At 32.4% G+C, this 57,276-nt stretch overlaps 1 long non-coding RNA gene and 1 pseudogene across 1 annotated transcript; both read right to left on the reverse strand.

Annotated features, from left to right (window-relative positions):
* Positions 1-10,856: 10,856 nt before the first annotated feature.
* LOC114076157 lies at positions 10,857-12,921 on the reverse strand (annotated as a pseudogene).
* Positions 12,922-14,507: 1,586 nt separating this feature from the next.
* LOC107029180 lies at positions 14,508-16,426 on the reverse strand. Its single transcript, XR_001457947.2, has 2 exons — positions 16,207-16,426; positions 14,508-15,666 (listed from the first exon to the last, which is right to left on the reverse strand). It is a non-coding gene; the product is annotated as an uncharacterized LOC107029180 (long non-coding RNA).
* Positions 16,427-57,276: the final 40,850 nt, after the last annotated feature.

Here is a 57,276-nt window from a genome sequence, read left to right on the forward strand (position 1 = left end):
ATATATATATATATATATATATATATATTTATATATATATATATATACCATTTAAAATTAACCCCACTTAACAAACAATTAAAACAAAATTACTAAAAACCTTCCCAAATTAGGCAGCCCCGTCAAGGACCACACCCACTTGTAAAACCGCGGTGGTGCCTCAGACTTTCAGGACTACCATTCTCATGAATAACAGTAGAAAATCTCACAATGACTGGAGTCTGAACACCGGGAGCTCGAAGGAAATCAACACAAGTAAGGTGAGCAATGTCATGAGTAACATCTAAAAGAACTTTTGGCACTAGCACCTTAGGCCTGAAACACCTTCCGTGATACGTTCCCTGACAAAATCCGCAGTTTTCTCCACCAAATGGTATTAGATATAAATTAGATAAAGTAAATGAGTAAAAAAAAGGGAAAAAAAGGAATACTTAAGCTAATTCCAAGATGTTTGATTGAATCAAAGTAATTTGTACTTTATTCAAGCATTGGATCTCCTACCTCATATCAATAAGAGGGGTCATGGAAAGAACATGTTCAAATTCACGATCAATTACTTTTTCAAATTCTGCTACAGCTGCACAAGCCCTTCCTGTGTGCCACAAATGACCTACAAAGAAGAAGAATCCTAGAAAAAAATGAGATGTAGCTAACCAACTTATAGGAGAGACATAATTGACTGCATTGATCCGATAACTACACCACCCACAAAATTTAAAGAATCTAAAGGAGAATGAGTCATAAATTCCACAAAACGTCGTTCCTGCCAAGGTTGTATGTCTTGTTTCAACCTAGTCAAGTCTAACCCATTTGGACCCCTTAGAGGCTCTAACCATGGAGCACACAAATCCCAAAAACGCATAGTTTCTCCTTCAAAAATGACTTCTCCGGTTGGGGAACACATCATATATTTACCATAACCAGTAGTTCCTTGAGCGGATTCCAAAGAGAACCCTAGCCCTACCTATGTGTCGCAACTAAAAGCCAGGATTCCCTTTTAATTTAATTTATTTCCAAAATTAGTCTTCCCCTTTCATGAAAAGTTGTGACTTGTATGAAAAGTTATGACTTATATGAAGAGTTGTAACTTTATGAAGAGTTGCGACTTTTATGAAAAGTTTCGATTTTATGAAAGGTTGTGACCTTTCCGATAAGACACAAGAAATATTTGTTCACACTACCTTTTGTTGTCTATAAATAGAAGAATTTCCTCTCATTTCAAAACAAAGAAAATTTTAAAACCTCCTCCTCCTCCTCCTCCTCCCCCTCCCCCTTCTTCTTCTTCTTCTTCTTCTTCTTCTTCTTCATCATCATCATCATCATCATCATCATCATCATCACCATCATCATCATCATCATCATCATCTGGAAAATTAAATAATTGTATACTTTGCTCCTGTTGAATGACTCACGGACATTATTTTTTGTATCAAGAAACTCATGAATAGAATCGTTCTATCCTACGAGGATCTATTCCTTTAAATCTCGGGTACTTGGGGGAAATAGTTTCCATAAGGAATCAATGTGCATTCAGTGAACTTGATTTTTTCAATTTTGTTTCATTATATTGTTACATATATTTATATTTTTATTACTAATTATTATTTTTGAGTACATATTTTAAATTTTGTTGTTTATGTTTCTGAAACATTATTGTTATAAGTATTTATTTGTACATATTAAATAACAAACGTTAATTGAGTATTCAAGCAAGTTTTCTCTACTGGTGAAGGTACAATTAAAACGATCCTCATCAACAACGTCATTTCTTCACATACAAGGATGAGACTTTGTATTCTTTAGAAAATCCTCTAAAATTAATAACTTTGCATGCCTATTTTTTTTAATTTTATGTTTTTGTTATCTATTTACTAAATTTTATCACTAGATATTATGAGTACTTTAAGGATTGAAAGTTGATTGAAGTGTTAGTCAATTTTTAGAGGTATGTTATTGTAAAACATGAGAACTTTTCTGGTTAGAATAATTTGTTATCATTATTGGCTATCTCATAGTTTACTCCCTTTAATGTATGTCTTTTCTCGTTGTTTTGTTGTCTCCTTAAAATTGTATTGCTTATTTTTTGTTTGGTATATATGCGGTCTCACTTGGACAAATCTTTCGTTCTTTTAATGTTTTTTTTTTTCTTCTCATTCAGTTCTACTAAATATATATATGGTTTGAGTTATGACAATTTTTAACAAGCTGAATTTGAAGAATATGAAAGGAAACCTGCTCTAAATAAAAGTAATATCTTATGCTACACTATATATGTATATTAACATAGATTTATTGTCATTTATATCTCAAGTCATTGCCGAGCATTTGAGTTATCCATGTTACACCCATTTTAAATTTTTTGTTGTTCAAGAATATTTCTTTAACATGAGTCTAGAATCCAACATTTTGATGTACTTTTACTTTCATAATGAAACAACTATACATACATATTTGTGAAAAAAATCATATAGTTGCATTTATGAAGCATCTAGAAGGCCTTCAGAGGAACAGTTTAATGAAGAATTAATTTCTAAAAGGGTCAACAATATTATTTTTGTTGTTCTTTCAAATTTATTTTTCTCCTTGTATAAATTTTGTTAGAGTAACAAAGTAACAATAAAGAAGAGTGGTAAACGTTTAACCTCAAACAAGGAGATTGTCGCTAAAAAAATTATTTATGTTGTGGTGTACATTTTCAACGGCCATAACTTATTTATCACTAATATAGATTATCGAAAAATTTTATATAATTATTTTTTATCAAGGAGTTATTCTAACCATAAAATTATCATTTCTATATTTTTCATCTACAAAAAAGTAGAAAAAATATGTTTAATGTTACATAAACACATCACATAGTTTTTAACACTACAATCATATATTTATATAAAAGAGATCCTAGGCCTGCCAACATGGCGCCACCACAAGCTAGATGTTCCATTTAAATTTATTTATTTCCAAAAATAGACTTCCCCTTTCTTGGTAAGATGTGACTTTTATGAAAAGTTGTGACTTTTATGAAGAGTTACGACTTTTATGAAGACTTACCGAAAAATAGTCATCCTCTTTCTTGAAATGAAGTGAATTTTGTGAAAAGTTGTGACTTTTATGAATAGTTGCAACTTTAATGAAGAGTTGTAACTTATGAAAAATTGTGACTTTTATGAAAAGTTGTGACTTTTATAAAAGATTGTGACATTTATGAAAGGTTGTGACCCTTGCAAATAGTCTTAACCTTTCCGATAAGGCACAATAAATAATTCCTCACACTACAGTTTATTTTCAATAAATAGAGGTGTTTCTCTCATTTTAAAACAAAGAAAATTTTGAACCTTTTTTTTTCTTCTTCTTCTTCACAATTATATATTTGTGTACTTTCCTCATGAGTGGTTCAGTGAAACCATTGGTTATATTAGAGATCTTTGTACGTATTTTACCGTCATTAATTTATACTTATTTTACTAAGGTTAAATGATACGATGTAATAATTTTTATTTTCCTATACATTATAAATATTTTATGTAAGATAATACAATGTTTTAGTTTAAATGACCAACAGATTTTAAGTATTATTAAATTTCCATGAGAAGCGTTGGTAATTTTATACTTATTCTTCAATTAAATTTCCACCATATTCATGTAAATTTCCACCATGTTCATTCTCTATGTAAATTTACACAGACTTTTTCCTTTACTTATTGGTCAAATCTCATATTTTTTCAAAAGCTAAAAATGAATGTACAATCAAAATCTAATTTTTATTTTTTTTACTCAATAAAGAACCTACTACCTTATCTATTTTTCTTTACAATTGTTATTTAGGGTAGCGGGGACCTTCACCATTCATCCATTGAGTAGTTTTTATTATTCGTAAGTAGAAATCACTTTTTCGTGAGCGGAATTTTGGGTTGCAGTGAATCCGTCTCCAATTAATTGTTGTTGCGATGAAAATGTATGTAAGTTTTATCAATTTTCACATTTACGACTCATCTACAAAGGAGTTTATATTTTCCTATCCTCTATTTTCAATTTAAAATATACCCTAGCAACTCACAACTATTCCACAACATTACAATGATATTTTGAAATCTAAGAGCAAACTAGAGTTCATTACATGATTCGCTATAGCTCTGATTAAATTTATGAAATTTTTATTTTCAATTTTTTTTTGCATTGCTACAAATTATCCAGCTTTTAGGTGTTTCTGCTATGCTCATTGTTGCATAAGTGTAGGAGATGATAAATTGTTTTATTCCCTCCTTTGTAATATGCTTTTTTGTAATTCTTCTTGCGAATCTAATATAATATGTTGATAATAATCAGCTTCACCAAGAGGGAATCTCAACTTTTAGAACAAGTATTCGAGAATGTATGTCATAATTGTTAGATGAGACGAGGTATATCACATACATTTTACATTTCCTTCGGCCATACAAGATACCTTACTGTAAATGGTGTACAAAGTCATAAAGATAACCATCATGGGTAAACTTAACAAGGATCATTACAAAGTCTGTAAACATGCATACGTAGTGAAAGAAGGATATTTGGAGTTTCTCAGTTTGCTTACTCTTGTATAAGTTTTGCTCTGTCTGAATTTTGACAGTTGAAACCTCATTTAATTGTGAAGGCAGATTGTTTTGGTTGACAAGTGATTTTGCAGGCCGTAGTTTGGGACTTGGAAAATCATAGGATCGTTGTGGTCGTAATTTGAGAGAATCAAGCAAGATAACAAACATAAAGAAATGAAGGGAAAGGAAATAGTGGTTGGCATTTAAGCTGACATATGCAAGGAATTAGAAGCACTGCACTTACACCTTTAAAATTTTAAGGCATAGCCACATTGCATGAAGCTTTGCAATTTTACTATCCTTGAGTGAGGTATTGGCTATTTACTTTTCATTATCATCTACAATTGTAAGAAAGGTAAAATAATATCTTTATTCCTTTTGTCCAGTGTTGACACGATGAAGGGTAGTTAGAATTTCTCTGTGCTCTTTCGTAGTATTTGTTATAAATAAAGTTATAATGCTCGAATATCATTAATTTGTGAGGGTATACTGTCTGGATAATAGGTGAATTTACATGTCGTAGTTTTTTTTTTATAAAACTAATTAATTATTGTTTAGTTTTGTGTTCATGTTTTTTTTTCCTGTTTAACTTGCAAGTTCAAATAAAGTCGTACTTATTCATTATATCTCTCTTCTCAAAACAGTTAAACCAAATTACACTAAGAATGTAACATATTGACAAACTTTTGTAAATTAGAGATGTTTCATCCGGTAGAGTTGTCGTAATTATTTTCACGTTTGCAACCACACACAAGCTTTTGTATAGTGAAGTAACGCCATTATTTCCAAATTAACTCAGATCTAACATAGAGGAACATAACACAAAAATTTCAGGCAAATAAATTATTTTAGTAAGTGAAAATAAAAAATATTTGCATTGTCAAAGTATTAATTGAAATATTTCTAGCAAATGGTATTTTCGATTGTATTTGAAAAGAAGTAAGATTGTCTGTGCTTTACTACATTTTAAAATATTCATTTGTTACTTAATAAATAAAAATATACATTACAAGAGCACTATTTTACAAATGTGAGTGTTTAATTATCATGGAGGAGATGAATTAATTCATTCAGATATGGAGACTCGAAATTAGAGTATTTATTAGTTTAACATCTGAAGTCAAGCTTAAGTTTATGTCAATATATTATCCCGCAAAAAAGAAAATTTACGGCAGTGTGATAATATTCTAATATTCTATCAAATAAAGGTCACAAATATAATGCAGATTCTATTGAGGTAAAAATGTCCATTTTCATGAATCCAAATTAGTTAGGCCCATCATAAATAAATATATTTTTTATACAAGATTATAAATCACAAAGCTTTACATGTTTTGAATGTGTTGCTCGAAACCAAAACAAGTAAAATGTCTTTTGACAATTCAACTTAGTACCATAACTGATTTTGAAGCACTTGTTGAGACGTCAATTCAAATGGTCATCTGTTATTTAATTTAACTCAAAATAAAAGTAAGTTAATAGAGGTAGTTTACCACCGCGCAAAGCGCGGTTAGTTTAACTAGTTATATCATAAAGCATATATTATGATAAATTATGCAAAATATACAAAAGATTAGATATCAAGATTTTTTTTTTAATTCATTATATATTAAAATTCTTGAGATATATGATAATGTCAAACAATTTATTTCTGGTGAAATGTACATAAAACCTACTAAAATTTACTTTTCTTTTTCTTATAATAATCCGAAATCTTCTAGGTCTCCCCCTTAACCTTCTCCATTATGTAAACCCAACTGATCCATCATTCCAATGTAGTTGGCCATGACTTCCACGTGTTGTTCATCTGCCAACTAGGTTGTAGTGTGTGTAGAAGCAATTTCTCCCCTTCTGTTTGGGGATAGAATGACTCGAGCTCCGAACGAAAACCATCCTTGAAGCAGGGGCCGAGCATATACAGGGGCGGATCAGCGTAATTGGGGGCCTAAAATAAAATTTTAATTCGCGGACTAAAATATAAATAAATTTCATATACGTATTTATTTAAAATTTATTTTCTTATACTATTTAGATGAAAATGGTTAGTATTCAATATTATTTTTTCAGTTATTAGTTTTAGATTTTATCGACTCAACACTGAAAAACATCATTTCAGTAAGGCAAATTATTATATGTATTGTTAACATAAAGCTATAAGTAATAACTTGACAAATAATAATAAACATAAGAGTTAGAGCCGTACAATTTGACTCAAGAAGTTGATGACTTGGGATACCTCATTTTAATATGATTGTAGTAATGCTTGAAACTAACATTTAAAAAGAAATAAAAAAGAATTTGTAATTCACTTTGTTCAACACTTTTCATTATATTAATCCTTATTTTTTACAAAGTACAAAAGACGTTAAAGAGGATAAAATAATAAATTTAAAAATTTTTTACTCTTTGTCGTAAATAATGAATTTTTTTTCCATAAATATTTTAACATATAATTTATTCTTGTTAAAAATTTGAGGCCCCCGAAATTTGGGGGTCTAAGGCAAAGGCCTTGTTGTACTTAGCATAGAGCCAGCCCTGAGCATAAACTCTTAGAACTTGTAGAGTAGGGAACAAAGACCTCAGGGTGTAGAATATAACTGTCAAACTACTTTATTATTTGCTCTATAGTTGTGGTGAAAAGCAAAGATGGAAACCGGCATAAACGTAAACGATTTAAATTAAAAGCAAGATCAATTTAGAAGTTGCTGCTATATTAGATTCATAAGTTAAACATACTCAATACAATCAGTGGCTTAAAGCGAAAACTTAAAAAGAAATCATAAATATTTTTAGTATACAATTCATTCTTTAAACCTTTTTAGACGCAAAGCTATAAGTTATCCTTTTAAGGTACTTTCACTAGTTGTTTTGTCAAAAAAACCCTGCTCCATTCTCTGTTACTAAGACGACTTAAATGGCGAAGTAAAGTTTTCCATGCTATGATATATAATGCAACAAAAAATCCTCAACAACAACTAGATAGTGTGATTTGGTTCACCAAGTCATAACAATGCAGCAAACTCTACGTAGTTAAAATACAAACTCAAGTGATCAAGCAATTGTTCCAAAGGATGTTCCGCGTCTTAACACTTTTGATGATATTTCGAAAAATATTGTTAATATGGTTAATCCCATTCCAGTGAACAATCTATCAATTGATAGATGAGAACATATTTGCAAATACAGCTAGGGATCTACCCATTGTTTTGCAAATGCAGCTAGGAATGCAGATATTTCTCTTAGGCAACAACGCAATAACAAAAAAAACATGAAAGAAAGACTAGTTAGAATGGTAAGATGACTGAGAAATTGTTCCAAAGAACCTTTCGATGCCTCTGGAAAAACTGAATTACATGACAATGTCAACAATTGCAATAGATCCAATAAACACAAGCAAAAGTGATGAACTATCAAGATCTATTGCGCATATTTGAATAAGAAGATGAGAAAAATACTTCATCACTCTTTTGAACTATGCATCTAAAAGGTTAAGAAATATGTTATTTGCGGATGATATAGTTCTAATTGAGACAACCCTTAAAATCTAAAAGGGACCAATCGCAAGTTCAATGACGACATAGCACATGAGACTATACACAAGAACTACAAAGAGGAAAAGTTTCAAGTATATATCTTAGATCTATTATCCAAGAAGATGGGTGATTTACAATGATGTAACACATTGTATTGGTGCTAGTTGGATGATATTGAAGCTTGCATATGTAGTCTTGTGTGATAAGATAATTTTCACACACATAAACTTAAAAGTAGAAGTTCCTAACCCCATTACAATTTTCAGCCAAAGTCTTCTTATAATCACTAGAAAATTATCACTATATGTATAAATAATTAATACTTAAATAAATTAAGGATATGACACTTGAAATGTAGCTATCCTCCCCCCTCCCCCCAATTTATAAATTTTTAGTTAAGGCCAGAACTTTGTCTGATATTATGAACTTTGGATTAAACTATTTAACCGTTATTATTTGTATATACTAATAAGACTTCTGGTATTAAAACTCAATATATTGTATTGAGGTTATAAACCATAAATATGTACTCACGAATACTAGTTATCATATATCATATATCATATATCATATGTATTATGTATTACATATTATATTATATTATATTGTATATTATATTATATTATATATTACTAAAAGTGGAAACAAAAAAAGATAAAAATTAAAATACCATTTTACCCCTACACTAAATAAAAATATTATAAAATAGCCAATCAATTAAACATTAAATAGTCATTATAAAATATTATTATTATTATATTACACTAAATTCTAAAACTGGAAAGATGTTAAGTTAAAAATTCAAAGAAAAAATATTCATAGAAAATTGTTTATATATATAATATCGATCGATTGATTACCTGAAATAACATTAACGAACAACGAATGATCCCATCAGATCCTAGCTCATAGCTCATTATGTAGTAGCTCTTCAATTTATGGACATTGTGGAATTATAGAGTCTCCTAATTTCTCAAGCTCCACATTACATCAGCTTCAATAAACATGATTCCTTCATTATTACAATTTACCATAAGCTTCCTATTAGGTCCTTCAACTATCCTACCAGCTAATGGATAGTAAAACACAAGTGAAAAATAATTATTGGGTAAAAACTGACATATATATTTTCCTTTCTAGAGAATCACTTTACAAAACACAATTTATTTATATGTTCAAGTCTATCTATATTTCCCTAATTAAAGTATGTTTGATGTTACTGCTAAATACTTCTTATTTTTAGAAGCATTTTTTCAAAAATAACTTTTCATAAAAGTGCCTTTCAAAAAGAGCAATTGTGTTTGATAAATTTATTTGAAAAGTGCTCTTGATAATCAGTTTGTGTTTGGATAATTTTCTTTAAAAAGTACTTCTTAGAGTCAAATTACGTAAAAGGGCAAGTATCAATGTGTTTTTAGTATAGACTTATTTTATAGAGAGAAACTGTTTTAAACACTTATACAAAACTTTAGTTACATCAATAATTTAATTATTTGAAATGTACATATGCAAATTTTCAATCAATATTTATATGTTTACAATCCCTATTTTATTCAAATATGAAGAAAAATCATGGTAACTTAAAAAATAATTAATTAAATTCAATTTCAAAGTTAGGATAAAAAATTGTCATGTAGGGTGTGATGTAGGATGAAAGTGTTTATTTATTCATTTTTGTACAAGTTTAAGTGTTTACTTGTGCACACCCTAAATTAAAGATTATAGTTGACAAATAAAATCAAATTAAAGGTCATATTTATTTATTATGTCTTTAATTTATTGCTTGATGTTAGGGTTTTCACTTGCCATCTGAGGGGCTTGTGGTAGGCATCATCACGATCCTATTTTGGATAATGACAAGAAACTATCTAACAGTTACTCATGGTAGGAAATATATCCACAGAACAAAGATATTCAAACACAATATTAATTATTTATTTAGTATATTATTTAGAAATATATTCTTCAAACACAATATTAATTATTTATTTAGTATATTATTCAAACACAATATTAATTATTTATTCCACACGCTAGCTAGAACTAGTGAATATTTCCATTTGTTCATCGTCCACACATATGTTTATGTGTAACACACAACATAAATAAAAGGATAATACATAAGTATCCCTCAGTCTATGTCCAAAAATTCATAGACACACTTATATTATACTAAGGTCCTATTATCTCCCTAAATTTATTTTATTAATAATTTTCTACCCCTTGTCGGCCTACATAGCACTGTCTTGTCGATTCAACGTTGGTTGACTTTTTCTTTTCAAGTTAGTGCCACGTAGGCCGAAATAAAATAATATATTTTTTCGATTTTTTTTTAGAAAGTGACCCTCAATAGACCTCATTTGTTTTCATTAAGATTAAGAGGTCTGAATCTGAATACACATCTGAATATTAAGATTTGTATTAAGATTCAGGTATTTTGATCTGAATATACATTTGAATATTAAGATGTGGTATCTAAATCTGAACACTAAATTATTAATGTCGTTTGTTTTCTGTATCAGAATGTGCATGTGAAATTGACATTATATTAATAAAATATTATAAAAATTTTATTTCAACAAAATATATCATTTTTCATTAAAAAAAGTTTTAAAATTTTAATAATCATGATTTGGAGTACATTTTTTTTCATCCAAAAATCTTGATAAACAACAATACATCAGAAATATTATTGCAATTAGTGTTCTTCACAGACGTCAATACAAGAAAATATTAATATAATAAAAAATACTTGAAAGAATTTATGAAAATTTATTTATTATTTGATAACTTATTAAATGAATCTGAATGTTGTTAAGAGTCTCCTACAGATCTGATTCGTTCAGACCTCTTCAGACTCATTAAAAGACTTTTTTGAAAATAAAACAAATGAACTTAATGGGCTAAATCTGAATGATTCAGCTTCAGACCTAAAAATCAGACATACTTAATAGGCTAAGCCTAAATGATTAAGATTCATACCTCCACTAAATGCAAACAAATGAGGCGTAAGAATAAAACCCAAGAAATTAAGGGGCTCTGAGTTGTCTTCAATTTTCTTTTCATACTCAAATGTCCATGTAATAAATGTGATAAATCTCCACCAATCACTTTCCGGCTTATTGATTTCTTGTAATCATCGATAACTTCAATTTCATACTTAACCATCTTTTCTTGTCCATCTGTATTCATTAATTTGTGCAAATACAAAGATGTTACTCCTAGTTCAACTGCACAATTCCTCATGAAAGACTTAAAAAACAATTACGAAATGTATATATTTTATTTATTTTTATTTTTCTCAAAAAAATATCTATTTATGCACTTGAATGTTGGTTTATCTACCTTTACTGAAGGAGTAGTCTCAAAAAAATATCTATTTATGCACTTGAATGTTGGTTTATCTACCTTTACTGAAGGAGTAGTCTTTAAAATCTCAAAAGAAGAGTTGGAATTTTGGGGAATATGTGAATCACTCTCTCTCTCCACTTTTGAATTGACATTCATTAAGAAAATAATAATTAACATAGTAAGCTTATTATTTACTACTATTAATTATGAAGTGGATGAATTAAAAACTAAAAATTTTGAAGAAGTTATACCTTTTTCAAAGTAATTAATTGAAGGTATAATAGGTAAAGCTTTTTTTGTCATTTCTTGATTTGTCAAAATGGACAAGTAATTAGGGACAACTTAGAAAAGAAATGTGGATAAGTAATTAGGGACAAAGAGGGAGTAGTAACGAAAACTATAATTAGATTATAGGGAAAATGCTCAAATATGCCATTGAACTATCAGAAAAGGCTCATTTATGCCATCAGATAAAAGTTTGTCTCATTTATATCATTACCATTAAAGAAAATGTTCATTCATGCCATTATTTTTTAACACTGGTTTTACAAAACCATTTTTGACATGTGATCAATTATAATTCGATCACGTCATCAATTTTTTAATTAAAAAAATAGAAAAATCAATATTTATTCAGAATTTTGATTTTTTTAGTTGAAAATTTTGATGACGTGACCAATTATAATTCGGCCACATCATCAATTTATTTAATAAAAAATCAAAAAAAATTAATTCAATTTTTTTTTTCAGAATTATGATTTTTTATTAAGTAAAATTTATGACATGGACGAATTATGATTGGCCACCTTTCAAAAATGGTTTTGCAAAACCATTGTTAAAAAATAATGGCATGAATGAGCATTTTTTTTACGGTAATGACATAAATGAGTCAAACCTTTAAATGATGGCATAAATGAGCTTTTTCTGAAAGTTCGATGACATATTTGAGTCTTTTCCCTAGATTATATTATGTTTGGTATGACAAAAGTAAATTTCCATCAAATGTTTTTTAATCCCTCTTCCCTTGGTAACTCGAATTCACAACCTTCAGGTTAGAAATGATGAATGTTTGTCATTCGAGCAACTCCCTCTTAGCTAAACATCATTAGCTAAGGTTTTTATGAACGACTATTTTCTCCAGAAAAAAAAAACCTACAAAACACACCTAAATATAGAAAAATGATGCAAGTAAATCAAATTGAGAGAGAGAGAAAGGGGGTAAATGTATGTTACCTTCATTATATTTCATGATAGTAATCGTACCAACTTTTCTTATTTCACCCTCATGAACCTCCAAATTGGTTGATAGTAGGGTTTATGTTGGCTGCTTGATGAGTATTTGTGTGCATAAGATCATGAATCAAGTGTCCTCCATACTTCACCTCCATCGAAGCAATCAACTTTCCTTTCACCCCCATATTTTTTCTTCTCCTCATAAATGTACTAAGGTGTGAAAATGAATGGTGAGAAAATGTTATGAACATGTAATCTTCGTGTAGAGTTTAATTAGCCGTGAAACCTAGCAAATAGAAAATATTTTCAACCACATATATATCACGTGTTTTTAGTTAGGGATCTAAGATAAGTATTATTTCATTTTTTGCAATATGAGGTGTTAGTTTAATTAAAAATTTCATTGGAAAAAGTTTACAGATGTCATCAAACTTTAAGAAAAGATTTTTTTATGTTATCTGTTAAAAATTTGAATCATCTATGTCATTTTCGTTTGAAAAAGGCTCATAGATGCAATTATTTGTTAACTGAAAATGAAACAGATGAGCCAAACTTTGAACGGATGACATCAATGAGCGTTTTCTCAAAGTTCATGGCATATTTGAGCATTTTTCACTTTTAATAACTAATTTAATTGATGATGTGACCGAATCGTAATTGACCATGTGTAAAAAAAAAGGTTTTGCAAAAACCAAACTGCTTTCCGTTAACAAATAAGGGCCCGTTTGGATGGGCTTAATAAAAGCAGTTTTAAAAAAGTACTTTTGAAAGTGCTGAAACTTATTTTTAAAATAAGCAGTTATGTGTTTGGATAAAAGTGCTGAAGTTAAAAAAAAAGTTGTTGATGTGTTTTGCAAATAAGTGCTGATAAACAGCTTTTTAAATCAAAATGTCTGAAATACCCTTAAAAGCTGTTAACATAATAAAAGTTAATTAATTTTATATTTTACAGCCATAAATAATTATATTTTGCTATCATTCACATATTTCTTTATTATCACAAATTATTTATAAGAGGAATATAAATTTTTATTTAAGTTATATGTGCAACTTATTTTACATTTTAATAATATATAATTTGAATAGATCACTTGAAAGATTTAAGATTTTTAATATTTTCATTCATTAGTAATAGTAATTGTCTATCATCTATACGTGAAAAGGGAAAAATGGAAGAAAGAAATGTTAGGATTATGTGGGTAATTTGGAGATTGTATAAAAATATTAAGGGCAAAAAGGTAAAATGTGGTCAACTTAAAACAGCTTATAAGCTAAAAAAAAAGCACCCCTACCCCAGCTTTTAACTTTTGGCTTAAAATAAGTTTTTTTTTAAACTTAAAATAAGTTATTTTAAATATTGCCAAACAGCTAAATAAGTCAAAAATCAGCTTTTAAGTCAGTTTGACCAGCTTTTAAGCTGAGCCAAACAGACTCTAAATATAAATAAGCTAAACTTTTAATGAAAATGACATAAATGGGCTAAACTTTTATTCAAACGAAAATGACATAAATAAACTAAACTTGTAATAAACGACACAAATGAGCATTTGCTAAAAGCTTGATGACATAACTTAATAACTGATACCTAAAAATACAGCTAGAAAGTAATTGCTTAGTCCACTAACAGATGTAACAAACAATTAACAGTTGATAAATACTTGATATTCCCTCCCCTAAACTGAAGACTTTTCGATTTATTTTTTAGAAGCCAGATCCACAACAGTACGAACTTTGAGTAATTCCCTAAACTTCACAAATGATGCATATTTGAGGGATTTAGTGAATATGTCAGCCACCTGGTCTTAACTTCTGCAAAACATAAGATCAATTACTCCATCTTCAGTGATATTTCTCAGCCAAATAGCTTGTGACACACATACAATTGCAACAACAAATTCAGCTTCAGTTGTTGACAAAGTGGCGATTGGGTGCTTCTTTGATGACCATGAGACTATACTTAACTTAGTATAATGCATAACCCAATGTACTCTTGTGATCATCTATATCTCCAGCATAATCACTATTACATAACGCAATCAAATCTGCCATATCACCCTTTTTATAGAACAAAAATCTATGATACATTTTAAGTACCGAAGGATCCTATTTGCAGCCAAAAGATGCAATTCTTTTGGATTCTCCATGAATTTCCTAATGAGACTTACGACATATGGATGTCTGGCCTAGTTGTTTTCAAGTACATCACACTTCTCACAATTTGTTCGAAAAAAGTATCATCGACCTTTTTCTCTCCAATATCCTTTGTATGCTTCAAGACAATATCTAACGGGATTAGCATTGCTCATGCGGAACCTGATTAGAATTTCTTGCAAAAAACTTCTTTTGAGAAATAAATATTCCATCAACAGATGCACTATTTCTATGCCAAGAAATAGTGGCGGAGCCACATATAGTTAAGGAGGGTCGAACCACAACTCTTCGTCGGAAAATTACATTATGTAGCTAGAATAGAAATTATTTTTTATGTATATATATTACATATTGTCACTCCTTGGCTTCTACACGATTTTATTTCTTAATATTTTGACACACCTTAGATAAAATTCTAGCTCCGTCACTGCTTCAAATGCAATATTGATTATTTATTTAGTATATTCTTCAAATATAATATTAAATATTTATGAATATTTCAATTTATTCAACACACACGCATGTTTATGTGTATAGACATATAAACATGTATAACATAATAGATTTTTTCTATTTTTTCAGAAAGTGACCCTCAATATCCTTTGTCATATTAAGAATAAACCCCAAGAAATTAAGGGGCTCTGGGTTGTTTTCAACTCTCTTTTCATACTCAAATGTTCATGTTATCCATTGTTGTTCACAGGATGATATGATCGTAAAGGAACTATAGAACTCTAACAAATCTCCATCAATCACTTTCCGGCTTATTGATTTCTTGTAACGATCAATGGCTTCAATTTCATACTTGCAAGTCTTTTCTTGTCCATCTGTATTCATTAAATTTAGCAAACACAAAGATGTTACTCCTAGTTCTACTGCACAATTCCTCATGAAAGACTTGAAGCATTTACAGAATAAATTGAATATATTATATTTATTTCCTTTATGTTTTTTTTAAGTTTCTCCGAAATTTATCTATTAATGCACTTGATGATTTGATTTATCTACCTTTACTGAATGGAGTAGTCTTTAAAATCTCAAAAGAAAGAGCTGATATATTGGGGAATATGAGAATTAGTAAGGAAAACTATAATTAGATTATATTATGTTTGGTATGTCAAAAGTAAATTCCCGTCCTTCTTGTTGACTCGAATCACAACCTTTCAGGTTAGAAGTGATGGATGCTTATTATCCGAACAAACTCCCTCTTGTCCAAACATCATCACTAAGTTTTTAATTTATGAAGATTATTTTCTCAAAAAACTAATTTTCATACAACAAAATACAGCTAAATATAAAAATTGATGCAAGTAAATTAAATTGAGAGGGAGAGAGAGAGAGATAGAGTGGGGATAAATGTATTTTACCTTCATTATATTTCAAGTTAATAATCGTACCAACGTTTCCTATTTCACCCTCATGAACCTCGAAAAGGTTGATAGTAGGACTTATGTTGGCTGCTTGATGAGTATTGGTGTGCAAAAGATCATGAATTAAGTGTCCTCCACACTTCACCTCCATTGAAGCAATCAACTTGCCTTTTACCCATATTTTCTTTTCCTCAGAAATAGTAATAAGGTGTGAGAATGAATTGGTGACAAAATGTTAAGAAATAGTAGTCTTTATATAGATTTTAGTTAGCTGTGAAAGACTAGTGAATAGAAACAGTTTCAACCACATACATATATCACGTGTTATTTCATTTTTGGAATTAGGTGCAAGTCTAGTTAAGTTTAAATATTCTATCGAACACTGAGAAAAGACTCATTTATATAATTCGTTAAACATTTGGATCATTTGTGTCATTTTCGTTTGAGAAAAAGGCTAATTCATGCCATTATTTGTTAATTGAAATGACATAAATAAACCACACTTTAATTGGATGCATATATGATTCTTTTCTCAAAGTTTGATGGTATATTTGAGTCTTTTCACTTTTAAACAAAACTTATTTAATTAATGACTGAATCATAATCGATCACATGTAAAAAAATGATTTTGCAAAAGCGAATTTTTTTTCAGTTAATTGAGTCTTTTCTCAAATGAGATGATACAAATTAGCTAAACTTTTAACGGATGACATAAATACGTTTTTTCTCAAAGTTAAATGAAATATTTTAGTATTTTCCCAATATAATTTTCACAATAAAATTTAATGTACCCATGGTAATTATAATAAGGTCTATATATACAGGTTTACAAATAAGGAATTATTGGCATACATATAATTTTCTTTCTTGAGGATTCAGGTACACAATTTAATTAGAGTGTGTCAAAAGTCAAAACGTAATTCAATTATTACCAAACAAACTATTAGATTTGCCAGAACGAGCTAAGATGCATTAAATAACAATTTTCATACTCAAATGTCCATGTAATCCATTGTTGTTCACAGGATGATATGATCGTAAAGGAACTATAGAAATCTAACAAATCTCCACCAATCACATTCGTTTTATCGATTTCTTGTAACTAACGATGGCTTCAATTTCATACTTCATAGTCTTTTATTGTTCATCTGTATTCTTTAAATTTAGTAAATACAAAGGTGTTACTCCTAGTTCAACTACACAATTCCTTATGAAAGACTTAAAAGCATTTACAAATTATCATATTTATTTATTTATTTTACTTTTCTTCATTTTTCTCCAAAAATTATCTATTAATGCACTTGAATATTTGGTTTATCTACCTTTACTGAGTGGAGTAGTCTTTAAAATCTCAAAAGAAGAGCTGACATTTCGAGGAATATGAGAAATCGGTAAGGAAAACAATAATTTAGATTATATTATATTTTTGGCATATGACAAAAATAAATTTCCATCAAACAATTTACTTTTATCCCTCCTCCCTTGGAGACTCTAATTTACAACCTTATCATTCGAGCAACTCCTTCTTGTCCAAGCATCATCAGCTAAGGTTTTTATGAGGATTATTTCCTCACAAAAATAATTTCCATTCTATAAAATACACCTAAATATAGAAAAATGATGCAAGTAAATCAAATTGATAGAGAGGATAAATGTATGTTACCTTCATTATATTTCATGTTAATAATCACACCAACTTTTCCTATTTCACCCACATGAACCTCAAAATGATTGATATTAGGGCTTATGTTGGCTGCTTGATGAGTATTGATGCGCATAAGATCATGAATTAAGTGTCCACACTTCACCTCCATTTTAAGATATATTGAGGTTTACAAATACAGGATCTTAATTACAAAATTATGAAACTTTGCTATCATCAATCACAGTGAGGAATTGCAATTCATTTATTATTGAGTAAGGATAAGACTCGTACGTATCATCTTTCTCAAAACTCCACTTATTTAATTGCATTTTAAATGATTTTAGACATTTCGAGGCTAATTCACAAAAATTAGTGCATTCCCTTAATTTTCGTGTGTATTAAATAGCCTGTAAATATTTTGATGATATGACTACCGGACAAGTTTTTTGCAAATCCTTTATGGAACCATCCTAGAGAGTTGGGCAGTACTATGTACAGTCTCACTATTTTATCAAATAAGTGAATATTGTAACAAGGTTTTTCGTCTCAGAGATTTTGTTCGCTACTTTTCTCACGGGTAGGATGACCATAATCGATAACCATTAGAAGATTTCAAGGAGTTTAGGTTTTGACTTAAACATTTATTTTAATGATTTCACCTTTTTGACTAATTTACAATGTTATATATATTTCTGTTTAATTTCTTTAGACTAATACCCGTTTTGTGTGAGAGAGGATTATAAATGGTAGATTTTATACTAATTCTGCACATATCCGTTTAGGATTTTAAAAGTATGAGAAATAGATCTTTGTTAGTTTTGGATCAAGTTGTGTCATGATCCGATTTCTCAGGTCATAATGGCACCAAGACATCCCATTAGTAGGTAAGCCTAATTCACAGCCCGGAATACGAAGTAACGGCTATCACACAGAAGAACACAAATTGGGCCAGTGACAATAACAAGGAGGAGAAGGGGAGTAAACAAATAAAAATACAACAAAACTATCTCAAAACCTGACATCAATTATTAATCAAGCATCTAGTCAAACATAGAAGTATAAGGATTTTCAAACTCAATAAATATTGAATTGCCTCCCAAAGTGAATAGAGACTAGTCCTAGCCAACATACAGGAAGATCGACGATTTTCAATAGAAGGAGCTCACCACAATTTTGAATCCTAGAATCTGCTATGCACACGATCAAAATTAAGGCGAGAACTCGTACTATGATCTATAAGGTGCAGAAGTATAGCATGGGTATCAACAAGTGGTACTCAATAGGCATAGGCTGATAGAGCTCCAAAGAAAAAGCAAATATTAATTGTTAAGAAAAATAACACGAAAACAGAGAGAAATATTGAAGTCAAAGAGAAATTTCAATGTTGTTGTAGATGAAACCAAATTACAGGTCTCTGAAAAAGATAAACCAAGCAACAAATTACCTTCTCCATCTCTTAAAGAAAAGGAAATAACTTAATCGCAGAATCTAAACTCTATACCCTTAACCTTAGGTCTTACATCCATAATTCCAATGAAACCCTAAACCATTGGGCCTAAACCTTAAGGAAAATATATAACCAACCCTATACCTTAGGGTTAAAACATTAAACCCTAAATAGTAAACCCTAAAGCGTAGGACCAAAAACCTAAATCTTAAGGCCTAAAATCTAAACCCTATGCCCAAAGAAATGCTAAAAATCCACAGAAACCCTAAACCCAAAAAACCCCCTTAAAACTACTAAAAATCCATACACCAAAAAACAGCCTAAAGTAAACCTTAAAAAATCCCTAAAGCTACATAATCAGAATCCTAAACCCTAAACCCTAAAAAGACCTTCACTATAAAAACTCTAACTTTTAAACCCTAGAAACCCCTTAAAAACCCCTAAAACCATTAAAATGCTAAATTTTAAACCCTTAACCATCAAACCTAAAATTGATTACCTAAACCATATAGTCTAAATCCTAAAACCTAAAGAAATGGTTAACCATAGGGCCTAAACCTTATGGACTATACCCAACCCTATACCTCAGGACTTCACCCTAAACCCTAAGTCATAAACCGTAAAGCTGAAGGCCTAAACCCTAAACCTTAAGGTGTAAAATTTGAACCCTAAGCCCTAACAAATCCCAAGAAACCTAAACCCTAAAAAAAACAAAAACAATCCTAAGAAATTTTTTGTCCTAAAAAAACAACTAAAAACCATAACCTGAGAAACACTCTTAACTTTAAACACCTCTAATCACCATCATTCTATCAAAATATTGATCATAATGTTGATAAAGATGTGTAGACACCAAAATCACAATAATTGAAGATGAACATAAAAATTGAGTCAAAACGAGAATGACCACACAGAGAATCCCAAAATTGACTTTGTCAAAAGGTATTGATCGACTTACTAAAATTTTTCCTAAAATAGGACATAATTTGATTCTTAAAAGGAAGTGAACAAAAATACGTATCAAAATCTCAATTAAATCACCATAAAGAGCTTCAGAAGCCCATTTAGGAGAGAAATCACATTAATATGAAGTCCCCCACACTTTCCCAATCACTACAATATGTAGCCACACCAATTCTATTAAATTTGCAACTCAAATCGCCTAAAACAGTGGTCAAGGGCTCTCACAATTGCGTTTTGCAAATGGGAGAGAAGGTTGAAAATCACAGGGGACTAACCTTAAACGGGCTTAAAATTGATCATTGCTATCGCAAGCCCAATAGGGTATGACCGTGATAAAGAAAAAATGATTTTTATATTTTTCAGTTAGGCCAAGGGTTGCGATCGCAATGAACAAAATGATAGGCACTAGCTAAGCCAAAAAGTTAGATAAAGCTCCAATGTTCGATTCGGTGCTCCAGATTCATCCAGGACCCCGTGGGCACAAACAAACTAACCTACCCAACCTAATTCAAACTTTGGAACACAACATAACCATCAAAACTTCCATTCGAGGTCTTCTTTTCTAGAAGTGGTCCCACATCACAGAATGAGGCTAAAATCCACAAGGAAGCTTGAATGATCAGCCCCAAAACCTCATGACTCAAACCAAAGGTCTTACTAGATCAAACTCGATGTTTCAGAGCTAAAAAAACTATCATAATTCCATTTGAAGATTTTCTACATTGAGCTTCAATCGTAGTCAGCTGTTCAAACTTTAGAAGCTCCAAAATATGAAAACTTGCACAAAACTCAAATGTACGACCAGACAAACAAAATGTTAGTTTCCACAAGTCATAAATGAATGACTTGGGATCTCTACAGAAAAACTCCAAATGTTGAAAAGAACTAAAAATAAAATAAAATAACGTACATGATCATTACAATTTGGCCAAATTTACAATGCCATATATTTTTGTTTAAGTTCATTTGCCTAATACCTATTGGAGCATGTTGGTAAGAAAATTTTGCAGTTTTAGTTATTACAATTGTTAAACTTATACTTGTAAAAAGGATGGAAAAAACCAAAGTTAGTTTGAGTCACTTGTTGTATTACCCTTTAACATTACTCTATTAATTATTATAGTTTAAAGATTGGTTTGAGACTAACACTTACATTTACCAGACTACATGTAAGTACCACAAGCTGGAGAACTAGTATCAAGAGACTAACATCCTAATAATATGTCTAAGATTGCTATATACAGAATCTTAGATAGATGGAAAGAAATTGTTTCAATTGGAGATGCCTAGATATCCAAAAAAAAAGGTGCACTACACTAGCATACTAAGCATTTTTTGTTTTTCACAAACTCAGTTAACTAGAAACAAGGATGCTTTAACTCAACCATCTTTAACCAAGGCAAATAGCATAATCAATAATCATTCAACCTTCTCATAGGATCAAACGAAGCAAAAGTTAGTTTAACATGAAACGTATCTTCAAGTTAATTGAATGATCAATAAAAAATATTAGGAGAAAGAATTTGGTACAACTCAGACCGTCGTGATTGGCCCCAACACTATCCCTCCAGTGGGAGAACCACTACAACAACCCAAACGAAGAATCTAGTCCAAAACTAGGAAATTAAGTTACGGAAGCAAGTTAATCAACTAATAAATGAGAAATTTAAATACCTAAAATATGAATGTCAATATACATAAACATCTAACAAGATCCATAAATCCAACAAGAATGGATACATGACAAACTAATGAACTATTCAACTATCTAAAACAATGCCTAAGTTGAGAAATGGTGGACATAGACAAAAGAGAACTCCATGGAAGACTGGAAGATGTGGCTCACCCTTGAAGTAGATGAGATGAGCTAGTCTCCTAAGCGAGGTTTGTCATTAGTCGCTTGAAGAAGCCCTGTACTCAACAAAAATAAGAGCAAGTGCAAAATCAGTATACAACCATCGTGTATTAGTAGGATCACGCGGCTATCCCACTAGTGCAATATAAACAAGTCGAAAACATTATTATCACATGTATATATATCAACATATACAACATTGTCAACATGAAAATTCGACAACACATTATACATGCTTATCACATCATTGGTCCTCTAACGGAACCCAAACCCAAATAATTAGCTTGACGAAAAGCGGCAATCCGATCCCAAAATATGCCAAAACGTGGAAACCTGATCCAAAGTAATGTTGGAATGTGTCAACCCATCTCGCTTATCTCGCCAGAATATGGCAATCCGATTTCATTCACACAACACAGTCACAATCACAAGTATATCATCCAAATCATACATTTACATCATGATTTCATGGCTACATCATAGATCCATCTCAGTTACATCATGTTTGATCATTATTGAAACATTAATATACATACAAGTATCCTAGTATAGCAAAAACATGCATACATTACACGATCATGAAACCTACCTCGAAACAAGTTTAAAACCCTAAGAAACTTGATCGTTCCCACCCCCTTTCAGATTTGTGTCACTTGTTCTTGGTCTTAGAAACAATTAGTAACATACGAAAATCAATAAACAATCACTAATTACCCAGATTACTGACAATGCTCACAAACCTTGATCATGCCCATGATCTTTAGTATCTAGATTAGGGTTGTTTTCACCATAAAATATATCAAGAAACCCTTCCCCATCAAAATTGACACATCCTATTATGTTCTACGGATCAAAAAATGGATTCGTGGAATGGAAAGCTTACATTTAGCCTCAAGAATGGTGGAAACAAGTTATAATTGCCTGGGGGTCGTTCTTTAGCTCTAAAAATTGGAAAGTGTCAAATAAGGTCGTTTAAGGGTTTTATTGACATTTTTATTCAGGACTGTCCCACTATAGGGGAACCCATCCCATTGTAGCGCGCCGCTACAACGACATTTTTTAAATAGTGAGCTCTCCCTGAAAATCTACAATTTTAAGTCCTGTCTCGTCCGACACAACAACCACTATACACTACAGTGGCCTTGATATAACAATAACAATCCCGCTACAGAGGCACAAAATGAAACAGAGAGCTTGTTCACATAATTTTGAAATCCCAATTTACAATAGACCTCCATTCAACTACGCTCAGAAAATATCCTTTATGCTAAGGTCAATTTTTGGAGCTCTACTCACTCTTATTCAATTCCGTAAAATTTTACGGGATCGTTAATGAGTGATCTAACACGTGATGCAATCAAACTCATTTTTACTTTAACGAATGCTACTAGATATCCCTATAGTTTGATGTCTTTGATTTCCTCCAAATCTGTACAAGGTTGGAAAAATCCTAATACTATGCAAATGTTTTTCTGGCGCCAACATTTTATCCTGCTTGGAATTTCTATAACAGAGGAACTCGTTCATTACAATAGATAGCAATTTAACAAAAGAACGGTGTACTACCTGATTCAACGAACAATTAGGGATACTTGATTCGCATGTCCTTCTCGGTCTCCCATGTAACTTTCTCGACTGGAGGATGCTTCGATTGAACTTTCACTGGCTTAATATCCTTGGTTCGCAACTTGCGTACATCATTATCAAGAATAACAATAGGTTCCTCCCCATATTGGACGTCCTTTCTATAAGATGGAGTCCCACTTAATGATATAATCCTCATCACCGTGATACCTCTTCAACATAGACATATGAAATACGGTATGGACACCTGATAAATTAGGGGGTAGAGACAATTTATACTCCACAGTGTTAGCTTCTTAATGTTATGTAAATTCTGGTAAATGACACTTAACACACTACTCATATTTCTAACAGGCGTGGACATCCACAAGGAAAGGATCCAAGCAAGCATCCACATGGAAAGAAATATATTCTAATGCCTACAATTATTATATAAAGGCGTGGATATGTAATAAAAAATGATCAAAGCAAACACCCACATGGAAAGCAATATATTATGTTTCTTAAAATTACTACATAAAGGAAAGGTATAATCAAATGAACCAACAAATCATTAACAAATGGCCTAAAGTGGGCAGCAGATCAATCAAGTAAATTCGAACCAAATCTAGGAATCATCAAACCAAACCAAGAATAGAGCCAAGCCATCAAAAGAAGAAAGGAAAATAGATCAAGACAAAGAGTCAAGATAAATCCTTTATCCAAATCCCAAAATTGAATCATATCTGTTAAGAAGGAAGTAATGCAATTTACCATGCACATATATAATATGGACATAAGTCAGCAAAACGCCTCAATCAAGGGATTTCTCAAATCCTTGATTGAAGTATCACTCCCTTGGGGTTTCCTTACAAGAGCACAAGTTTGTTTATATATATATACCCCTTCAGACTTAGATGTGAATTACGCACTTCACGTGAACTTATATTGTAATCTTCTTTTATCTTGTAAAACTTTATACACACTTGAGTGGAAAGTTAAAAAGAAAAGAGAAAGAAAGATTTGAGTGTAGGTTATACAAGTAGATGTTGTGTCTAAGAAGAAGATTTGATTTGCATATCAGACAGCTCTTAATCGTAACATTCTGTAAGACCCAAGTTCTCAACAAGCTCTTAAGGAAACACCTGTAACCCAAGGGGACTGGACTAGGCTCTATATCAATGATCCGAACCAGTATAAAAACACTTTGTTTTATTTAATTATTGCATTTTATTATTACTGTTTATCTATTTTACTAACTTGCAGGTGAGTCGATTGACCAGAGTAGGAAGTCGACTGAAGGAAATTATAATTACCCCCCCCCCCCTCTTGACTTTCAGTTGGTATTAGAGCGGGTCTCACCTTTTAAGTATTCAACCACAAATGAGCAAATATCCAATGGCACATTATAAGATTCCTGGTGCTCAACTTCAAGATGGACATTTTTCACACCGACCACCATACTTCAATGGACAACATTACTCTCACTGGATAGACAGATTCAAAATCTTTGTTTCTTCAAATAATCACCAAGCATGGATAGTGATCAAGATGGGTCCAAAGCCTATTCATGGTCTGACAGACAAAGATGGCACTGAAAAACCATTTGATCCTGAATCATTTGACATTACCAAGGAACAACAAGAGGTAATTAAAACTAATGTTAGAGCTATAAGTTTGTTATATTGTGCAGTGAGCGGAGCTGAATATGACAATATATCAAACATGTGAAACTGCAAAAGAAATGTGGGACAAATTAGAAGCGACAGATGAAGGAACCACCAAGGTGAATGAGACTCGAATCAGTTTACTAGTAAATGAATATGAATTGTTCAAAATGGCTGAAGATGAAAATGTAGAAACTATGTTCTCAAGATTCAGTAAAATTTTTTGCGAACTCAATTCACTTGGAATGGCGTATTCAAATGGACCTGAAGTTAGAAAACTTATTAGAAGTCTACCCAAAGCTTGGGAAACTAAGGCCTCCGTTCTTGAAGATAGAAATCTGCAGAAAATGACTTACGATGAACTTTGAGAAAACTTGATGGCCTATGAACAATATCACATCAACGGCTACAATAAAGATGATAAAAAGAAAACTATGGCAGTGAGACAAAGCTTAGACAAAGAGGATAGAGACCTCAATAGGATTTTAAGAACAAAGATTTCAAAAGAAATGATGATCGCTGCTACTACTATTTTCTGGGCTGCCGTGAGTTCTGCTTTCATATATGTTCACATTTTGGACTTAGACTTTTCTAGTTAGTTATTAGTTCATTAGATTGGGATACATCCCTTCTTGTTTAGACTTTGTTTCTCTATTAGATATTTTTGTACATTCACTTTCATGTTCTAGGCATTACTTTCGCAATGTTAGTTATTATTAGACTTTTATTTGAAGTGTATGGGAACTTGTGTTTTAGCCATTATTCCTATTTTTGTACCCTTAAATGCTTTAGTTTTTTGTTTAGTTGCTTGGTTTGGGTTGTAGAAGTGGTTCTCCCACCGGAAGGTTAGTGCGGGTGTCAATCCTGATTGTCTGGGTCATGACAAAGTTTGTATAAGAGCCTAAGTTCATTGATCTCGATGTACCAAAATAGTCTAGTAGAGTTTTGCGGAGTGGTGCGAAGACGTCTGTATTTTTTTTGGAGAGCCTATAGGACTTTAGGAAATCTCTCTATTTTTTTTGGTGTCGTTCGTGTTATAACTCGATTCCAATTGGTATCTATCGATTCAAATTGGTATCTAACCACCTTCACTCTTCTGTCAGCAGATGGTTAACACTAGATTCAACAATATCAGGCCCGTAGCTCCCGTCAATGCTCCAGCTGAGGAATCTACAACGAGAGGTTGCAGTCAAAACAGAGGTAGAGAAAGAGATAGGGGTAGAGGCTGAAGAAGCGTGGCGCCTGCTAGATATGGGGTACTCTCGAAAATGCTCCCCAAAATGAGGCCCCTTCCATACATCATTAAGAGATAGAGGAGAATGTTGAAGAGGTATGATAATAGAAAGAGGTGTAGGCTGAGAGTACTAGTGTTCCCCCCATAAATCCAGTGTTAGATCAACAAATCTTTTCTTTTATGAAGGATTGGATGGTCCTATAGTGCTTCTTTCTGCTAAAGCAACTCAAGCTCCCACTAATCCTTCTATTTCTCTCACTACTCTTAAGATGGGTGGAAATGTATGTACTGATGTTTTCTTCCGTCCTTTGTTGGGTTCTATTATGACTGGTAATGATCATGAAATGTTGACTAAGTTTTTCATGCTAAAGCCTCCTGTATTTCTTGATTCTGAGAGTGAAGATGCTTATGAGTTATCTTATGCTGCTATGAGAGGCTTCATATGTTAGGAATTTTCCATCAATATGGAGTTGAGTTCTAGACTTTTCAGTTTTAAAGTGAGGCCAAACAGTGGTGGAGAGCTTATATGGAATGCAAATCATCAGTTTTACCTCCACTCACATGGACTCTTTTTCATGCTCTGTTTTTCTAGAAATATGTGCCTAGGATTTTGAGGGATCGTAATAAAGATGAGCTTATGTCTTTGGAAAAAATTGGTATGTATGCGGCTGCTTATGAGGCGAAGTTACATGCTCTCTCTGGATATGCTACCAGTTGGTGACTACCGAAGAGGAGATGATTTGTCTATTCAATAGGGGACTAAATTTTGAGTTGTAGACATTATCGATAAATATCACTTCTGGAGGAAGGAGCTTTAATGAGGTAACATACTATGGTAATAAAGTGGAGGGGGTGAGGCGAGATGGTCAGGCTAAGGCATTGGTTAAACGGGCCAAAACTTGGGTAACTTTCAAGGTTCTTACTCCAAGGGGCTAGGGAGGCCAACATTGAAGCTAGGACAATTCAGTATACCATGCCTGCCTCTAATTACAATTACTCGGGAATTCTACCTCATAATTTGATTCAAGATAGCGAGGGAGTCGCGCCTTCGACGGACGGAAGATAACCAGTTGATCGCACTTGCTATAGTTATGGAGAATCTGGTCATATGAGAAGAGATTGTCCCCACCAACGTGTATTGGATTCGGTGGAGTAGCAGACTAGAAAAGTGATACGCACGGGGAATGGTAATAATGGTCGAGGGCATCCACAAGGCGCGCGCGGAGGAAATAAGTGAGGCCATAAATGTAGAGGAAATGGTAACACAAGCATGGTTAATGTCCAACCAGGCGAGGAAGTTGTGTGATATGAGGATATGGCTTAGTATTATGTCTTATCGGGCAAGAATGACGTATGATGTCTGATGCGGTGATCACAAGTACTATTCTTTTTCTGTGACCGAATGACTAATGTGTTATTTGATCCAATTTCTACTTAATCTTATGTATTTGTGTGATGCGCCACAACATTTGCTATGATGCGGGATATACTTGATGCACCCATCCATGTTTTTACCCAGTCGGAAAGTCTGTCATAGTCACCCATTTCTATCATGCTTGTCCTATTTTATTTATAGGTTTTCAGACTTGGTTGTCCCTTTATTATGCTGTGTTAAATTGTAATAATAATTTTCTAACTCTAGAAATTCTGTGAAGGAAAAAGTTATAGTGAGAAGAGGTGTACAAGCCTAAGCAAGCTAAGATCATATCCTCCATTTAGGCTAGAAAACTAGTACGACAGGGTTGTTTGACTTATTTGGATCATATTAGGGATGTTGAGGTTGAGACTCCATCTATTGAGTTTATTCTTGTGGTGTCAGAATTTAGGGAAGTGTTTCCTACCAATTTTCTTAGTATGACTCTGGATAGAGATATAGATTTTTGCATTGATTTGGAACCTGGTACTCGTCGCATTTTCATCCCTTCATATCGCGTGGACCTTGAAGAATAAATAGAGCTCAAGGATCAAATCGAAGAGCTTCTTGATAAAGGATTCATTCATCCTAGAGCTTCTCTAAAAGGGTGTTCCAGTCTTATTTTTTTAGAAGATGGATGGTATTATGAGAATGTGTATCGATTACTGACAATTTAATAGGGTCACCATTCGAAATAAGTACCCGTTGTTACTAATAAATGATCTTTTTGACCAATTTCTAGGTGCATCAGTTTTTTCCAAGATTGATCTAAGGTCTGGGTACCATTAATTATTTATTAGGCCTGAGGATGTGCCCAAGACGACGTTTAGAACCCGGTATGGGCACTGTGAGTTTCTAGTTATGTCTTTTAGTTTGACTAATGTGTCTACATCTTTTATGATTTTAATGAATAGGGTGTTCAAGACATTTCTTGATAGTTTAGTCATAGTCTTTATTAATAATATCTTGGTCTATTCGAAAAGTGAGAAAGAACATGCCAACCATGTTTGTGTTGTTCTGGGTTGGGAAACAAAGGTTGTATGCTAAATTTAAGAAGTGTGAGTTTTGGTTGACTTGTGTTGCATTTTTGGGACATGCAGTTCAAAAGAAGGGCTAATGGTAGATCCTCAAAAGATTGAGGCGGTTAAGAATTGGGTTTGGCCTAGCTATGTGAAAGAAGTTAGGAGTTTTGTGCGGCTCGCTAGCTACTACAATCAATTTGTGAAGAACATTGATTCTAATTCCACTCACTTGAAAAATTTGATAAAAACGGAGATAGCATTTGAATGGACAAAAAATGTGAGGATAGCTTTCAAAATCTCAAGACTCTATTGACCACCACACATATTCTAGAATTATCAGTTGAAGGTAAAGATTTTACTTTTGTTATGATGCTTCACATTCTAGTTTGGGTGTTGGGTTGATGCGGGATAAGAATGTTACAGAATATGCCTCGCGTCAATTAAAGGTGCCTGGGAGGAATTATCCAACACATGATTTGGAGTTGGAAACGATAGTGTTTGCTCTTAAGATTTGACAGCATTGCCTTTATGGTGTTAAGTGTGAGGTATTTACTGATCATCGTAGTTCACTGCATTTGTTTACTATAAAAGATCTGAATTTGAGATAAAGAGGGTGGATATAGTTACTTAAAGATTATTTTTGTTACCATTAAACACCATCAGGGCAAGGCTCATGTAGTAGCACACAGTTTGAGTCAGAAAGTGGCAAGTATGGGCAGTTTATCTTGCTTGAGTGTAACCAAGAAACCATTGTCCAAGGAAATTCAGACCTTGGAGTCTAAATTCATGTTGACATCTCAGAAAAAGGTGAAGTGTTAGCTAGTATTGAAGTTAGGGACACATTCATGGAACAGATCAAGGCCAAACAATTTGAGGATGAATTTTCAGTAAACTTAAGAAGAAAACTGTGATGGGCAAGGCACAAGACACCACTCTTGATGCCGAAGGTGTACTTAGTATTGAAGGAATAATTAGTGTCCCTAGAGTTGAAGACTTGATTCAAAATTTGTTGATAGAGTCCGATGATTCATGATATTTGATTCTAGCGGGTGTGACCAAGATGTACCAAAATTTGAAGCGAATTTATTGGTGGTGGGGAAGGAAGAAGGATATAACGGGGTTTGTGGCTAAGTGTCAAAATTGTCAACAAGTGAAGTATAAATATCAAAGGCTTGCAGGTTTGCTTCACAAAATACCAATTCCACAATGGAGGTAAGAGAGGATAGTCATGGATTTTGTGGTTGGTCTTCCCAAGACTTTGGAAGAGTTTGACTCTATTTGGGTAGTGGTTGATAGATTCACCAAGTCATCCCATTTTATTCGGGTAAAAATAAATTAAAGTTTTGAACAATTGGCTAAAGTTTATGTGAAAGATATATAACGGTCGCATTTTGGATAAAATTACATGATAAATTGGGCACACAACTCACTTTTAGTAATGTTTTCATCCTCTGTGGATGGTCAATAAGTTTTGACTATTCAAGAGTTAGAAGACATGTTTAGGGAATGTTTGATTGATTTTGGAGGGCATTGGGACAAGTGCCTACCTTTGTGTGAGTTTTTCTATAATAATAGTTACCACTCCAGCATTGAGATTCCACTGTTTGATGCATTATATGGGAGGGGATGTATATCATCGATAGAATGGTTCGAGGCTAGAGATGTGAAACCATTGGGGGTATATTTATTGAAGGGTGCTCAAGATAAGGTCAAGAGTATATAAGCTAAGCTTCTAGAAACCTAGGGTAGACAAAAGAAGTATGCAGATCAAAAGGTAAGAGACATGACATTTCAAACCACTGAGAATGTTCTTCTTAAGGTACCTATGAATGTGGTGATGAGATTTGGCAAGAAAGGTAAGCTAAGTCTGTGAAACATTGGTCCTTTTGAGGTTCTTGAATGTGCATGATCAGTGGCGTATGAATTTACTTTACCATCTAGTTTATCAGGATTTCATTCATTATTTCATGTGTCCATGTTGAAAAGGTGTCATGTGAGGGGCGTTATGTTATTAAGAAGGAATTAATTGTGTTAGACAAAGACCTCCAATATGAGGAGCAACCGATTTAAATTCTTGATCGCAACGTGAGTAAGCTAAGGACAAAGGAGATAAGTCCGTGAAAGTTCAATGGAGGCATCGTCCTTTTAAGAAAGCTACGTGGGAAACTGATAAAGACATGCAGGACAAGTATCCCCAGTTGTTCCTTGATTCAGGTGCTACTCCATTCCTTCTTTATCCTATTTTTTCTATGTTTGTCACTCGAGGACGAGTGATGAGTAAATTGATATACATTGTAATGACCATATTTCTGTTGTTATAGGAAAGCCAACGGGAAAATATTTTTGGTCAGAAAATTTTTTCATAGTAACTTGGAATTTCCAACATAGTCCAGATTCGGACGAGAATGGAGTAATTAAGGTGTAGAGAAATTTAGTAACAATGGGTGATGTATTTATGATTTCGATTACACAAGTAGATAAATAGGTCATTAAGGAACCCTTAAGACTTTATGGAATTGAATTCGGGCGAGTAGGCACCCTGTAATCGATCTTAGCGTGAATGGTACTTTCTGGGTGTCGTTAGTTGAAGGTGTGTTTCCAAATGGGGGTCTTGGAATTATTAAAATAGTCCACTCTTTCTTGCAAGCCATTTTGGAGGAGATCTTGGTCACTCTAACGGGGCTGTTTTTGCGGGGTGAAAATCATTGTGGCGGACCAGACGCGGCTTAAATTCATAAAGCAACCCCAAAATGTCTTTATTCTGCACTTTTCAGTTTATAGAGCTAAGGAACCCTAGGCGATTCTTGACAGTGTTTCACTATTTTTCAGGCTAAAGGTAAGATTTTAACTTCCCTAATTTGTTTTTCGATCTGTATAACATAATCTAATGGTTAATTACCAATGGAAAGAGATGTTATCTAGAATTTATGGTGGAAACAACCCTAATTTAGATATTGGGATCATGGGTTCGATCTAGGGTTGTTAGAATTGTTAGTAATTCAGATAATTAGTAATTGCTTATTGATTTCCGTGTTATTATGGTTGTTTGTAGACCAAATACAAGAGGAATGAATCCAAAAAGGAAGATACAAGTTTCTTAGGGTTTCAAGCTTGTTTCGAGGTACATGATAATTATAGTTCTAGGATTGTGTGATGTATGTTTGCTCTTACTTCATTATGATAGATGTATGTATGTGAAAGTTGCATTATTGATCATACTTGTTGTAAATGAGAAAGATGAATAACTATATGTTATAAATCACTTCTTGATGTTATGATGTTGAGAATATACTTGTGGTTGTGATTGTTTTGTGTTGACTACATAGGTTTTTACATTGCGACATAACTCATTGGGATTGGTTGCAATATTCCATCATAACTAATCGGGATCGGTTGTCACGTTCCGGCATAACTAATTGGGACCAGTTGTCACATTCACTACAAGAAAAGTGTGAATTACATGGGAATTTTCTTATGAATTATGTATGAAATTTCCATGTAATACAAGTTTCTTGCGGATTTTCCTATAAAAAATCCGAAGGTAAAACCTTCCTAGGTAATTATTTCCTGCAAATTTCTAAATCTCCAACTAATTTACCTAGGGATTAAATTTTGCAGGTTAATTACTTGCGATTTTTCTTGCAAAAAATACAAAATATAAAAATGAATTTTCTTTCCAATTTATTTGCAAGTTAAGGCTTAAGAAGATAGTCAAATAAATTTATTTAAACAATTAATTTTTATTGCTTATTTGTTTATTTTATTATTCACTAAACCCCTAAACCTACCTATCCATATTTCTCAAAATACTATCCACCCAATGCACAATTTCCTAACTGCCCAATTTCCCATGAAACTCAATTTAATTGCCCTCCTAATACCAACTCCCCATGAGATTCCATGCCCAATCATTATAGTTGCTCCTTGAAATTCCATTCTATCAATATTTTAAGTCATAGCTGTAACAACCCATTTCATCTTATTGAGTACTAGAACTTTTTATTTCATAAAGGACTCATTCGATAGATTCTAAATAACTTTGGACTATTCGTAATTATAACTATAAAACTAGTAGGGTAGTTTTAATAATTAATTTAGTTGGTGGCTAAAGAGAATAACATTAAAACTAGTAGCGGGTGAATTTTACCACTTTTATAATTGGTTATATAGTTATTAGGGTAAAGAACTAGTTTGTAAAAGAAAGACGAAGAAAAAGTTGCGAGAGAATCAACGAAGAAAGTAACGGTGCTTCAGGGGATTTTTTTGTTTTTACTTTGATTTTTGTTAGTGTACTATGTCTACATATATAGATTCGATAGTGTGATCTTATTATCTAGTAAAGGAAGATAATGAAGCGGCAAGAGAATTTAAATTGGTTTATATATGTTTTGTTGTATTTTGAACTTGGTTGGTGAAGAAATTTATAATCATGATCTAATTAATTGAGAAATGATTCTCCCTAATCATTGGACCATGCATGATGAGGATCATTATTTGGTGGAAAACATTGGTATAAACTGAAATATTTTAAATAGGATGTTTCATCCCTGTAATAGCCAGGTTACTGATGTGCTAAGTTGTTAGACAACTTTAGTTAATTTGTTTGGTTATCATATTATGTGATATATTGAGATAGGTAATAAGTATTAGGTACCGTATTATTTAAATTTCAGTAAAGTTATGTTAATTGGAGGGATTAAAATTTACCCTTAGGCTTGAACTTTAGCAAATAGATTATAGATAAGGGTGAATTATTAGGTCTAGGATAGACATATAGTAACACGGGTGTCTATAAACTCATTAACTTACAAATTATACATATATACTTGATAGATTAGAAAGGTTCAGAGACATGGGAAAAAGGAAAAGTGTTGGAGAAGTAGCTTGCTTGACTTCAGTTCTTCGGTGGAGGTAGGTTATGGTTTATGCTATTTGAAAGTAAACTCTTAATAGTGATTGATATGCATTGAATGATATTGTGAAGTTCTCTGTGTACTTGACTGTGTGATTGTAAGATTTGGTTGTGTAGTTTGTGATTGGTCTGAAATCCTGAGACCGTAGAATTCATATTCTCTAACCCTGTCTATCGAAGTGATGCCTTGAATAAACAAGGCTTGATGAAAATAATATAACAATGAATTGAAATCGGTGATAATAAAGGATAAATTAACAGTATAATTGGATCGGAGTGTCACGTTCTGACACGGTATAATTGGATCGGAGTGTCACGTTCCGACACGGTATAATTGGATCGGAGTGTCACGTTCCGACATGGTATAGTTGGATTGGAGTGTAATGTTCCGACACAGAAACATCAAAGGAAAAGGATATTAAATTAATTTTATGTACTCAATCTCAAAGAACCCATTTCCCAACGAACGTGGTGTGGAGGCATGAGTCCTCGTGTGTGCTTATATTGTTGTAATTACGTACTTGCTTCAATTGTCACTTATTCATGTTGTTTGTTTCTTCTCACCTATTAAGTACTATAGTTGATTTTATACTATTATTCAGTGTATGTTAGTTACTATTTTGGGTTGGGCGATGATACTTACTCAGTACATATTGCCTCGTACTGAGCCCTACTTGTATTTTTCTTTGTTTTCCTTATATGGAGTGCAGCAAGTGTACTGATGAATTTGAATCGCCCTCAGCTCTATCAAGTCTCGTCATATTAGGTTCAAGGGTGAGATATTCATTCGAGCTTGAGTTGGATTCTCTCAGTCATTACCTAATGTCCTTTGTTTTCGGACATGAATAACTTTATTTAATTTATTTTGGTGTCTTTGATACTCTTAGACCTAGTAATTGGAGATTAGATGTCCTTGTTGTGATGACTTTTAGGTTTTGGGAAAAGATATTTAGTAAGATATTTGATCTTCCGAATTATGTTTGTAGTTTGTAAGTTGGGTTAAATTTGTTGGTTCTCCCACCTAGGGGTTTAAGTATGGGTGCCACTCACGGCTCGTTTTGGGTCGTGACAATCTTGGTATCAAAGCATTCAGTTCAGTTTATCTTCACACAAGGACAAGTCTAGTAGTGTCTTGCGGAATGGTATGGGGACACCTTTACTTTTCTTCGAGAGACTATAGGACTTTAGGAAATTTCATTCCTTCTTACTTTCGTGCAACTACTTGAATCCAATTGGTATCTAGGTGATACAAATTGGTATATGAATTTCTTCACTCTATTTCACATATGGTTAAACTAGAGTATTATAAGTTGAAATATTAACAACAGAAAGAAAAAGAAATGTGTCCTTAGAAATAGGTATATTTTCTCAATTGACTACATGGCCTGTAATGACTAGTGATCAACATGATTTATTATATTAAGTTCATAAAGTTGAATTCTTGACTAGTATTGATTATGAAGATGTTTTTTCTTTCATTTTTGATTGTTCTGAGTTGTGCCATAAAATGAATATCGTGGAAAGGCTTAGTATTGAGTTTTGACTTAATAGTTTTGGGGAGATGCAAAATGTGGTGATCCATTTTCTAGCTTCTTTATTCAAACCCCAAACTTTGAGCTATGGGAAGAAAGATGACAGAGGATATGTGTTGCAGCCTATGAGGTAAGATTTTTGTATGATATCTAGATATCTGACAACATGCAAGAAGTTTCGTAAAGGACAACTAGAAAATGAACATCATTAAATTAGAAAATTCAGTTAGTACAGTTTTCCTAACAAATATAGGTTGTATAGAGAATGATGAAATTATGTTGAGGAAATTGAGGCATAAACTCTTTTATGATTTCATAGATTGTGTGTATATCAAAAAGGGTCATGATTGAGTACTACAATAATACTAATGCTATCGGTGCTTACTTAGTTAAATTTATAGATTGTGTTACTTTTGTTGTCAACCTAAGCTACGAAATAATGAATATAGCTTTGGATGAGAGACCAAAAAGGTTTGGTGGTGTATTATAGTCACTTAATGGGAATTTTTTTTTATTTGAGTACAATCTTGCGAGAGTATGATGTATTCTACTGGTGAATTTAATGGACTTTCATAGTTGTTGTACTATGGGTATATGAAAATGGATATATCGATTATGAAGTGTGAATACTAACTACTTAAGAAGTTATTAGTAGAATGACATGTTTAGATAATGAGATTTCAGTGTTGCTTTCACATTTGAGAAAGCAACTAGTTTATTACTACAAGTACTTGGATTTTATTATTTTTAAGGAAAATTTTGGTGTGAATCTTTGGTACAATATTAATACATTTAGGTTGTGAAATGTATCTTAAGGGTTCTGAATGAGAACTGTCGACTTTATCTAAAACCCCAAATAAGTAGATTATATCAGAATGACAATCTTATGGGTAAAATAAGTCTCATTGAGTATAATTGTGTGAAGGTGACTAAGAATTTTGATAGACTATGATTTGGAGGCGACTATATGATTAAATAAAAAATTGGTTAAACGACTTGAGTATGGTAATAACAACTTGCGAGTATCTAAGGTAATTATTTTCTACTATTGAGTGAGTATTGTAGTTGTATGACAAGTTTTCAGAGATGTTGGGACACCGCTCGAATACAATTTAAAGTAGGTAGAGCCATAATTAAAATAAAATCAAATTTGTGGGGTGTGTATCCTTCAGAGTTAGGTGAGAGTAGGAATATTTTCTCAAATTGGAAGGAACAAAAATGTATGTTTGAAAGGGTTGAAATTGGGTTCATAGACGCATTGTTTCTCTGCTTTATTCTGGTTATGATAATGGTGTCATGGATTCGTCGGATTGGTTGAAAACTAGAGGACAATACTTGACCATAAAAAAGTTTGTTACTTTTGATTGTTAAAGGATATAAGGATTAGTTTCCCTCAGAGTTTTGATTTAGAGTGTGAAGTAAAACGTCATGAGGTGTTGGTAAAAAGATGAGATCGGTAGGCGAGCTAGAGAAACAAGAGAGTGATATATTGAAGGATTGAGATATTTAGAATTTTGCATCATGAGAATAATTTGAGAAAAGTGAAGGAATAAGACCTCTCATATCAACCCTTGAGGTGTAGTTGAATGTTGTATTGATTTTTGGTTATCATTTTAGATATGACTTTAAGATGTGAACTAGTCCGATACAGACTAATTAGAAGTTTATGTTATCATCATCTTTTATAAAGTTTTGAATTTTTATTTGGGTGACAAACATTGAGGTATGTAAAATTTAGTGTTTTACATGGGGTTAGATTGCTCAAATTATGATAAATAATTTAAGAATGATGTACGAGGTGAGATATAATTTCACATGCTTATTTAGAATTTAGAGTTATTAAGAATTTAGAGTTGGGTTAATATTACTATATTGATGGGACTACATAGAATGTTAAGATGTGTTACCTAGACATATAATGGTGAATAAAGGTTATGAGCTTATAGTATACAAAATAATTTGAGTGACCAAGAACTTCCCTAAGTATTGGCATGATGTATGGGATTTGCGTTGAATGGTAGCTAAAGCATGGTATGTGGAAGTGGTCGGAAGTTGACTTTGAGTGCGATTTAATAGTTTTATCTCGATGGAAAGGTAGAATTAAGTTTTAAATTAGTTTTATTATCCTTCTGTGGAACTCATATTTGTCATCAAATGTTTAAATAGAAAGAGAGATAGCCATAGTTTGAACATGTATGTGATAAGAATACTTTGATACTAATGATGGTTTGAGAGTAAGGTAGATGATTGCTGTGGTTATGATGTTTTATTAATATTAAAGTGTTAACTTCAATAGATGTGGGGTTCGATAAATTAAGTATTGGTGCACATATAATAGGGACTAAATTAGTGATTGTGGGTACCTAGAAAATCAAAGAGATAGAGTCAGATGAATGAAATTGTTTGATATTGGAACTACGAAAGGAGTATCTGGAGTTAATATACCTTGGTTATGTACATTCTTATGTGACCAAATACTTCATTCTGGGTGTGGTTTAGAGTATGATTCACTTTCTACATCCGCTTGTATTTTTCGCTTCTATCGGTGGACCTCGTAACAGATCGGATGTACCACTTCCGTGATTGTCCTCTTGGTAGGATGTTTAGGCATACTTGGTTTTATCAAATGACATATTTGGTGTTGTCTTTAGGTTATTGAAATATATGTGGTTCTACATATAACTTTTCTTATGAGATCGTATAGGAGAGCTACCATGAAAATTTACATTTGTTCGGAAGAATTAAGATTTATCTCATCATCAGTATCATCTTTTGACTATGTATAATTAATGTGAGGATCATTAAGTCTAGTTTTTTCATTCTTAAGGTTTTTCTATAATATCTACTTATTTAACATTTCGATAGTGTTGTTGGAGGTTCTGTATGCTTGGGTATATCACTCGATAGTGGGTACTTCATCATTTCTATATTTGGATCGATCAGATTAGTTTGTTTCTCCTTAATGATTATTTTATGTATAAAGATCATGTTTTAATAGATTATGCTCGAGGAAATATTATGTTGTGAGGATGTAATCTTGCTAAGATTTATGATGCGTTGTGTATTATGAGAGTGTGGTGGCTGGTACATGTTCACTTCTCATTGTAGCCAATATTGATTCAGAATTTTATCAGAGTTATGTTTGATAATATTTATCCTAATGGTTATATCAAGGTCAAGTTAGAGAATCTATCATTTGAAAAATCCACATAAGAATAGTTTTGTTTTTAGTTGAGCTTGCATACAACAAGAGTTACCATTCGAGTATTGAGATGTCCCATTTGAAGTATTGTATGGGAGGAGGTGTAGATCTCCAATTGGTTGGTTTGATACTTTTGATATGAGACCCTGGGTACTAATATTTGAAGGAATTGTTCAGACAACTATTCTTTTCTTACCATCAACTTCTTTTGATCGTTCGAGGAAGAACGATGGGTAAATTTGTATCTAATGTAACAACCCATTTCATCGTATTGAGTACTAGAACTTTTTATTTCATAAAGGACTCCTTCGATAGATTCTAAATGAATTTTTTGGACTATTCGTAATTATAATTATAAAATTAGTAGGGTAGTTTTAATAATTAATTTAGTTGGTGGTTAAAGAGAATAACATTAAAACTAGTAGCGGGTCAATTTTACCACTTTTATAATTGGTTATATAATAATTAGGGTAAAGAACTAGTGTGTAAAAGAAAGAAGAAGAAAAAGTTGCGAGAGAATCAACGAAGAAAGTGACGGTGCTTCAGGTAAATTTTTTGTTTTTACTTTGATTTTCGTTAGTGTACTATGTGTACGTATATGGATTTGATAGTGTGATCTTATTATCTAGTAAACGAAGAGAATCAAGCGGCGAGAGAATTTATATTGGTATATATATGTTTTGTTGTATTCTGAACTTGGTAGGTGTAGAAATTTATAATCACGATCTAATTAATTGAGCAATGATTCTCCCTAATCATACGACCATGCATGATGAGGATCATTATTTTGTGGAAAACACTTGGTATAAACTGAAATATTTTAAATAGGATGTTTCATCTCTGTAATAGCCATGTAATAGCCAGGTTACTGATGTACTAAGTTGTTAGACAACTTTTGTTAATTTGTTTGGTTATCATATTATATGATATATTGAGATAGGTAATAAGTATTAGGTATCGTATTATCTAAATTTCAGTAAAGTTATGTTAATTGGAGGGATTAAGATTTACCCTTAGGCTTGAACTTTAGCAAATTGATTATAGATAAGGGTGAATTATTAGGTCTAGGATAGACATATAGTAACACGGGTGTCTATAAACTCATTAAATTACAAATTATGCATATATACTTGATAGATTGGAAAGGTTCAGAGGCATGGGAAAAGGAAAAGTATTGGAGAAGTAGCTTGCTTAACTTCAGTTCTTCGGTGGAGGTAGGTTATGGTTTATGCTATTTGATAGTAAACTCTTAATAGTGATTGATATGCATTGAATGATATTGTGAAGTTCTTTGTGTATTTGACTGTGTGATTGTGTGATTTGGTTGTGTAGTTTGTGATTGGTCTGAAATCCTGAGACCGTAGAATTTATATTCTCTAACCCTGTCTATCGAAGTGATGCCTTGAATAAAGAAAGGCTTGATGAAAATAACATAACAATGAATTGAAAGCGGTGATAATAAAGGATAAATTAATAGTATAATTGGATCGGAGTGTCACGTTCCGACACGGTATAATTGGATCGGAGTGTCACGTTCCGACACGGTATAATTGAATCGGAGCGTCACGTTCTGACACGGTATAGTTGGATCGAAGTGTCATGTTCCGACACAGAAACATCAAAGGAAAAGGATATTAAATTAATTTAATGTACTCAATCTCAAAGAACCCATTTTCCAACGAACGTGGTGTAGAAGCATGAGTCCTCGTGTGTGCTTGATATTGTTTTAATTAGTTACTTGCTTCAATTGTCACTTATTCATGTTGTTTGTTTCTTCTCACCTATTAAGTACTATAGTTGATTTTATATTATTATTCAGTGTATGTTAGTTACTATTTTGGATTGGCCGATGATACTTACTCAGTACATATTGCCTCGTACTGAGCCCTACTTGTATTTTTCTTTGTTTTCCTTATAGGGAGTGCAACAAGTGTATCGACGAATTTCAATCGCCCTCAGCTCTATCAAGTCTCGTCATATGAGGTTCAAGGGTGAGCTATTCATTCGAGCTTGAGTTGGATTCTCTCAGTCATTACCTAATGTCCTTAGTTTTCGGACACGAATTACTTTATTTAATTTATGTTGGTGTCTTTGATACTCTTAGACCTAGTAATTGGAGATTAGATGTCCTTATTGTGATGACTTTCAGGTTTTGGGAAAACATATTTATTAATATATTTGAGCTTCCGAATTATGTTTGTAGTTTGTAAGTTGGGTTAAATTCGTTGGTTCTCCCACCTAGGGGTTTAAGTGTGGGTGCTACTCACGACTCGTTTTGAGTCGTGACAATAGCATTATCAATGTTAAATTTTTACAGTCTGTTTCCGATGTGGTACAAAAGATACCATGAGTCTACACTAATTTTTTTTTGTGTTTTTCTTCAATTTGATTAATTTTTAAAGCAAAATTAGATTAATTCAATTGAGTATTTAAAATAAAATTTAGAAATACATAAATTCTACAAAATGATTCTTTCTTTATGTCATATAAATATTGTAATAAAATATATATTAAATATTGGCTAAAATTCATGTAATTTGACCCTTAAAACGTGAAACCTGACAATTGTTTATATATTTAAAATAAATCACTACCACCCAACATTCATGAAAATGTTATGATTACACTTCCTGTGAGATAATATCTATAGCTAAGCATATTAAACATAGATAAAGTTTAGATTATACTTACAAAGTATTTATAAATAAGTAATTGAAAATATAAATAAAATTAAAGTGCAAGAAAGTTATAACCAATAATTGATAGTATATCTTATTAGGTATTTCAGGTATTTTAATTTTAGTTGATATTTTAATAATCATATTTTAACATACTTAATTATATATTTGCAAATAAATATAATCTAATAACTTACCATATATAGAGAAATTATATCACTTTTAATGCTTATAAAAATATCAATTAGATATACAAGTAAAGTTTATTTATTTTCCATTTAATATAATTTTGTCAATGAAGGGTAATTAAACTTCACACTAATAATGTATATCATCAAATTTTTCTATACTTTAATATAATGCTTCAATTATTCAATAATATACAATTTAATATAAATAATATTAAATCAAAATTAATTACATTTATGATAGTTAGTTTTCTAGTAGTTAAAAAACTAGTCATGTAATTTTAATGTTTTTCTATCTTTTAAATTGAAAACAAACAAGAAAAAAACCCGCATCATTGTTTTTTTGTGATAAGTTAAAACATTATTGAAAATAACATTTGTAGTAATGTTCCAACACCATATTAGATTGATATTATTATATAATAATTTAATTAATGTAAAATTAGAGTAAATATTTGACAATAAATTCATTCTAATGTTATTGATATTTTTTATATTATTTCAATTTTTTATTTTGTTAAATATATTTTGATGAAAATATTCCTCAAAATTTTCAAATAAAACAAGTTCCTAGATTTAAAAAAATTTCCAGTTAAATTATATTTAAAAAAGTTCAAATATGCATTCCTCAAATATCTCCAATCAAATATACAATAATAAAATCCCCAAGTAATTCTACAAGTAAAAAGGTTCCCAAGTAAATCCTCAAGAAATAAATTCCCAACAAAATTCATAGAATATAAATGCCAGGTAATACCACATATAAAATTATTTTAAAATAATTTTTTAAGTAATTATTTCTAATTAGATCATCAAATAAGTTTATTTGGGAATTTTCTTTCATACAAATTAAAAAATAATTTTTTTCATAAATTTGGAATTTACCTATGAAAATTGTACTTGCAAATAATTTGCCCTAAATAATTCCCCAGGTAATAGAGTTGCAAAAATGCCGTCAAAATTACCTACCAATTTTTCTGGGGAGATAATCTTTTGCAGGTAAAAATGACTAGAATTTAGTAAATTTTTAATTTCACATGAAAATTCTAGGAAATTTCTGCGAAAATAATCCCTAACTAAAATCTCGAGGTAATTTACAGTTTTCTAGTAATGATTTTGACATAAACATTGGATCGGGTACTACGTTGTGATATTTAACGGTTTGAGTTTGGGTTCCATGAGAGGACCAACTACTTGACAAAATTGTGTATCTTGAGAAATTTGAAACATGTACCTTGTTCGTAATTGTTAATGATATTGTGTTTGTTTGATATATGAATGTGATTATATTGTGATAATGACTTATATATGTTGCACTTTGTGGGATAGTCGGGTGATCCTACCAGTACACTGTGGTTGTGTAACAATACTGCACTTGCTACTTCTTTGTGGAGTATAGGACATCTTCAGGCGGCTATTGACATACCTCGTTTAGAAGATCAGTGATTCCTTCGAATTCAAGGGTAAGCCAGTTCTTCCGGGCTGCCATGAGTTCTTCTTTCATCTATATCCATATTTTGGACTTAGACTTTTCTAGTTAGTTATTAGTTCCATAAGTTGGGATGTATCCCTTCTTGTTTCAACTTTGGTTCATTGTTAGATGTTTTTACAGATTGACTACTTCCACAATGTTAGTTGTTATTAGACTTTTGTTTGAAGTTATGATAACTTTAGTTTTAGCCATTATTCCTTTTTGTATATCCTTAAATGCTTTAGGTTTTGATTTAGTTCCTTGGTTTGGGTTGTAGTAGTGGTTTTTCCATCAAAAGGGTTCGTGTGGGTGCCAATCACGATGGTCTAGGTTGTGACATCGACAGACTTATTCAGGTTGGACTAAAAAAACCTTTTTTCTTAAATGGGCTCCAGAAAACATAGTCCAGCCCTATCAAATAAGGGGTTAGGCCAAACCGGCCCGACGATCCTAGCCCGTATTGATGGCTAGTCACTAATAAAGCTAAATACATCTGTGGCAATTTTTATCTCGTCGCTAAATGTTTCAAATTTTAAGATTTATTTCACCTAACTAACCCCTACCCCCAAAAAATTGCTTTTGAAAAGTATTTCAAATTTATTTTTTATTTATTTTTTATGTCACTCCCCCATCCAAAACAAGGCTACCCTCTCCCCCATCCCAAGCTTTTACATCAGACATCTTTACGACACCCCTTACCCCTCGCCTCCCCCCCTTTACCTCCCTCAACCACCCTCGTTAAAAAAATAAATTGAAAAATTATTTTTGAAAATATTTCAAATTTCCTCTTTTTAATGTCACCCTCTCTCCACCACCTAGTTGGATTTTTGAACGGTCATTGGGGTCTTGTCCTAGTTTGGGTGTCAAGGTTGGGTCATGGATGAATTATCGAGATTGATTTTTGAACCATAAATTTGTTTCATGAAGTGTATTTTTTTTTCTCAAGCCAAAAATAATAGATATTTTCAAAAAAATTCAATCACCAATTAAACAGTAAACAATCTTTTACAAGAAATAGTTTCTATTTGCCCGCCACTAGTGAGAAAATAATTTAGAAATCCACTTGATTTCGAAGAAAATATTTTCTAGGAAAACATTTTCCTTCATACCAAAAACACCCAAAATAGTCATATTTACCTCATATAAAGTATAAAAGGAATGATTCTTTTTTCAGTAACAAGGATTGCGGTGTAGTAAGTACTCCTTCATCCTTAACTAAGAGATCTTGGGTTCAAGCCCCCTTGGGTACGGATTCACCTTTGTTAGGGAGCACTTAACCCCCATTGTGGAACTTTTCGACGCGAATCTAGATTTAGTCAGACTCCAACGTGGGTACTGTACACCGGGTGGAAAACAAAAAAAAGAAATGATTTTTTTCTGATATCATTCTAAACCATGATAGATTGATTTAATTTCTTGTGTTATCATTTAAGTTTACCAACATCAAATCACCTATCTTCAATTGAACATACGAAACTCATCCAAGACCATCTAAACACAAACTAATCATAAAGCACATTTCGAGCGAGTTGGAATTATCAAATCACTTACCTCTTAAAATTTACGAATGAAAGTAGCTTCGACGATTATTTTATATTTATTTATTTGTTTATTTATTTATTTTTATTGTTAGTTGTGACCTCTTAAAAATTAAAGATCATGACATTGTTCTTGTCTTCATTTAGATAATAATGATAAAATAGGAATCGTTAGGAAGTAAATAAAGAGGACAAGGGCCTAAAATACCCTTAAAGTATTGAAAATGGTACAAAATTACCCTTCATCCACCTATTGGCTCCAAAATGCCCTTTTCATCCACCTATTGGCTCCAAAATACCCTTGTTATCCACCTTTGGGTTCAAAATTGACCATTTTTTAATTGTTTTAAAATTAAACTCTTTAAATGTTTTTTTAAATACTGGGCGTTCAACTATTAATTATAATTTTAATTTATAATATAATTTATAAACCAATCCACTACCCACTCATTATTAACTTAACCTCACTCATTTAATAATTCAATTATAATATCAAAATCGTCATAAACACTACTAAAACATGATGAAATTATAGATTACTAAAAATGACATTCAAAATTTTTCGAGTCCGAATCGAAGCCGTAATTAAATTTAGGTTGAGGCACTTATTTAGGAGGACACTTTCTTTCAAAATTGAATTAGAAATTTATTATTAAAGGTGAAGAAATAATACATCCCGAATTAATTCATGCACTTTTTAAGTATAATTTTATAAATATTTATGATTTATTTTAAAACCTTTAAGATATTATTTTGAAAAAAAGTTACCTATGAAGTAACATCACATAATTGAGACGTAAAAATAATTAAGATGAACATAGTCAGACTTTTAAGTTTATCGGTGATTTTTATGTAGCCAATTGAATGTATGATAATTTACTTCTATATTTTTTAAAAACACTCAATTGACAGTAGCTTGCATTAATAATGTGACAGGTTCATTAATTTAGAGGGATTTAATTAGTAATGGGTGGGTAGTGGATTGATTTATAAATAACACTAATAAGTTAAATTATAACAAATAGTTGAGCGTATTTTAAAAAATATTTAAATAGTTTAAATATAAAACCATTAAATAAGTGGTCAATTTTGAACCAAAAGGTGGATGACAAGGGTATTTTGGACCCAATAGGTGGGTGGGAAGGGCATTTTGGAGCCAATAGGTGGATGAAGGGTAATTTTGTACCATTTTCAATACTGTGAGGATATTTTAGGCCCTTTTCCGGTAAATAAAGTGTTGTTGTTAATTCAGTCAACCAGAAAATCAGATTTATTTTTAGCAATTCAGTATTATTTTATTGGATTAGAAAGTGTATGTTTAATTTTGACGTTACCTTTCAGAATATTAAAGAATAAAATTATATGAAAATGATCTAAAATTTATTCTAGAAGTTTAGTATTTTACCTTATTTGTACGTTTTTCACAACCCAGGAGCACCCCCTAGAAGTAACATGGCTACTTGACCTCTCGGAGGACTTTTATAAGCCCATAGTTATCATTCATTTCATCGACATAGTGAATTTAGCGGAAAATTTAAAACTTTTCATAGTACCTCATATGCTAGAAACTTTACTTCATATACATATAAATTATGTCATAATACATATATAGACTCTAAGTCTCTTTGCCATCTTAGACTCAATAACTTTGGAGTACATTAGGGACACGACCCTTAAGACATAATAGAAAAACTATACAATAGTTAATAGACTTTACAATAAGTACACATTAGGACATCCTTGGACTTAAGGTTTCCTTTCCTTGATCTTGGGAATCCATTGTCCCTTTTACTTTAGGGAAACTATAGTCTTAACCGACATAGACCATGTGATGCTAAACATGGAACCCGGTGTCATAGAACCCACACCGAAAGGAGGTGGTCTATCGGCCAAAGTAGAACCAAGCGTGACATAGCTTTCTAGGTGGATCCACTAGCTAGTATCCTATGGTGGCAACGTAGTTATGGAACTTGGAGGTACATGTGAAAACCCTCTTTATGCCAGGATTAGGCATTGTAGTTATTCACCCATGGAAACCCTATTTAGGCCCATTGAGGCATTGTGGTTATCCACCTAATGAGATTTATGGTGACCTACCTTCCTACCATGGGAAGGGACACACACTCATATTCAAGTTTACTCGGTGCTAAGCTATGTTCGCTTCATTTAAAACCTTTATTATATTTTTACTTTATAAATCATAGGTTTAGGAGAGTCATTCCATCATATGCTTAACTCATAGGTCATAGATGGAAGTTCATCAACCTAAATCATGTAAAGAATACATTCACATGAACATAGAATATGTAAAGCATCATATAGTTTAGGGTACACATGAATACACCATTCAAGACCCCTCTCTCGACTAGATCTTCATACATGTGTGTGTGTATACATATATGTGAGCAAACCTTTCACATAACACATTAAGTGACACAAGTTCATATATCAATGCATGAGTCTATAGGCATAACTATATGAGCAATCCTTTCATGTAAACCCACTAAGATACTATGCACATTAATACTTCATTTTTTCATACAGATCATATATCATAACATGTTCATATATTCATCTTTCATATACATAGAAACCAAACATAGGAGCTATCCTATCAAGATACACATGTGCAATGTATAGAAAAGATCCCATACCCTTGACCATACAAGTACACCTATCAGGTCATCCAAGCAAGGAATACATAACATACCACATACATATACTTTACATGCATAGTAGTAGGCATTAGTGAATACGAGAACAATCTTTCATTTAGACACCATGACCTATACTACTTGTAATATGCATCTGAGTGAGTGTGTGTGCACATTGGTCAACATGATCGCATAATGGCTATCAACAACATATTGAGGCATCCACCCTCTTAGACCATAATATACCTTCAAGCATAAACCACACAATAGCTTAGGAGACAAGCCAACTTCATATTACACTTAAGACTCCTAACTTGTGCTATTCATGCATTTACTTAGGGGTATATAGATAAGGGATTAATTAACCATTTTTACTCATCAATGGCAGCACCTATACTTCGCCCTAACATGGATATACACATGCTTACACAATAGCTATACAACCTAAATCACAACTAGAATAGGAAAGTAGGCATAAGCTTCACATAGTATCATCATAAATACATGCTCATATATTCATCAATTTGCCTTCATGGCAATGGTCAACACATATATAATGACAATAAAGTAAAACTCTCCACCATAAGTGGACCATACCACACAATTCCATACAAGGCTTCATCAACATTTCTATAAAGAAGTAGAGAAGTAGAAGAGTATAGGGAATAAGCATTCTTACCAATTTCTCACCCTTTGATCATCATTGATCAATACACCTTATTCATCAATAAAGCACATATATGGAAGTAGCTAAATTTACTTTAAACATATAAGAAACCATGTACAAGTCGCTACAAGATTATAGTATAACATAATACAACACATCAACACACTAGGAAAGTAGAATAATATAGATCATTAGCTAATTTCCCTTTCATTGATTTAGATCATATTTCATACATATTATAAGTCTAAGGCAGTATCTAAACCTGCATTTAACAATATTGAAATCAAAATTGCATACCTTCAATATTAGGGTTACAACATAGGCATTTAGGCTTATCGATTTGCTAGAGTATAGGAGACTTTACCAATACTATGAACTCTCTAAGGCTTTGATCATCATTCACATTTATCAACAATACACTCATTAGGAAGTATCTAATTAGCTAATAAATCAAGACGAAATCATGCTTTATCTAATCATAATTCGAGATCCATCACACACTTAGCTTTTTGACTTCGTAGCCTAAAGGAATCTAGATCCATTCATTCAAAACTTTCTTAATTTGATAATTAAGGATTTATACCTACAAAATTCATCCATTATATCACCCTAAAATAGTAGCTACAACAGTTCATACATAATAAAAGCTCTACACTACCGATCTCACAATCAATTTCAAGGCAACATGTAGAAACATAGGCTATTCATGTTCAAATATTCATACTTTGATCCTCATGGATCCTTCAACATCAATTAAACATAAGTCATATAAATAACAACTTATACAATCACTTCAACGTTATAAAATCATAATTCAATCGATAGCAATTCAAGATCACAAAGACCATGCAAGGCTAAATCGTTTTGGTGAAGAAGCATGAGTTCATCATGCAATTGGATTTTAAAACCACTTCCAAATCAGTAAAAAATCATCAATACATTCATATTATGCCTTTGAAATCAGTTTAAGAAACAACCCATTGCAGATTGAAGAATAAAGTGTTTCATCATATTTTTCTCTTTTGAAATCTTTGAGAATGACTCTCTAGATGAAAAGATAACTAGAGATGAAGATAACCATACCTTTATAAGGAATATTATTTTTCGTTTAACGTTAGACCGAACACTTTGAAATATACTTGTTTCAATTAAGAATGTGGTTAAACATTTTTTTCTTGAGACATTGAAATAAACTTAAGGATGTGGTGACATACCTTGTCCACTAATATGATTAAATTTTATCAATTAAGTGTGATGCAAAAAAAACATTTATGTCTCTAATTAAGAAAACCAAGAATGCAGTTATGTATCTAGGTCGAGACCAAATAAAAGTTTAAGAAATAAAAATTGCTGGCTCATGGCCTATAAAAATATATCTAAAATATAGTTAAAATAAGAATAAGTTAATAAAAGGTACCGCTCTAGAACCGCATGATTCGAAGGATGCCTCATATCTTCCCTCGGTCAATTTGATTCCTTACCCGAATTTCAGGAAAGCTCTAATAAAACACTTCAAAGTCACAGAAGTTGCATCCACACCCATGTTGTCCTTCCACTGCATGAACCATATGTGAGACACATCCTTAAGCTGGTAGTGTGTCAACTCCACCTTATCATTACTAATTCACTTGCATCACTCCAAAAAATTTCTTGCCCTCATCAATAAAATTTTTTGGGTCCTCACCAATTTTCAACACTGGAAAATCAGAAGGATTTATCCGAACCAAATCTCGAACTGTAGTTTCAACTTACCCTCCATTAGTATTCATAGAAAGTGGGATGTGCTGATTATTTTGATTCTAACACACCAGATTCTAAAAGAAACAAATTGCAATTTTCTATGAAATTGCAGGTGCCACAAATGTGGACCACCTATGGACCATAGGTTGACCCACGGATCATAGGTGGGTGGGTGATTGTCTACCTGCAACTCCCTCCCTAGAACCCAAGAAAATTCAACCAAAGCACGACCCATGGGCCTACCTACGGACTACAGGTCAGACCACGGACTGTAGGTCAGACCACGAACCGTGGTCCAGGTCCGTGGATCATGATCCATATAAGTCATCCTCTAAAGCTGAACGTTAGCTGACTAGAATGGACCTAAGGTCCATCCACAGTCCATAGGTCAGGCCCGTCGTTGGTCCCGATAGTTTTTAAGTAAGGGGTTGTTTTGTCATTTTCCCTATGCGTTGGACACCTAAACTACGTCGCTTTGGTTATTTTAAGCTTAGTAACTAAATCATAACTTACCCTAAGATATTCATTCTCAAAATTAATCCAATTAGAACGAAAAGAAGAGAAAGAAGTCGACCAAACCTTTTCTAAGAATGCAACAAGTTTTCCTCAATTCCAACCTCGAAATCAATATAGTTCTCCATGAAATTCATTGTTATGTATGTGGGATTTCACAAGTGGGTTCCTTTCACCTATTTCAGTCAATCTTAGAATGTATGGGTAGTATCTCAGTGCCTGTTCGGGTTAAGGATTAAAGGTTGGGAACCCAACTCTCAAGTCAGTTCCATTAATAAATCAGTTTCCAAAAGTCTTTTGAAAGATCTTTCCAGAGTTCCTCCCGAAAGAGAAATAAACTTCAAAATTGATCTTGTTTCACATACCTACCCTATTTCTATTACTCTTTACAGAATGGCTCCGGCTGAGCTTATGAAATTGAAATAATATTTGAAAGACTCTCTAGATAAAGGCTTCATCAAACCTAGTATTTCCCCATGGGGTGCACTTGTATTGTTCATAAAAAAGAAAGATAGTTCTCTCAGGATGTGCATTGACTATGTCAGTTGAATAGAGTCACAATTAATAATAAGTAAACTATCCACAAAATTAATGACTTATTCGACCAACTTCAGGGAGCTAGTCATTTTTCCAAGATAGACCTCATATTCGGTTACCATCAGCTTAAAGTCAAAGATAGTAACATCCCAAAAACAGCCTTCAGAACTCAGTATGGTCATTATGAATTTGTATTTATGTCATTTCGACTAGCCAATGGTTCTTCAGCTTTCGGGGATTTAATGATCATGGTGTTCAAGCAGTATTTGGACTTGCTTTTTTATCGTATTTATTGATAATATCCTCATTAACTCTAGGAATGAGGAAGAATATGGGACTCATCTGACGGTTATTCTGTAAACTCTAAAAAATTGCCAGTTATAAGTTTAGCAAATATGAGTTTTGGTTACAATACATTCTATTCATTAGTCATACATTACCAATAGAAGGGATCCGATTGGATTCTCAGAAAATAGAGGCAGTGAAATAATGTTCCTGACCCATCTCTCAAGCAAAAGTTTTTTGGGTTTAGCGGGTTATATTTCAGTGTTTAGTTTCAACATGTTATATACTTAGTCATTATATTTAGTTTAGGCAATATTCAATATGTTTAGTATATTCATCATGTTCATCTTCTATCATTGCTCAGTATTCTATGTATATTTTTTCAAGTTTATCCTATCCTATATGCTCGATACCTTTCAAGTACAGACGCGTACTATATGCTACATCTTTTCATGATGTAGGTTCAGATCCTTAGCATTCAGATCGCGTGTAGATCAAATCCTTATCAGTATTCACCAGTACTAGTGGTGAGTCCTCATTCTTTGATGACGATATACATATTCTTTCACATTTTGTCTATATTTCAGTTTCAACATTTGCTAGAGTTAGCTGAGGGTATGTCCCAACATCTCTAGTCACTAAGAGGATTATTACGGCCATAGTTCAGATTCAACTTTAGTGTTGGAATGAATGTTAAGTATCATTAAATCATGCTTAGTGTTTATGTATCCAGACTAGTATTGGGTATTCCCCATTTCAGGTTATCTCATGTTGTAAGCTTTCGAATGGTATTTCTTATTTATTTTTATCTTAGCATGCTTATGAAATGCCACCTTAGGGTTATCTTTGGGTCACTCGCGATCCTAGGTCTCGTGTTACGTCAATAGGGTAGCCTCGGGGTGTGACACTGATTGGCCACACTCGAAGCCAAAAGCTGATCACATTTCAAAATTCTGCGTTCGTAAACCTCATGGTTTTCTGAAATGTATACCAGCAAATTATAAAGAAGAAATTGGATCATACCTTACGCACGATAAGAGTAGTAAGGAGAGTGAAGTTTGTATTAATACACTTCGTACCCTCCCACTGATCGATGTGGTGCACTTCAGACCCATAAAAAAACTCTACATAGTGAGGCTTCCAGAGATCCTAAGACTCTTGAACATAATGATCTGATATCAAGTTTTTCATGCCCCGAGGATAGTCCCTTGACATTACATGTGACCTAGGATCAGGAGTGAGCCCAAGCTAACCCTATGTCTGGCATATCATAAGAATACTATAACATAACTGAGTAAAACATATACTATGCGGAAGCTAAATAGTAGATAAAACTTACTAAGAGATTAATGATTTTGAATATTCACTCAAAGCTAAAGTTGAATCTAATGCAATGGAGTTGCAGGGACATTCCCCAAGATAACACTAGAAAAATTGAAAACTGAAATAAAAGACTTGACATGTATATTATCCTCGAAGGATGAGGACTCACCACTGAAGTTGTTGAATACGAGTCAAGAACCGATCCATGGATGATCTGGATGCTTAATACCTGAACACATATCATGAAAGGATATAGCGCATAGTATGTGTCTGTACTTGGAATGTACTAAGCATGCAGGATATAGACAATAGCATAGCCAAATATATAAACTGAACAATGCATAACTGAGCAATGGAATAATCTAAACAAGAATGTAAATACTGAAACATAACTGAAAACCTGAGCTAAATTCAATGATCAAGTACTAATCATGAACCTAATATGCTGGAACTAAATGTTGAAGTACTTAGTGAAAACTTTGTCAAATGCACTAGAGTCTGACTGTGGGAGCTACTATTAATTGACATAAAATCACATAAGGTAACTATGGAGTCTTATATATACGCCTCATCGAGATGGCCCAATATACCTTGCCAGGGGTATAAAGGCATGATTGACATGATCACTATATCTGATGCTCATATAGGGGATTTTTAATCCAATAGGGCACGTGTCGCGCCCCATTTTAACAGAAAACGGGTTTTGTGCACGATCTAACAACTCTTTTGAGATTTTGAGTTTGAGGAGTCTCCACCTAACGAATTAAGGCGCGTTAGGGCACCTATCTAACCTAACTAAGTCTAATTAAGGTCAACGAGCCAGAGATTAGGTTAAGGGTTCAAATTACATCGAGGGGAAGGTGTTAGGCATCCCTGGAGGTCCACAAGTGTGGGTCCCGACCGTATCTCATGCAATCTATGTGGGGGGTTACAATTAGCAATCAAAGTCACTTAATTTATTTATTTAATCTTGATAAGTTATATAAAACAATTAATACTATTTTATTACTTTTCATTAATTTGAGCATGCAAGGCTAGGTGATAGCAATAAATAAACAATCAAGTTTTATTTTTAGTTAAGCATATGAGACTATGTTACAAACAAAATTTGTAAATATTAAACAATTAATATGTGAGAAAGTAAAGTTTAAAAATTGAGCAAGTGTTGAATATGAATTTTTTTTTATTTAAAAAAATGTTTGTTTCATTATAGGGACGATGCCACGATATTGTTGATCGCGCTCCTCCACCATAGAAACAATTTTGATTTGAGGTCGGTCTAAAAATAGTTTATGTTTTTGAAAAATGATTTAAAAGATTTAGTTTACATGTAGGCACATAAACATTTACACATAAATACACATAATTCCTTTTGAAATTCATGGGTAGGTGGTACTTCCAAGGATGCGTCGGTTTAAAAAATTAGAACTAGACTTCATAGTTCCTTTGACTTTCCCACTAACGATAGGTTAGGAGATAGTACTTATAATTTATTTCAAAAATAAATAATGTCATAATCAATCCAAAATTTTAAAGGAAGATTGAATAATGACTTTTAAGAAAATTATTTGCAAAACTTTGTAAGTAAGAAAAAAAAACTACTAGAACAATAAAGTTGCATCATGAATGCGGAAATCTTCAAGAAGACAAATAGGATCACTAATTAAATAATATTAACTAATCTGGGGAAGGATACAAATATGTACAAACAATTTTTTTTATATATATATATGTTAAAAGTTATTTATAAGCATATAGACATGAATTTCTAGGTCTTCAAAGAATAACACATATATGCATAATTTTGTGAATCTAAATAATATGAACAAATTAATCCTTAGGCATGGTTTCTACGTGACAAGACAATGCTAAAAGTTATAACATTTTTAAAACACCTAATCAGCCTAATTACTATGATTTGATTTTAACATTCAAAGGTTAATGGAATCTAGTTATTATTTATTAACAAAAGCGTCAAGTAAATTGAAAATTGGTTAGATTATAACACCTACAAACAATAATTCTAGGTGGTTAAAGACAAACCTATAGGCATGATTTCTAAAATATACAATGAACAAGTAGCATGTAAATCCCCCTCCCCTAGACGATCCCCCAAATAAATTTATATATATCATCTTTAGAGTTACAAATGTTACAATATTCGAATAAAATAAGAAAGAAAAAATATAAATTCAAATAAGCAAATAAATCTTTCTTCATGGTTAATCTTCAACTTGAACTTCAAGTTTGAAACCTGTCAAAGCAATCAAATAACTACACAAGTAATCACATTTATTAGTCAAGGTGAGACAATATGCATTTGTTTAATGACGAATTCTACATATAGAAAAAAAACAGACAATAGCTTACACAAATGTGTGAATGTAAAGATAGCGTAATGTTAAGAATACTAACCAGTTAAGCAAAACAAATTGATTCAACTTTTACTCGAACAAAGTAGCAAAATAGCGAAGAAGAACACTTGAATATTTACCGGACTCTTAATGTATTGTTAGAGTAGCAAGAGAGCAATGAGAGAAGGAAGAGTGATGAGAGAACTTGTGATTGAGAGTGAATGAATGTATGAGTTGATCAAATAATGAAGGGAGGGGGTCTTGTTTATATAGCAAAGAGAGGGAAACAAATAAGGAAAAGAAATATTTTAAGGCATCAATTAAATATACTGTTTTCATTATTATAAAAGAGGACCAAATCAGAAAAATTTTAAAGTATTTCATTACCAAATATAAACAAGTAAGAATAAATTAATATGGAGTAATATATTTTCTCCTTAAATAAAGAGGAGCCAAAATCAGAAAAATATTATTCTACCATAAATAGGCAAGTAAGAAATCAATAAAACTTGCAAATAAGGAAAAATAGACCAATTAATATATTCTTTTTCAAAGGAGTCAAAATTAGATTTACAAATCTTATTGTCAAATATAAACAAGTAACAATAAAATTAAAGAGAGGAAAGAGGATCAATTAGCAGGAAATTGAGAAAAACTTACCGTAATAGAAATAAGAGAAAAAAATAGATTTATGGCACAAAAAATCTATTTCTACCATAGTTACTTTCCACAGTCATGCCATCAACTAACAAGCCAAATCATATATTAAAAAATGTGAATATTGGTAATTTGAACCTTAGGCAAATAAACAAAATTAGAAATCGCCAAGAGTTCATAAATAAGAATTGATTAAGCACAATTATGAATATGTCATGAAAACGAAATGAAAGTAAATGGGTAGATTAACAAACTATCAAGACAAGCAGTAAGATTTCACCATGAAACATTAAGCAAACAAGGAGATCAATAATGCTCTCCAATAATGAATAAATCATAATCCTAAAGATCGAAGTTTAGTTACAAATTAGGAGCAAACTAATGAAATTAAACATAAATTTTAAACGATAATACCCAATTTTTTGTTGCACGGTGATGGTGATTCCACCGGAAAAAGAAAGAGACAGATAGAACTGTTGGGGCTGCCGCGGCTATCCTCGCGTCGCTGCTGCTGGCCGGAGTGGCTGGTGGCTGGCGTTGTCGGAGCTGCTGGCTGTTTTCCTCACTTGGCTACTTGATGTTTCCGTGTAGCTGCTGCTGTTATGGTGTCGTCGGCTGTCACTGCTGCTGGACTGCTTCCCCGTCAAACCTGCAAGGAAAAAAAAGGAAAAGAGGACGAAGGAGAAGAGGAGACGAGAAGAGGGGAGAAATAGAGAGGGAGAAGTGGAGAATGACGGGAGAGGGAGGAAGGGGTGGCGCCACCTGGCTGCTGCTCGCCATGGCTGCTAGTTGTTGCTTGTCGCCTGGCAGCTCGCCGGGTTGTCCTGTGACTGTTGGATCCTGCAAAAAGAAAAGAAGAGGAAGGAGAGGGGAAAGGGAACGGAAGAGACGGAAGAGGAGAAGAGAGGGGCGACTGGGAAGAAGGGGGAGAGAAAGACGGGTGGAGAAGAGGGAAGAGAAGGAGGGAGAAGAGGAGAAAGAGCAAAGGGTAGATGCGATGGCTGCCAGCGGCTGCTGGCTTCAACGACGATGGAGGATCTCGCCGGAAAGAATGGGGGGAAAGAGAGAAGCGGCTGCCAAGGAGGGGGAGGGAGAAGGATGAATGATTTTTAGGGATTAGGCTCTACTTTAGGTTAGAATAGGTGAATTAAATATGGACCATTGATTTAATACGAGATGAAGGGTTAGGATTCGATCTAGTATTTATTTATTTAAATGAACGAATGAGATTAAAAGATGACATTTAAAAAGTTAGATTTGGTTGGATATGAAATGGCTAAAATTGCAATAAAATTTGGCTAGAATTGAAATGAAAGAGGGGCTATGATTGAAATAAACTTGATTTCAAGTGGCTAGAATTTAAAGAAATTATGACAGAATAGGCTAGAATTTAAAATTTAAGTAAAATGTAGAAATTCCTATTTAATTAAAATACAACATATATTAAAATATATTTTTTTATTGAAATCATTTAGATTTTAAAACATTTGAAATTCATTAATAATTTTAAAATATAATAATATTTACAATAATTTTATAAAGTAAACGATACCCAAATATATAATTTTGAGAAAAATCGACTAAAACTTCAAAACTTTAAGTAAATTTTAAAATACGTATTTAATCGAATAATATTCCTAAAAGATGGTCAAAGGTCGGTCAAAACTGGGTGTCAACAGCACGTAGTTCTCAGACTATGATGGTATGCTGAACCCTAGTCCAACTCGCTGCTAAGATACTCCCAACAGGATATGTGTATGACACAACTAGCTGAAATACTGGATAGCTCATTATTCTGAAATGTAAATTTAAGAATGCAACATTTATATACTTATAATGTAACATTTGAAATCTGGAGAATGATTGTCTATTTACAAGAGAATTTTTACAAACTACGGTTTTGAGTTTCATGCAAGGAACAAATTTTTTTTCCAAGAAACAAGCTAATTCAATTTAGGATACTAGAACAACTAAATCACAACAATTATCCAAGGTTTTTTTTTTTT

The sequence above is a fragment of the Solanum pennellii genome, chromosome 1 (genome assembly GCF_001406875.1).
Source record: "Solanum pennellii chromosome 1, SPENNV200".
Classification (NCBI taxonomy): Eukaryota; Viridiplantae; Streptophyta; class Magnoliopsida; order Solanales; family Solanaceae; genus Solanum; species Solanum pennellii.